The 72,089-nt window shown below is 45.3% G+C and overlaps 1 protein-coding gene across 2 annotated transcripts; it reads right to left on the bottom strand.

The window, feature by feature from the left end:
• Positions 1-15,505: 15,505 nt before the first annotated feature.
• Positions 15,506-47,027, bottom strand: TLE5 (TLE family member 5, transcriptional modulator). 2 transcript variants are annotated; one of them, XM_070744720.1, is made up of 7 exons: positions 46,557-47,027; positions 35,961-36,058; positions 33,972-34,035; positions 27,090-27,134; positions 20,235-20,297; positions 20,029-20,103; positions 15,506-15,746 (listed from the first exon to the last, which is right to left on the bottom strand). In XM_070744720.1, the coding sequence occupies exons 1-7, from the start codon at positions 46,581-46,583 to the stop codon at positions 15,525-15,527; spliced, it is 594 nt and encodes a 197-aa protein (XP_070600821.1). In that variant the 5' UTR covers positions 46,584-47,027; the 3' UTR covers positions 15,506-15,524. The 2 variants fall into 2 exon arrangements, with proteins under 2 accessions (XP_070600821.1, XP_070600829.1); XM_070744728.1 differs by having other exon boundaries at positions 15,506-15,743.
• Positions 47,028-72,089: the final 25,062 nt, after the last annotated feature.

The raw sequence follows: 72,089 nt of genomic DNA, 5'->3' as shown, positions 1-72,089 counted from the left end.
TTGCGTGCTCTTGTGTTGTTGCTGTTGAAGCTGAAGTAGTCGTTGACCGGGAGGACGTTGCAGCATATGATCTTGTGGGCAATACTTAAATCGTGTTTTAGGCGTCGCAGTTCTAAGCTTTCAAGATCCAGGATAGTTAGTCTATTTTCGTAAGGTACTCTGTTTCGAGTGGAGGAGTGAAGGGCTCTTCTGGTGAAATACCTTTGGACGTTTTCGAGAGTGTTGATGTCTGAGATGTGGTGTGGGTTCCAGACAGATGAGCTGTATTCGAGAATGGGTCTGGCATAGGTTTTGTAGGCTCTAGTCAGTAGTGAGAGATTGCCAGAGCAGAAGCTACGTAGAATCAGGTTAACAACTCTGGAAGCCTTTTTGGCGATATTGTTGCAGTGGGCTTTAGCACTTAGGTCATTTGATATTAGTATTCCAAGGTCTTTTACTGAGCGTGGGTTGGCTGCGAGAATTTGTTTATTCAGTTCATAAGTGTGGCTTGGATTCTTTTTGCCGATGTGGAGGGTAGAGCATTTGTTGGTTGATATTTGAAGTTGCCAGGTGTTAGACCAATCTGAGACAAAGTTGAGGTCTTTTTGGAGAGTGGGTGTGTTGTCTGTGGTGTTGGACAAATGAATAAATAAATAAAATAAATTTCCAGCAACTGAGCTTTTAGTTCCTGAGCTGTCAGCACTCAAGATTCCTAGACTTACCATCATAGGAAGGGAATTTTTCCATTCTAATACAGGTATTCAAGTTACAACTGTAATGGAACCTGCAATGATTGTAAACCAGGTCACTACATAACCAACCTGGTTTTATTACATTTTTTTGTGGTGGTTGTTTACCGAATCACCATGGTCATTAGAGCTGGGGTGGTGCAGTGGTTAGAGTGCAGCCCTGCAGGCTACTTCAGCTCACTGCAGCCTGGTGTTTTAGCCTCATGGCAGTTTATCTGATTCATTGTTTCGTCAAGGTCGTGGTTTTTGTGCTGTTCAAGATTGTGTGTGGACTCTCTGGACTTTAGAATTGGACTCAATTTCCCAGTTATTGGGTGAGCAATTGGATTGCATTTAACCTGTGCCTTGTGTGTACCAGAAAACCCCTTTGACATTTAAAAAGGGAGCTGTTTCTGTTTTTCTGTTGATAAAAACTTTTGGGTTTTCCTTTTATCGTGTGGTGTGTGTCTTCCTGGACTAATTACCCTGTAATTACGGGCGGTTGAAACACGCTGGCAGAACACTCAGGCTGGGTAGCTAGGCGAACGGGTGCCGGTCAACTGTTGAGAAAAGAGGGGGGAGGAAATGGGCCCCCTGCAACTCCTGCCAGTGCTGGTCTCACTGCCACTTTCCGAGCAGGAGGAGGAAGAAGAGGAGGATGGGCGGGGGAATAGTCAACTGGAGCTGGGCACGTGGCTTCATTTCCACCGGTGGAACTGCATTCCACCCCGTCCTGCCTGATGCCCATCCCTGCCTTAGAATATCCACTGTTGATCTCTCCCGATTCTTAAAAGGTCAGTAAGGGGCATGCATAAGTGCCTTTCATCCCCTGTCCTAATGTTTCTCTCTTACTAGTATCATGTATATGTTCTGTCGGGCTCTCTGGTAGACTCCTCCCAAAAATTCACAGGTACAAATTTCGGACACACACACGTTTGAAAATTCAAAACAATGTTCTTTATAATGAAGATTCACTTAAACCAAGCCCTCTTTTGGTATAGCAAAGAGCACTCGTCTCCAAACAAACTGGTAATTGGTACAAGTCCATTATCAGTTCTGTGATACTTAGCTTGCAGCTGTGAGGCAATTCACAGTCCTTCTTCTTTCACAAAGTGAAACACACTTGGCTCTGGTTTAGTTTCAAAGCGGGGAAAAATCAGCACACAAAAGGTCCAAGTCAGTAAAGCAGTCGCGAAACACAAGGATCAGATAATCCTCCACAATGGCCAAACCCACAGGCTGCTATTTATAGCAGCCCCACTAATGACCACAGCCCCACCCAACCACAGGTGGCCTCATTTTCTTTGATAATAATCTCTCAGTTGTTGTTGCCTATGCATCGCTCTCCGCATGCGTGGCTGTATCATGAACTCTTGTTCTGAATCCAAGGAGGAGCTAGATAATTGATCTCCTTCTGAGCTGTCTGCCACACTCTCCTCCTCCCTGTCACTCATGTCTTCTTGGTCAGAGGAGCCTTCATCAGCAGATTCCACTGGGGGCAAAACAGGCCTGCAGCATGTGGATGTCTCCCCCACATCCACAGTCCTTGGGGCAGGAGCTGGGCCAGAGCTAACCACAACAGTATATAAATATTATATCTTTGTATCCCACCAATACGTACGTAACAAAATAAATAACAAACAAACAAACAAACAAACAAACAAACAAACAAACCCTTCCAAGTGGGCTGGAAGACACAACCCTGATCTGATGGGAAAGCCTGCCAGCAATCTTGGCAGAGGCTTGGCCTTTAAGAGATGCCGTGGGCCTGCCTCCTTGTTGCCGAGGAGAGATTTGCGAAAATTTGTTCGCACGCTCTTGCTGTGTAGAGGCTGGCTCCTCGCCCGTCAGGAGCTCTGCTCCCGAGTTGGCAAAGGCAATTGGCAATTTATCTTGCCTGGCTCCCCTCCTCGGCCGCCGCTGCGAAGGCCTCTCGAGTGGGGTTTCAATTATTGATGATCCCTGCCTCGTTGCCTCCCCCCAGCCTCCGTCTTTTTCCCAGCCAGCATTTACATTAGCAACGTTAGGAGAGAGGAAGGAAGGGAAGCCGCCTCCGCCTGCGTTTATTGCAAGCCAAACGTTTCCCCTCCTCCCCCCATCGTCTCGGGCTTCCAAAAATGCCCCACCATCACGGCCACTACCCAGGCCATTAAAGGCAGGGCAAAAATCCAGCAAGGAAGAAACAAAGATATATTTTTTTTTTGCAAGCTGTTGGATAGTTTTTCAGATGTGCATCCTTGATAACAGCAACAACAACAACAACAGAGTTGGAAGGGACCTTGGAGGTCTTCTAGTCCGACCCCCTGCTTAGGCAGGAAGCCCTACACTACTTCAGACAGATGGTTATCCAACATCTGCTTAAAAACTTCCACTGTTGGGGCATTCACGATTTCTGGAGGCAAGCTGTTCCACTGATCAACTGTTCTGATTGTCAGGAAATTTCTCTTTAGTTTTAAGTTGCTTATCTCCTTGTTTACTTTCCACCCTTTCTTTCTTTGTTTCTTTCTTTCTTTCTTTCTCTTTCTTTCTTTCATTTATTTGTTTCGTCCAATTTATTTATTTATTTACAGTGTTCCCTCGATTTTCACGGGGGATGCGTTCCGAGACTGCCCGCGAAAGTCGAATTTCCGCGAAGTAGAGATGCAGAAGTAAATACACTATTTTTGGCTATGAACAGTATCACAAGCCTTCCCTTGACACTTTAAACCCCTAAACTGCAATTTCTCATTCCCTTAGCAACCATTTAGATTATTACTCACCATGTTTATTTATTAAAGTTTATTTAAAAAAAATATTTATTAAAGGCGGACGAAAGTTTGGCAATGACGTATGATGTCATCGGGCGGGAAAAACCGTGGTATAAAGGAAAAAACAGCAAAGTATTTTTTAATTAATATTTTTGAAAAAACGTGGTATAGACGTTTCACAAAGTTCGAACCCGCGGAAATCGAAGGACCACTGTATTTATTTATTTATTAGATTTGTATGCCACCCCTCTCAGTAGACTCGGAGCGGCTAACAACAGTAAAAAGACAATATGAACAAATCTAATATTAAAAGTAATGTAAAAACCCCCAATTTAAGAAACCAATCATACATACTGACATACCATGCATAAATTTTATAAGCCTAGGGGGAAGAGAATATCTCAGTTCCCCCATGCCTGACAACAGAGGTGGGTTTTAAGGAGCTGACGAAAGGCAAGGAGGGTGGGGGCAACTCTGATATCTGGGGGGAGTTGGTTCCAGAGGGTCGGGGCCGCCACAGAGAAGGCTCTTCCCCTGGGTCCCGCCAAACGACATTGTTTAGTCGACGGGACCCAAGGCCGACTCTGTGGGACCTAACTGGTTGCTGGGATTCGTGCGGCAGAAGGCGGTCCTGGAGATATTCTGGTCCGATGCCATGAAGGGCTTTATAGGTCACAATCAACACTTTGAATTGTGACCGGAAATACACAATTGTAATACACAATGTGGGTTATAGAGGATATAATCAGGTAGAATGTATTAAAGGGGGAATGGAGGAGAAAATAAAGGAGTGAAATATAACTATGAGAGAATAGCGGGAAAAGATATAGGGATAGAAGAGAAGATATAGGAGATATAGGAGAGACAATAGCACAGGGGACGGTAGGCACTCTGGTGCACTTATGTCCACCCCTTACTGACCTCTTAGGAACTTGGTGAGGTCAACCGTGGAGAGTCTAAGGGTAAAGTGTTGGGGGTTAGGGGATGATACTAAAGAGTCCGGTAATGAATTCCACGCTTTGACAACTCAATTACTAAAGTTGTATTTTTTACAGTCAAGTTTGGAGCAGTTAATATTAAGCTTGTATCTGATGTGGGCTCTTGTATTGTTGTGGTTGAAGCTGAAGTAGTCTTTGACAGACAGGACGTTGCAGTGTTCTTGTTCTACCCTCAGGTGCTTTGGAGAATAGCCTGACTCCCTCTTCTTTGTGACAACCCCTGAGATATTGGAAGGCTGCTATCCTGTCTCCCCTGGTCCTTCTTTTCATGAAACTAGCCGTGCCCAGTTCCTGCAACTGCTCTTCATATGTTTTAGCCTCCAGTCCCCTAATCATCTCTGTCGCTCTTCTCTGCACTTTTTCTAGAGTCTCAACATCCTTTTTGCATCGTGGTGACCAAAACTGAACTCAGTATTCCAAGTGTGGCCTTAACCAAGACTTTATAAAGTGGTATTAACACTTTGCGTGATCTTGATTCTCTCCCTCTGTTAATGCCGCCTAGAACTGTGTTGGCTTTTTTGGCAACTGCTACACACGGCTGGCTCTTATTTAAATGGTTGTCCACTAGGACTCCAAGATCCCTCTCACAGTTACTACTGCTGAGCAATGTACCACATATACTGTACCTGTGAGTTTTGTTTTTCTTGCTTAAACGGTGAGCCTTACTTTTTTCACCATTGAATTTCATTTTGTTTGATAGCGCCCACTGTTCAAGTCTGTCAAGATCCTTCTGTCTTTTGTGCATCTCTTCTGGAGTGTTGGCTATTCCTGCCAGTTTGGTGTCATCTGCAAATTTGATAAGTTCCCCATCTATCTCCTCGTCCAAGCCATTGATGAAGATGTGGAAGAGTACTGGGCCTAAAACAGCCTTGGGGAACTCCACTGCATACATTCCCTCCATGCAGATGTAGTTTCATTGAGCACTAAGTGTTGAGTGCGGTTAGTTAGCCAGTTTTGAATCCATCTGGAGGTGTTGCTATCCATCCCACATTTTTCTAGTTTATCCAAGAGGGATAGTTGAGCCTCTGGCTGAACTGCCTTCTTAGGGCCAGAGGCCTATGCTTTGGGTGCGGTTTTTTATTTATGTATTTATTTATGTACAGTGTTCCCTCGATTTCCGCGGGGGATACGTTCCGAGACCGCCCGCGAAAGTCGAATTTCCGCGAAGTAGAGATGCGGAAGTAAATACACCATTTTTGGCTATGGATAGTATCACAAGCCATCCTTTAACACTTTAAACCCCTAAATTACCATTTCCCATTCCCTTAACAACCATTTACTCACCATTATTACTGGTACTCACCATTGAATAAGACACTTAGTGATCCTGATATTTATAAACATAATTATTTATTAACAATTATTATTATTTTTGTTATTTATTTGCAAAAATTATTAGTTTGGTGATGACATATGACGTCATTGGGTGGGGAACACCATGGTATAGGAAAAAAACTGTGAAGTATTTTTTAATTAATATTTTTTGAAAAACCGTGGTATAGGCCAGTGTTTTTCAACCAGTGTGCCGTGGCACACTAGTGTGCCGCGAGATATGGTCAGGTGTGCCGCGAAGCTCAGAGAAAGAAAACAAGAGAGAGAGAGAAAGAGAGAGAGAGAAAGAGAAAGCAAGCAAGAGAGAAAGAAAACAAGAGAGAGAGAAAGAGAGAGAGAGAGAGAAAGAGAAAGCAAGCAAGAGAGAAAGAAAACAAGAAAGCAAGCAAGAGAGAGAAAGAAAGAAAGAAAGAAAGCGAGAGAGAGGGAAGGTGGGAGAGAAAAAGACATAGAGGGAGGGGGAAAAAGAGCAGAAAAGAGGAAAGAAGTAAGAGAGAAAGAAAGAGGGATGGAGAGAGAGAAAAAAGAGGGAGAGAAAGAGGGAGAAATAGAGCGAAAGGAAGAGAGATAATTTTTTTGTCCAAACTTTTTTTAGCTGCCCCCCCTCCACTCAATGTGCCCCATGGTTTTGTAAATGTAAAAAATGTGCCGTGGCTCAAAAAAGGTTGAAAATCACTGGTATAGGCTATTCGCGAAGTTCGAACCCGCGAAAATCGAGGGAACACTGTATTTATTTATTTATTCATTCGTTCATTTTTAATTTAATTTAATTTAATTTTTAATCAAATTTGTATGCCACCCCTCTCCGTAGACTCGGGGCGGCTAACAACAGTAATAAAACAATATAAACAAATCTAATATTTATTAAATTAATTTAAAAAGAAACCCCAATTTGAGAAACCAATCATACATACAGACATACCATGTATAAATTTTTTATAAGCCTAGGGGGAAGGGAATATCTCAATTCCCCCATGCCTGACGACAGAGGTGGGTTTTAAGGAGCTTACGAAAGGCAAGGAGGGTGGGGGCAACTCTGATAGCAGGGGGGATTTGGTTCCAGAGGGCCAGGGCCGCCACAGACGGGACCTGGAGAAGGCCAACTCTGTGGGACCTAATAATTAATAATAAAGAGTCACCCAACTGATTTTAATGCCTAGAGTGAGACTAGAACTCCCTGGTACTTGGTTCAAAGTCATCCTGTCATCTTTCTAGCGATTGACCCAACGTCATTAACTGGTTTTTCATGCCTAAAGTGGGACTAGAACTCCCAGTCTCCAAGTGATTGGCCCAAAGTCACCCAACTGGTTTTCATGCCTACAGTGGGACTAGAACTCCCCTTCTCCTCGTCCAATGACACCCTGTCATCTTTCATACTTGAGATAGGACTGGAACTCCCAATCTCCTAGCATTCGACCCAATGTCATTGACTGTTTTTTCATGCCCAAAGTGGTGCTAGAACTCCCAGTCTCCTAGTGATGACCCAGTTACCCAACTAGTTTTAATGCCTAGAGTGAGACTAGAACTTCCTGGTGATTGGCCCAAAGACATCTGGCCAGCTTTCATACCTGAGGTAAGACTAGAACTCCCAGTCTCCTAGTGATGACCCAAAGTCACCCAACTGGTTTTCATGCCTACAATGGGACTAGAACTCCCCTTCTCCTGGCGATTGGCCTAAAATAATTAACTGGTTTTCATGCCTAAAGTGGGACTAGAACTCCCCGTTTCCTAGTCCAATGACACTCTGTCATCTTTCATACTTGGGGTAGGACTGGAACTCCCAACCTCCTAGCAATTGACCCAATGTCATTGACTGGTTTTCATGCCTAAAATGGGACTAGAACTCCCAGTCTCCTGGCGATTGGGCCAAAATCATCCGGAGTTTTCATGCCCGAAGCCAAATTCATCACCTGGTTTCTAGATTAGCCGCTTAACCAGGACAACGGATTCATTCCTTGATTTCTTTGCTGCTTTGTTGGTTTACTCCAGCACACATTTGAATATTGCTGACAAAAATTGGACTGCGGGGGAGCAGAAAACGTTAAAAATAACTGTTATCGCTGGGAATGTGCAACTAATGAATAATGAGACTTCGCCTTTAGTCTTCGTCTTATGGGGCTGGCAACTAACAGCTCTTGAATTGATTATTACTCCCCGAGTCCCTCTTGACCGTCTCCTAAGCAGGATTGGTGGAAACAGACTCTCTTTGAGTTGGCAGCAAAAGGAAACTGTAGCGTGATCTTTAAAACAGGGATAGTGGTACCTCTACTTACGAACTTAATTTGTTCCGTGACCAAATTCATAAGTAGAAAAGTTTGTAAGAAGAAGCAATTTTCCCCATAGGAATCAATGTAAAAGCAAATAATGTGTGTGATTGGGGAAACCACAGGGAGAGTGGAGGCCCTGTTTCCTCACAAATTTAAGAAGAGGCCCCATGGAGGCTTCTCCCCACCCTTTCAGGCCCTGTTTCCTCCCAGGAGATTCCTAGAGAGGCCCCACGGAGGCTTCTCCCCGCCTTTTCAGGCCCTGTTTCTTCCGAGGAGATTCCTAGAGGCCCTACGGAAGCTTCTCCCCGCCTTTTCCATACCTGTTTCCTCCCAGGAGATTCCTAGAGAGGCCCCACGGAAGCTACTCCCCACCTTTTCAGGCCCCGTTTCCTCCCAGGAGATTCCTAGAGAAGCCCCATGGAGGCTTCTCCCCGCATTTTCCGGCCCCGTTTCCTCCCAGGAGATTCCTAGAGAGGCCCCACGGAGGCTTCTCCCCACCTTTTCAGGCCCCGTTTCCTCCCAGGAGATTCCTAGAGAAGCCCCACAGTGGCTTCTCCCCACCTTTTCAGGCCCTGTTTCCTCCCAGGAGATTCCTAGAGAGGCCCCACGGAGGCTTCTCCCCACCTTTTCAGGCCCTGTTTCCTCCCAGGAGATTCCTAGAGAGGCCCCACGGAGGCTTCTCCCCACCTTTTCAGGCCCTGTTTCCTCCCAGGAGATTCCTAGAGAGGCCCCACGGAGGCTTCTCCCCACCTTTTCAGGCCCTGTTTCCTCACAGGAGATTCCTAGAGAGGCCCCACGGAAGCTGTGGGGGGTGGGGGGGGGGGAGGAAAAGGAAAGAAAGAAAGAAAAGAAAAAACATTGTCATTTATTAGCAAGCCCTGCAAAGGATTTCAACAACTGCAAAGGCATGATTGAGCCGAAAAACCAACGGTGCAGCTAGGTCTGCCAAAAAAGATATCACTTGGCTGCCTCCGTATTTGTCTGTGTGTGTGTGTGTGTGTGTGTATGTGTGTGTGAGAGAGAGAGAGAGAGAGAGAGAGAGAGAGAGGAGAGAGCGAGCGAGCGAGAGCTGGAATACTTGCAGATACAAGGACGGACGGATTAGTGTTATATCTGTTGCCCCCTTTGGCTCTCCTTAGGGAGTGGATCCATTACTCATTTAAAGCATTAGTGCCATCCTTCTCTCTCCCTCTCCCCCAAAGCAACCCATAGCCTGGAGAAAGAAAGATCGTGACTTTCTAAAAACCCCATGGGACACGGGTCAAATTATTAAAAAGCAGGACTGTCCTGCAAAGTGTGACCTCTGGTCACCTTAGGCTAGTACCACCTATCACGTACCTATGCTTTTATTTATTAGTTGGACTTGTATGCCGCCCCTCTCCGAAGACTCGGGGCGGCATACAACTTATTCTTCCTTAAGTGCAAAGCCTGACTTTTCTAACCACCGGATTTTGTTTTGCTGGGTAAGAGTCCAGCGTTCAAGTCTGCTGAGATCCCTCTGGATCATGAGCAGATCTTTTTCTCTCCCCTCATCTAAATCGTTAATGAAGACGTTGAAGAGTACTGGGCCTAAAAAAAATGAAAAATCGGGTGGAGGAAATAACGGAGCAAAAAATTGAGATGAGTCCAGAATTGTTTCCATTGGGAATAGTAAAAGAAAATATTAGAAAAAGAAATGTATTATATCATACAATACATAATAATGGCAGTGAGAACTACGTTTGCCCAAAACTGGAGGAAAGAACCCCTCGAATGCAATGCTAATTAAAAAAAGGTGCTAGAATGCACAGAGATGAATAAACTAACGATGGAATTGAGAGAGAAGAAACAGCGTATTAAAAAACACGGGACAGATGGCATGATTGGCTCGAAAAGCAAAGCAAAATTAATGTGTAAATTCATATAAAAATAAGTGCTAAAATGTAAAAAAAAGTGATAAATGTCTGTAGAATCTAAATGGCTGTAAAATAATTATTTAATAATGTATAATTAATTAATAATGTATAAAATGAATATATATAAAAATGTTTAAGTATAAAACAATAGCCATAATTATGAAGAATGTAGAATTGAGAAAGAAAATTCTGATATTGTAAAGCTGCATTAGTAGAATTATATATTTTTTGTTTTGTTTTTTAACTTGAAAAACTTCAATAAAACTTATTTTATTTTAAAAAAACCAGTACTGGGCCTCAGACAGAATCTTGGGGTATGCCCACCGCATGCTTTTTTCCATGTAGATGTAATGCCACTGAGGACAAGTTATACCAAGCAAAAAGTTTGACATGGGGAACAAACCTGGTTAGACCTGGGTCTATAAGCTAAGATCAATCCCCATTGTTCTTTTTGTCACCCGACCACTGATCTGACTGCAGTACCACCCCCGGCCAACAGAGGCACTCACACAGAACACTTGATAAACCCACAGTGCCCTCTAATGGTGTTAATAGCCATAGAGGATTCCAAACACTATCTTTATGCCAAGGTTTTTGCTGCAGACTTTTAACTGATATAGTTCAACAATCGTTTTTATTTTCAGCCGCAGAGGGTTTGCGAGACGGCCAAAATAAACAAAACTGAAGGAAATTAAAGAATCCACAAAAGGCAGTAATGAAACAAAGGCAGTTTAACCAACAATCTGATTTCTTTTATTTGAAAAGGCACAGCTATTACATTTTCAATACAGAATTTGTCTTCAGTTCCTCTTAATATAGGGTCAAAGTGATTAATAAACACACGGAGCCAACAAGATTTCTCTCTCTCTCTCTTCTCTGTCTCTAAAGGAATATATACAAACACGAAAAAATTCTCTTTGTCATAAAATTCGGGGAATTGGGAAAAAAAGCCGAGAACTAGCATTACGGAAAGATAAAAGAGCTGCAGGATTCTTGGGGGTGTTTTTGCTTTAAGAAATGGGAAAGGGGCGCCCAGAATCCTCCTTTTCCTCTTCATGTCCTTTTCCATCCCTTCAACGCCCCCTGAAATTTCAAACCGTCCGGCTGAATATTTCAGCGGAGAAAAGGAAGTCGAGGAGCCATTGTCCGGGAGAAGTTTCCAAATCCCGGCTTTGTTTAAAAAAAAAAAACCCGGAAAAAAAAAAGGGGGGAGGGAGACAGGGAAAGAAAAACAGCAAGGCAGGTTAAAAAAAACAACACGCCATTGAGAGGTTCACCCAGAGGCAGAGACGCCCAACTAATATATTTATATATTTATATATATTTATATATATATGTATATATATATAAAATTTTTGCTTCTGTGCTACCTTAAAAACGAGACATGCATAATGACAAAGGTGCTTGCTTAGCTAAAACAGTGCTGGTGGGAGCAGAGGAGGGCCAGCGAGAGAGGAGTCGAGCGGGGTAGGGGGGCTTCGCAAAGCCCAGATACCGCTTGTGAGGGTTGAAAAAGGGGAGGGGGGAGTCGGTGGCGGTATGGATCAAATTTAAAACAAAAGAGTTCTGCAGAAGAAGAAGAAGCTCCCATCGGCAGATGTGAGCTAAGTGCTGCCAAAGAGGGGAAAAAGCAAAAAAAAGCAAATTAGAACTACCGACGTGGAGTCCGGTGGGAGCTGGCGGTTTGCAAATTATCCAACGCGGAGGTAGTCTGAACAGGGTCGGACCCAGACAGAACCCTTGCAATCCCCCCCTAGGAGTCCATCTGGCTTGCTTTTCAAGGGAATCAACGGCGGAAATGTGTCCGTTCAAATCTAAGCTGCTTAGGTGGCCGCCCAAAACCAAACAGACAACCCTGCAGTGCGGGACAGAGGTTTATCCCATTTCTTTTGAGTGCAGGGAGTCCTCGACTTATGGCCACAGCAAGACAAGTGCTTAAGGGAGTCACACGCCCAGTGTTATTTACCCGTTTGCTGGGGTTGTTAAGCAAATCACCGCGGGGTCGTTAAGCGAATCCGGCTTTTCCTATTGGCTTTGCTTCTCGAATGGGGGAATCACATGATCCTGCGGACGCTACACACTCCATACAAACGCAACAGCTGTCACAGCATCCGAAGTCTGATGGCGTGACCAGTTACGGCTGCGGTGGCCATTGTGAGTGGGAGGGCTGGTTTCTAAGTCACATCTTTCAGTGGCGTTGCCACTCTGAATGGTCACTAAATGAATGGCTGACAAATTGCCATATTTTTCAGAGTATAAGACGCGCCTTTGTTTTGGGGTAGGAAAATTTGCCTACCAGGTATTTATTTACCTGGCTAGCGTCTTTAGTCTGGTCAGCTTCAGCACAATATTTTATCCCCCAGTTAGAGCTTTAAAAAACTTTCGGAGGGAGTGGCAATGAAAAAAACCCTGCAAATAATTAGGGCTGGAAAAAGACTTCTTTGGAGGAGCAATGAAAAAAAATCCTGCAAGCTGGGAAGAAGATAGTTACAACCCTATTAGGGCTGGAGAAAACCTTATCTGGAGAGTGTTGTGGTTAGCTCTTGCCCTGCTCCTGCCCCAAGGACTGTGGATGTGGGGGAGACATCCACATGCTGCAGGCCTGCTTTGCCCCCGGTGGAATCTGCTGATGAAGGCGCCTCTGACCAAGAAGACATGAGTGACAGGGAGGAGGAGAGTGTGGCAGACAGCTCAGAAGGAGATCAATTATCTAGCTCCTCCTTGGACTCAGAACAAGAGTTAATGATACAGCCACGCATACAGAGAGCGATGCATAGGCAGCAACAACTGAGAGATGATTATCAAAGAAAATGAGGCCACCTGTGGTTGGGTGGGGCTGTGGTGATTAGTGAGGCTGCTATAAAGAGCCGCCTGTGGGTTTGGCCATTGTGGAGGATTATCCGATCGTTGTGTTTCGTGACTGCTTTACTGACTTTGACCTTTTGTGTGCTGATTTTTCCCTGCTTTGAAACTAAACCAGAGCAAAGTGTGTTTCACTTTGTGAAAGAAGGACTGTGAATTGCCTCACAGCTGCAAGCTAAGTATCTCAGAACTGATAAGAGACTTGTACAAATTACCAGTTTATTTGGAGACAGTGCCCTTTGCTATACCAAAAGAGGGCTTAGGTTAAGTGAATTTTCATTATAAAGAACATTGTTTTGAATTTTCAAACGTGTGTGTGTCTGAAATTTCTACCTGTGAATTTTTGGGAGGAGTCTACCAGAGAGCCCGACAGAACAGAGAGAGTAGCAATGAACGCAAGCTTGCAAAGACTTAGGACTGGGGAAAAACCTTTTTAGAGGGAGTACTAATGAAAAAGCCTGCAAACCAGTAAAGCCAGGAAGATCATTAGCGCCTTGTTAGGGCTGGGGAAAAAAAGAGACTTCGAAAAAGCAATATTTGGAGTATAAGACACACCCAAATTTTCAGCCTCTTTTAGTGGGGAAAAAGGTACATCTTATACTCTGAAAAATACGGTAATTTGTTGAGGACTTGCAAGTAGGGGCAAGTTTACTAGATTTTTTGGGGAAGTGGAGGGGGGGGGGTTCCCTAATCCACACAGGAAAATTGTGCTGTTGGGACAGCAAGCTGGGACCTCTATGGGACCTAGGTAGTCCTCGACTTACAACTGAAATTGAGTCCAACATTTCTGTTGTTAAGCAAGACATTTGTTACACGAGGCTGACCTCTTTTTATGACCTTTCTAGATGCAGATATTAAGCCAATTGCAATTGCTAAAAGTTATCGATATGGTTGTTAAGTGAATCTGGCTTCCCCACTGGTTCTGCTCGCCAGAAGGTCGCAAAAGCTGACTGCGACCGTCATAAGTATGAACCAATTGCCAAGCGCCTGGATTTCGGATCCCATGACCGTGAGGAATGCTGCAAAGGTAGCTAAGTGTGGGAAAACGGTCACAAGTCACTTTTTTCCGGTGCTGCTGTAACTCCACAAACGGTCACTAAACGAACTGTTGTAATTCGAGGACTACCTAAAAATTGGGGAACATATTGTGAGGGGGGCACTGGAGGGGTAACATGCCAGCATCCCCACGGATGGAGACTTTTGTTCTTCGCCTTTCAGCCATTTCTCTCCATTTGGGGGTATTTTTAAGAGGTTGGGGGGGTGGGGGTTCCCAACGGCGGCCATTTTAAGATGGGTGGACTTTGACTCCCAGCATTCCCCCCTCCAGTGGTGATTGGCTTAGCACCTGCGGGGAAAAACAAAGCTCACCCAATCAGGGCGCGAGTCACTTCACACCACCTTGCTTAGCAAAAGGGAAATTGGGTCATCGGTCAAGGACAACCTGTACAAAAACCATCTTTAACAACCTCCACACTATCCCCCTTAGATCACTTCAAGACTTGCGGACTTCAACTCCCAGAGTTCCTCAGCTGGCAGAGCCGGCTAGAGAATTCTGGGAATTGAAGTCCACAAGTCTTAAAGTTGCCGACTTTGAAGACCTCTGACCTAGGACGTGATTAGTAAAGTGAGGCTGAGGGATTCTGGGAGTTGAAGTCCACCCACCTCAAAACGGGCAAGGTTGAGGCCTACAGGCTGGGAGGGTGCCAGTGACTGGTTCTCCCCTGACCTGTGGCTGAAAACCTTCCAGCTGCGCAATGGGGGGAGGGGAGGGGTGGAAAATTTCCAGGACCTCTAGTTTTCCCACAAATCTCGGGTCGGGCAAACTCACATCCTTTCCTCTCCCTTGGATAACTAACCTGGTTTGTTAGTTTCTTATCCGACGGGCCAAGTAATCGCATGAAAAAAGCCTGGGAAAGGATGGACGGATGGATGTGGGGAGGGAGTAACCCAGTTTAAGGACGCATCGTGGTTATTCTGATGCTGGCTTAACCCTTTGCAATTAATTTAAAGGGAGGAGAAGGAGCTAGAAAGGGGGGGAGGTCAAACCAGTGACGGGCCGCTGGTGCTACACTCGTGTGTGCAGCTGCGCGCCCGATGTGCGCATGCACACCCCTGCACGGGATTTGGCTTCTGCGCATGCGCACCAAGTGAAATCTCACGTCAACTCGCTCGCGTGAACGAGATTTCGGTGATATTCGCCGATTTTTTGCTTCTGCGCATGCGCGGAATCAAACATATTGGCAAGAATTGCGGAAATGTCGCTCACTCGAGTGTTCCCACGTGAGATTTCGCTAGCTGCGCATGCGTAGGAGCCAAATCCCACACCGACAGGCGTGCATGCAATCGCCAGGCAGAAACGCCTGTGACAACCTTGGAGGGTGCACTGGTAGCGCCAAAGACGGCAGTCCTCTGCTGGGCCAAACCCCTTTCCCACCTGAATCCCCCCCCCCAACATGCACGCAAAGGCCCCAAATCGCTTGGGGAAGCGTTCCCGCCTGCTGTGAGGCTGGAATGGAGGAAAGGGCGGAAAAAGGAGGGAGGGGTAAAAATGTTATTGCTGCCATTTTGTCTCCCTCGTGGCCCACTGGAGCACCGTGGTGTGCCCGCCGACTCCCGGAATTGGATAAAACGCTCCGCCTTCTACCCCCCCTCCCCACGCCAGGATCGTTTCACGTCGCCCCCTTCCCTTCCCCCCGCCCGACCGGATGAGATCCACCTAGTCGGATTTTTCCCCGTCGTCTTCTTGGTGGGCGTCTCCGTCGTGGCCGTTCTTGTCTTCCTTGCAGAGGTGGGCCTGGGACCCCAGCGCCGAGAGGGAGAGCAGGCCGGTGCTGGCGCTCACGGCGGGCAGGGAGGGGGCCTGCAGGCCCACGGAGAGTGGGGTGAGGGGCAAGGCCAGCGCCTGCAGCTGAGAAAGCTGGTGGGCTTGGAGTTGCTGCTGTAGGGGAGATCCAAGAGAGAGAGAGAAAAACAAGAGAGGAGAAATAAAAATGAGCGTTTCACTGTTCTTCCGACCGTAGCTACAGCAAAGTCCTTGACTTACGACTGTTTTGTTTAGTGCCAATTCAGAATTACAACGGCAGTGAAAATAGCCATAGCATTTAGACCAGTGGTTCTCAACCTTTCTAATGCCGCGACCCCTTAATAGCATAGAAACGTAGAAGTCTGACGGCAGAAAAAGACCTCATGGTCCATCTAGTCTGCCCTTATACTATTTTCTGTATTTCATCTTACATTGGATATATGTTTATCCCAGGCATGTTTAAATTCAGTTACTGTGGATTGACCAACCACGTCTGCTGGAAGTTTGTTCCACGCATCTACTACTCTTTCAGTAAAATAATATTTTCTCATGTTGCTTTTGATCTTTCCCCCAACTAACTTCAGATTGTGCCCCCTTGTTCTTGTGTTCACTTTCCTATGAAAAACACTTCCCTCCTGGACCTTATTTAACCCTTTAGCATATTTAAATGTTTCGATCCTGTCCCCCCTTTTCCTTCTGTCCTCCAGACTATACAGATTGAGTCCATGAAGTCTTTCCTGATACGTTTTATGCTTAAGACCTTCCACCATTCTTGTAGCCCGTCTTTGGACCCATTCAATTTTGTCAATATCTTTTTGTAGGTGAGGTCTCCAGAACTGAACACAGTATTCCAAATGGGGTCTCACCAGCACTCTATATAGCAGGATCATAATCTCCCTCTTCCTGCTTGTTATACGTCTAGCTATGCATTTAGACTTATACACCGCTTCATATTGCTTGCACAGCCCTCTCTAAGCAGTTTACAGAACCAGCCTCTCGCCCTCAACAATCTGGGTCCCCATTTGACCCACCTTGGAAGGAGGGAAGGCTGCACTCTAACCACTGCGTCACCATAGCATCCCAAATCCTGGGAATTAATACAGTTCCTCATGTTGTAGTGACCATGTAGTAGTGACCCCCAACCATAAGTCTGGTGCCAATTCTCCCAACAGAGCTTTAAGCTGATTGGCAGGAAGGTCAGAGGGACAACCCCACGGTCAACGCCTGATCGGTCAGATTGTAAAAGTATGTTCGAAGGCGCCAGAATAGAAGCCTCAGTTCCTAACACAATGGGAAATTTGTATTTTCTGGGTCTTAGGTGACCCCTGTGAAACGGTCCTTTGACCCCCAAGGGAAGTCCCGGCCCCCAGGTTGAAAACTACTGATTTAGACTTATATACCACTTCACAGGCATAATTTCTAAGAGTCTCAACATCCTCCTTGCATTGTAAAAAAAGTCAAGGCTTTCCTAAAAGGAACTTCAAAACTGATTGGGCCTTTCGCAGCCATTTTTCTTCGTTTTTTAGCTTGCCACATTTTTTTGGAGGGAGAGAAGAGAAAGGAGCTTTGGAATGTCACACCAGACATCAACAACTTATTATCTCGTGGGAACCAAGGTCATCTCACCAGGTGCTGGCTAGAGATCGGGAGAGGTTGCCAAGGAGACGCCAAGAAAAACCTAATTGGGCAACTTGTGACCTGTGACAAAGAGGGACCGAGCTGTCTCATCTTTAATTATACTGAAAAAGTGTGGGAAATAAGCCAGAGCTGTTGCATTTCAAACGTGCCAAAAGAACGTCCTCGATAAAGCAGTTATTTGAGAAATCCAAAAGTTCTCAAGAGTTGTTAGATGGGTTGGAAGACTTTGACAAGTGCCTTTTTTCTCAAAAGGCAACTGGAATTTGTCTTTTCCTGAAGATGTTTCGTTTCTCACTCAAGAAGCTTCTTCAGTTCTGACTTGAGTGGTGGAAGTTTGGAAGGACTAAACTTTCTTGTAGTCACCTGGTCATTCTTGGAGTTCTCGGAGAGGGGCGGCATACAAATCTAATAAATTATTATTATTATTATTATTATTATTATTATTATTATTATTATTATTATGTCGATACAACTCAGAAAATGAGATCACTATGCTGGATTTCGTATTTCATCACCAGTCAGGTGTTTCCCAAGCACCTGGGACTACGTGATGTAGCGGCGAATTATGTTTGCTGATCCCAGTAAAGCGGCCTTTTGCAATTGACAGATGGAGATTTTGTCAATTCCGATGGTTTTCAAATGTCCACTGAGATCCTTTGGCACTGCGCCCAGTGTGCCAAGTACCACTGGGACCACTTTCACTGACTTATGCCAGAGTCGTTGCAGCTCGATTTTTAGATCTTCTTCTTCTTCTTCTTCTTCTTCTTATTATTATTATTATTATATTATTATTATTATTTTTACATGGTGTCCAGAGAGGAAGCATTTTGAAATTCCCTGACATTTCCCTGTAACTTGCAATCTAAACGGCTAAGCCGTGGAGAAATATCGGTAGCTGAGGAAGCAAGTTGTTGCCACAGTTATGCTCATTTTTGCTTGACTCTGCCAGGCACTGCGATCGGTTTTTTTTTTAATGATTAAAAAAAAAATATTTTTTTAAAAAAATGATTTTTACCTGACTTTTAAATATTTTAAGTTTGGTTTTCCCCCCTCTGATTTATTCTGGTTTTTTCACGAATTCCCTGATAATTCCCTTATATTTCCCAAACTGCCGATTTCCGTTTTATTTGTTTATTCAATTTTTATGCCCTTCTCCTTAGACTCAGGGCGGCTTACAGCATGTTAGCAATATCGTCTGGTGGGACCCAGGGGAAGAGCCTTCTCTGTGGCAGCCCCGACCCTGTGGAACCAGCTCCCCCTGCAGATTAGAATTGCTCCCACCCTCCTTGCCTTTCGTAAACTTCTTAAAACCCACCTCTGCCGCCAGGCATGGGGGAACTGAGACATTTCCCCTGGGCCTATACAGTTTATGCATGGTATGTTTGTGTGTATGTTTCTTTTTTAAATAAGGTGTTTTTTAGTGACTTTTAATTATTAGATTTGTTATATATTTTGCTATTAGTTTGCGGAGAGGGGCGGCATATAAATCCAATAAATCTATTACTGCTGTGAGCCGCCCCGAGTCTACGGAGAGGGGCGGCATACAAATCTAATAAATAATATTAATACTACTACTACTACTAATAATAATAATAATATCACTTTTTTAACAGAGCCAGCCTATTGCCCCCACAATCTGGGTCCTCATCTTACCCACTTCAGAAGGATGGAAGGCTGAGTCAACCTTCCAGGTTTGCTGGACACCCTGATTTTAGCACACTTCCTGAGGGTCGTTGAGGCCGCTCAGAGGTTTACCTGTGCTCTCAAGGTCACCTGAGTAATGCAAGTAGGTGTGGAGCCTTCTTGGAACTGCTGAAAGGACCGTGTCATAAACAGGAGATTGGCGAGGTCGTATCCCCGCCCCTATGTTGAGAAAGGGCTAATGACCTCTTTGTGGTCATCTCTGTCCAGAATATGGACTTTGTCCGGTTTGAAAGAAGGGTCAAGAGGCCAATCTATGTCAAAATTGAACTCGTCAGAGGAGGAGGGACACACTACCGATGTCAGGGTTCCAAGCAACACCCCCAACCAAGTACGACTCCAAGGCAAACAATTCCGCGAAGGTCCGTTTAATTATTTCCCGTTTGCAACACCATTCCCCATCGACTTTGTCAGGTGGCCACAAAACAGGAGATTGCTGTCAGAAACAAGTTCATTTCTGAAGGTAGTATCACAATGCATGTAAATGGTTTGTAACCATGGGAGAGGCTGAGCCATAATCAGCATGTAATCATTGGTTTGCTAATTGTGTTGCAACCTGATTGGCTGTATCCTATATAACAGTGTTTCCCAACCTTGGCCACTTGAAGATATCTGGACTTCAACTCCCAGAATTCCCCAGCCACATGGAGGCTTCTCCCCACCTTTTCCAGCTGTTTCCTCGGAGCAGATTCCTAGAGAGGCCACACAGAGGCTTCCCCCCACCTTTTCCAGCTGTTCCCTCGGAGGAGATTCCTAGAGAGGCCCCACAGAGGCTTCTTCCTGCCTTTTCCACCCTGTTTCCTTCCAGGAGATTCCTAGAAAGGCCCCACGGAGGCTTCTCCCTGCCTTTTCCGGTTACAGTTTCAGAGGCCCGGTTTTGTAAGCGGAAAATGGTTCTTGAGAAGAGGCAAAAAAATCTTGAGCACCTGGTTCTTATCTCGAAAAGTTCGTAAGTAGAGGTGTTTCTAGGTAGAGGTACCACCGTATATGAAAATAGGGAGTGCTCCTAATGGTTATATCCCCAAGACCCTGGTCCTCCCATCAATTCTAACAACAAAAAAAAAGAGTTGTCACAGACCCGGATGATGGAATTCAGTTCAGGGGCTGTCACTTGTTTGGCACGCTCGATGGCTCCCAGGACCTGCTGTTGGTGCTGTGAGGGAGGGGTGGAAAGGAGGAGAAAGAGAAGACAATTTGAAGATGATACGAACCAATCAGCAGGAGGCTCAACGCCGGAGATGGGGGGGAAGGGCAGTGTGGTTTTATGAGGAAGGGTTGTTTTACCTCTTGCGACAGATATGGCAAAACCTGGGCGCAAATGCCATTCAACCGCTTGACAATTTCAGCCTGAAATGCAAAGATTACACACAAGGTTAACTCGGAGAAGAAGAGTACTCCAATCAACTGCTTGGCACAAGGCGACAAAAACACAATGTGCTTGGTGCATTTATGTGGCGGCGGCAACCCAAACTCCAAAGCCAATTACATCACTGCAGCATTTTGCAAGGGGACAGTGTTTGTCGGACAGGCTGCAAATGACAAAAGGCGCAGCGGCTGCGTCTTTTGCGTGGTGCGAAGGTGACACACTAGGCTTCCTGTTTTAGTGGATCTTTCTGACGTTTCCGCCTTAGCACACTGTTCAAAGACACTTCCCAGGAAATTCATCAAGCTTCCTTGCTTCACGCAATGCTTTGAATTATATCAACCGATTTGTGGAGGCTGGATTGTGTGAACGCACAGAAGGTTCGTGTGCGGATCATGCCAGGGTTTTTTTTTTTTACAGTATGATAACAATTGGAGGTAAAAATGAACAAAACGATGCCCAGAGTAAAGATGAGGATTAGGTAGCCATTCTCAAAATGGTGGTTTTAAGATGGAAGGGCCTGTTTCTTTCCACAGAATTAGAGTCAGCCATTTTGGCCAGGGTTAGGGAATTCTGGGAGTTGAAGTCCACCAGTAAAGGGCCGCTCATCATCGGCGCTACTGGTGCGCTTTCCGAGGCTGTTGCGAGTGTCTATGTAATTTTTGTGTGTGTATGATATGACTGTATGTATGTTTTTTTATATATTGGGGCTTCTTGTTTTTTATTTATTTATTTATTTATTTATTTATTTTTATTTATTAGATTTGTATGCCGCCCCTTTCCAAAGACCCGGGGGGCCGCCAACAACAATAAAGAAAACAATGTAACAAATCTAATATTAAAAAATAATCTAAAAAAACCCAATTTAAGAGACCAATCATACAAACAAGCACACCATGAATAAATTCTATAAGCCTTGGGGGAAGGAAAAAAATTGGTGGGTTTTAAAGAGCTTGCGAAAGGCAAGGAGGGTGGGGGCAACTCTGATATCTGGGGGGGAGCTGGTTCCAGAGGGTCGGGGCCGCCACAGAGAAGGCTCTGCCCCTGGGTCCTGCCAAATGACATTGTTTATTCCAGCGTTTCCCAACCGGTGTGCCGCGAGACACGGCCAGGTGTGCCGCGGGGCGCTGCCGGTGCCGGGATTCCCGAAACGGACGGAGAAAGCCCTCTCTCGCAGCCCCCTGGCTGGGATCCCTTTCGCTGCGAGAGAGGGCTTTCTCCGTCCGTTTTGGGAATCCCCGCCCCTCCCCTCTCACGCGCGCGCCGCTCCCCTTTGCTCTCAGCCCTCCCTGGCTTCGCTTCTCAATCCCTCCCTCCAGAGCCGCCAATAGACGGGTACTACTGGGAGCCCCGTACCGCGGCATCGAGCAGAAGCCGGGGGACAGCTGCGAGCGGGAGCCCCGGCAGCGCCCCGCCCAGCTGAAACTTTCCTGGCGTCGGCGGCAAGTGTCCTTTGTGGCCCGGTGGGAGGCGGTAGGTGGGGGGGGCCCTGCAGCGGCCGCAGGCAGTTGCGGGGAGATGGCGGCGGCGAGAGGGAGCGCTCTCTCTCTCTCAGCTGACTGCAAGCGGGAGCCCTGACGTGCGGTTGGACGTGCTGCTGGACGTCGTACATGCTGGCGCTGCGGGCCTGGCATATACGGTGTCCAGCAGCACGTCCAGCTGCCACCGTCAGGGCTCCCGCTTGCAGTCAGCTGAGAGAGAGAGAGAAAGAAAGAGAGACATATAAGAGAAGCAGAGAGAGAGAGAAAGAGAGACATAGCAAGAGAGGCAGAGAAAGAGAGACAGAGCAAGAAAGAGAGACAGCAAGAGAGGCAGAGAAAGAGAGAGAGAGAAAGAGAGAGAGAAAGAGAGACATAGCAAGAGAGGCAGAGAGAGAGAGACACAGCAAGAAAGAAAGACAGCAAGAGAGGCAGAGAAAGAGAGATAGAGAAAGAGAGAGAGAAAGAGAGACATAGCAAGAGAGGCAGAGAGAGAGGAAAAGAAAGAGAGACATAGCAAGAGAAAAAGAGAGATTTAGCAAGAGAGGCAGAGAGAGAGAGACAGAGCAAGAAAGACAGCAAGAGAGGCAGAGAAAGAGAGAGAGAGAAAGAGAGAGAGAGACATAGCAAGAGAGGCAGAGAGAGAGAAAAAGAGAGACAGCAAGAGAAAAAGAGAGACTTAGCAAGAGAAGCAGAGAGAGACAGAGCAAGAAAGAAAGACAGCAAGAGAGGCAGAGAAAGAGAGATAGAGAAAGAGAGAGAGAAAGAGAGACATAGCAAGAGAGGCAGAGAGAGAGAAAAAGAGAGACAAAACAAGAGAAAAAGAGAGACTTAGCAAGAGAGGCAGAGAGAGAGAGAAAGAAAGAGAGACAGAGAGAGAGAAAGAAAGAGAGATAGCAAGAGAGGCAAAGAGAAAGAAAGAGACATATAGCAAGACAGTGAAAGAGAGAGAGAAAAAAGCAAGAGATAGCAAGGGAGACAGAGAGAGAGAGAACAAGGGAGAGAGAAAGACAGAGGAAGGGAAGGAGGGAGAGAGAGAGCAAAAAAGAGAGGAAGAAAGAAAGAAAGAGGGATGGAGAGAGAGAAAGAAGGGAAGGAAGGAAAAGAGAGAAAGAGGGAGAAATAGAGCAAAAGGGAGGAAGAGAGAGGGGTTTTTGTCCAAACTTTTCTTTAGCCAGCCCCCCCCCCCTTCAATGTTCCCCAGGATTTTGAAAATATGAATAATGTGCCGCAGCTCAAAAAAGGTTGGGAAACACTGGTTTAGTCGACGGGACCCGGAGAAGGCCAACTCTGTGGGACCTAACCGGTCGCTGGGATTCGTGCGGCAGAAGGCGATATTCTGGTCCGATGCCATGAAGAGCTTTATAGGTAATAACTAACACTTTAAATTGTGACCGGAAATTTTTAGACTTTTTAAAATGTATTATTGTTATTTTAGATTCTAACTATTAGATTTGTCATTGTATATTGTTTTTATCATTGCTGTGAGCTGCCCCGAGCCTACGGAGAGGGGCGGCATACAAATCTAATAAATAATAATAGTAATAATAGTAATAGTAATAATAATAATAATTGGCATGAGATTTGGTTTCTGCGCATGCTCAGTGAGCAAAATCTTGTGGGTGAGCGAGATACAGTACTGGCAATTTTTGCTGATATTTTTGCTTCTAGGCATGCACAGAAGCAAAAAACCCCGGCAAAAACTATTGAAATCCTGCTCACATGAGCATTTGACAGCGAGATTTAGGTTGCTACGTATGCACAGAAGCCAAATTTTGTGCGGGGCGCGCATACGCGTCCCGGAATTTCCTACCGGGACAGAGCACCTGACCGCATGGGCTACCGCCCATCACTGTCGTCCATCCATCTTAAAGCCACCATTTTGAAAAACACTGATGCAGTGAGTGACTGAATGAAATTTTCAAACGTCTCCATTGAAAAAGGGAAACGAGTCTTTGGAGGATTCTGATTCTCCTAAGAAAGGGATATGGGAATTGTAATTTCACACAATTCAACCTCACGGCAATTTCTTTAAAAAGTAACAAATAAAAATGCAGCCAGCTTCATGGTTTAACAACAGACGTAAGAGCTGGCAGAAGTTTATTGGGCTACACCAATTGTGCGTAACTATGGCCCTTTTTACAATTGATGAACATCAGCTGTATGAATGGTATGGATGTATGGGATTATGATTGCTTTATAGTTAATGGGATTCTTTTAATATGGGGTTTTATAGTTTTAGATTATGTTCAACTTCTTTTTATTGTTCTGTATCTATTTGTATTCCTATTTATATTATTATTGTAAGCCGCCGTGAGTCCTTTGGGATTGGGTGGCATAGAAGTAAACATGGTTAATAAACCCCCAGAATTCCTGAACCAGGAATTCTGGGAGTTGAAGTCCACAGGTCTTAAAAGGAGCCACAGTTATTCATTCCTGAGCTGCACAGTAGCCTAACACTGCATTTCAATTTAAAAAAATGAAGACAAGGATATATAAAGAAACGAGCTGGGTGCAGCTAACAAGCCCCGCTTTTAATTAATTTTGTTTTCCTTAGCACGGCATCTTCAAAAGACCAGGTGCGGCCTGCAAGATCCGTGCAAAAGGAAGCCGGAACAGGTAGATGATGACACGCGGGAGGAACAAATCGGATTAGCTGCAATTTAATTTAAATGTCATTTAAATGAAATTTCAATTATCTCCAGCTAGTGTCTGGTGGACACACCCGGTTGTTTTCGAGGGCTGTTGCTTGTTTGAAGGGGTGGGGTGGCGGCCCTGAATATAATCTAAAACGACACGTAGCCAGTGACCTGAAATGCTCCTCCACTCCTTCTTCAGCTTCATGTACAAGCCGTCCTTGACTTACAACGGTTGGTTTAGTGACCGTTCAGAGTTACGACGGCTCTGAGAAAAGCGACTTAGGATCATTTTTCCTACTTAGTGACCACACCTCCATGGTCATGTGATCAAAATTCAAATAATCTAGCAATTGACTTATATTTATGACAACTGCAGTAATCACGTGAGCAATGAGGGGCAGGGGAGTTTTATTTTATTTTTTATTTATTTATTTTTGTCCAATACACAATGAGGGTTTTAGTGGGTGTATATCTATATACACATAGTAAAATACATGATGAAGGTTATAGAGGAGATACTCATATTAAAATATATCTAAGAAATAATAGAAAAGAAGGTATAGTAATAGAACATATCAATGAAAGAATAGAAGAGATATAGGAATAGAAGAAAGGAGATATAGGAGAGCAATAGGACAGGGGACGGAAGGCACTCTAGTGCACTTGTACTCGCCCCTTACTGACCTCTTAGGAATCTGGAGAAGTGAACCGTAGATAATCTAACGGTAAAGTGTTGGGGGTTTGGGGATGACACTATGGAGTCCGGTAATGAGTTCCATGCTTCGACAACTCGGTTACTGAAGTCATATTTTTTACAGTCAAGTTTGGAGCGGTTAATATTAAGTTTAAATATGTTGTGTGCTCTTGTGTTGTTGTGGTTGAAGGTGAAGTAGTCGCCGACAGGCAGGACGTTGCAGCATATGATCTTGTGGGCAATACAGTGGAACCCCGACATAAGAGCTGCTCTACTTAAGAGCAACTCGAGATAAGAGCTGGGAGGGGAGAGATATTTTTGTTCTACTTACAAGCCCAAATTCGAGATACAAGCGCCAAGGAGCTGTCTCCTGAAGCCAAACGCTAACTTCCGCGTTCGGCTTCAGGAGACAGCTGCGAAGCGGCGCGCGTGTTTTAAAAGGTTGCAGCCGGCCTGGGGGGCTCGGGGGGGTGCTTGCAGCTTTCTTTCCTGCTCTTTTTCTTTCTCTCTTTTACCTTCCCTTCCTCTATTTCTTCTTTTCTTTCTCCTTCCCACCTTCTTCCCTCCCTCCCTCCCTTCACTCATTCCTCTCTTACTCTCCCCTTTCATAAGTTTCCTTGCTTCCTTCCTCTGTTCCTGTCCCTTCCCTCTTTCCTTCCTTCCTTCCCACCCTCCGTCCATTCATTCACCCATTCCTCTCTTGATCGCTTAAAGCCGGGCCCTGGTGCAAAAAGGGTTGGGGACCTCTGTCCTACAGGATTGGGTGGCAGAGAAGTTGAACATATGTAAATTTAAAAGTTTAAGAAAGTTTACAAGTTAAGTGAAAGAAACTTATTATTCATTTATATGTACATGTACATTTCTTCATTAAAAACATGTCTTTCTGCATAATTTAGACTAACTTTGTGAGTTTTTTGAGGGCTGGAACCAATTAAAATTATTTACATTAATTCCTATGGGGAAAAGTCGTTCGAGATAAGAGCTGCTCGACTTAAGAGCCCAGGTCCGGAACGAATTAAACTCGTATCTCGAGGTACCACTGTACTTAGATCTTGTTTAAGGCGTCTTAGTTCTAAACTTTCTAGGCCCAGGATTGAAAGTCTAGTCTCATAGGGTATTCTGTTTCGAGTGGAGGAGTGAAGGGCTCTTCTGGTGAAGTATCTTTGGACATTTTCAAGGGTGTTAATGTCTGAGATGCGATATGGTTAGATTCACTTAGCCACCGTTTGACTAGTTTAACAACTGCAGTGATTCACTTAACAACGATAGCAAGAAAGGTCGTAAAACAGGGGCAAACTCTAAATATACTGTACATCCGATAAGTAAGACAAAGACTTTAAACCTGAGACATTTTTATTAGGAATAATTAGAGGACAATACAAAAAGGTGAACTATTGTTTAATAGTACGTGTATTAAAAGCGGCCCGGTTGATTTTTGCACAGAATTGGAAAAAATAAAGCATACCAACCATGGATTTGGTAATTTAAAAAATATTAGAATGTGCAAAATGGAGCAAAAGAGGGTCGGCATACAAATCCAATTAATAAGCTAAATAATAAAATAAAAATAAAAATCACCTTAGTTACAGAACAAATAGGAAGAAGAATATTATACTGTGTGGGACCAATTTTATAATTGGATTGATGGAAAGTGAGAAATAAGATAAATGTAAATTAAACCAAAAATGGAGATACCGAAGAATCAGTTATGCAACAGTAAGTATGTTTTCATGTTTAATGTTTATGCTGCCTACCTTCTCTTGTTTTTTGTGGTTATTGTGTTTTGTTTTGTTTTTGTCTTTAAAAAGACAATTTTAAAAAATGGGGCAAACTCGCCTAACGAATAATGCTTCATTTGGCAACAAGAGTCCTTGGGCTCAATTGGGGTCGTTAAGTCGAGGGCTCCCTGTGTAAAGCGGCTTTAAAAGTCCCTGGCAGAAAGTAGAATTAACCTTAAAATCTCACCTGCTTATGCATTTCGATGTTGAGGCCATAGGACATCTCGTAATACTGGAAGGAAGAAGGAAAAAAAAGAAGAAAAAAGAATTAGAACATCTGCTTGTTAGGTGAAACCTGGACTTGTTTTCTGTCTCCTAATTTGTGGAAGTGTCCATACAGGATTTGAATTCATGTCCCAATTTTACTAAGAGAGCGGAGAGGGGCGGCATACAAATCTAATAACTAATAATAATAATAATAATAATAATAATAATAATAATAATAATAATAATATTCCATATTATGATCATGGCGGGTCATGACTTCTCTAAGGCAAGCAATGGCCCAGGATGAGATGAGAAACATATACGGTTGTGGATTCTCTATCTATGCAGGATTTTAAGATTCCATGATTGCCAAGAGATAGACTAGATGACCCTTCGGGGTCCCTTCCCAGTTCCCAATTCTGACACTAACTGGCTTTCCAGCTCATGGCAAAGGGCTGGACTAGATGACCCTTGGAAGTCCCTTCACAATTTGGACACCTGTGATTTTCCTGTCCATTGCAAAGGAGTAAAATAGACCACCTTTCCCACTCTATATTTCTGACACTAACTGGGTTTCATGCCCATTGCAAAGGAGTAAAATAGACCACCTTTCCCACTCTATATTTCTGACACTAACTGGGTTTCTTGCCCATTGCAAAGGAGTAAAATAGACCACCTTTCCCACGCTATATTTCTGACACTAACTGGGTTTCATGCCCATTGCAAAGGAGTAAAATAGACCACCTTTCCCACGCTATATTTCTGACACTAACTGGGTTTCCTGCCCATTGCAAAGGAGTAAAATAGACCACCTTTCCCACTCTATATTTCTGACACTAACTGGGTTTCCTGCCCATTGCAAAGGAGTAAAATAGACCACCTTTCCCACTCTATATTTCTGACACTAACTGGGTTTCCTGCCCATTGCAAAGGAGTAAAATAGACCACCTTTCCCACGCTATATTTCTGACACTAACTGGGTTTCCTGCCCATTGCAAAGGGCTGGACTAGATGACCTTTAGGGATTGCCTTGCCAGTACACAATTCTGATGCTAACTGGTTTTCCTGCCCATTGTAAAGGGCTGGACTAGATGACCCTTGGAAGTCCTTTCCCACTCCACATTTCTATTACACTGCCCATTGCAAAAGGATGGATCAGATGACCCTTGGAGATCCCTTCCTACTCAACGATTCTATGATTCTCAGCAACAGGAAACAACAACAAGAAAAAATAAAACATATTTTGAATTTTAGAAGAGTCACATGCATAATGCATTTCTCTTCCCTTTTCACGCACCTACAAATTATGCCACACCCACAATTAAAATTCCTTCCTGGCACAGGATTTAAATCAAAGCTTCCACTTGCGGCCAGCAAATAATAATAATAATAATAATAATAATAATAATAATAATAATAATAAAAACAACAACAACAACAGCAACAGACATGATTGTGGAGGGGAAAAAAGTATGGATTATCGACATCACAATCCCAAGAGACAGCAGAATTGAGGAGAAGCAGCTAGAGAAATTAGCAAAATACGAAGATCTGAAAATCGAGCTGCAATGACTCTGGCATAAGCCAGTGGAAGTGGTCCCAGTGGTCCTTGACATGCTGGGCGCAGTGCCAAAGGATCCCAGCGGACATTTGAAAACCACCAGAATTGACAAAATCTCCATCTGTCAATTGCAAAAGGCTGCTTTACTGGGATCGGCAAATATAATTCGTCGCTACATCACGCAGCCCTAGGTGCTTGGGAAGCGCCCGACTGGTGATGAAATACGAAATCCAGCATAGTGATCTCGTTTGCTGTGTTGTATTGTTAATAACAGAAGTGAAAAAAGGACAAGGTGGTGGAGCTGGGGCAACCGAATGGCGTTGCGTGTTTACTGGACGGATGCCCTTCTTGACGCCAACGCCGAGTTTGCAGCAGATATTTTACTCATTGGGCCGAGAGAGAGAGGAATATCTGCCTCTACCTAGGATCGAACTCACGGGTGAGAGCTGCATCTCTAGGCCACTGTACCACTCTAAAGATTATCTGTATATAATGTATGTGCATTTTGATTTCGGTTGCACCTTCCCCTGGTTGTAGCTCCACCCACTTTGTCTTTGGCCCCACCCACAAGCCAACTTTTGCTTAAGACAGAGAGGTCTTCAAACTAGATGGGTGGAGAATTCTGGGCGTTGGAAGTTCACAAGTCTTTTACAGTTGCCAAGTTTGGGGACCCCTGGCTTAAAGAGAAGGCAAGTCCTTTCTCCCAAGTTGCATTTGCGAAACGGAATTAAGATGTAACTCTGCAAATCATGCCGGAAGACTTCTAACCGGGTTAAGGCCAAACCATGATTTTAGACACAGACAAGATGAATTCAGTTTCATTGTGAGCTGACTCTGCCTTCCAAAGCAAACCAAAATGGAATTGGAGGCATTAAAAAACATTTTCCCCCACCCAAAACCTCTGTTGTGTTCACTTATTTACTAGGAATAATATTAGAAACATAGAAGATTGATGGCAGGAAAAGACTTCCTAGTCCATCTAGCCTGCCCTTGTACTATTTCCTGTATTTTATCTTAGGATGGATCTATGTTTATCCCAGGCATGTTTAAATTCAGTTACTGTGGATTTACCAACCACATCTGCTGGAAGTTTGTTCTAACCATCTACTACTTTCAGTGAAATAATATTTTCTCATGTTGCTTCTGATCTTTCCCCCAACTAACCTCAGATTGTGTCCCCTTGTTCTTGTGTTCACTTTCCTATTAAAAACACTTCCCTCTTGGACCTTATTTAACCCTTTAGCATATTTAAATGTTTCGATCATGTCCCCCCCTTTCCCTTCTGTCCTCCAGACTATACAGATTGAATTCATGAAGTCCCCCACATAGTCCCTGCTTCCCATGAAATCGTTCCTTAAATAACCTACACATTTAAGCAGGAAAAAAACCCCTACCAGCAACAGATGATCAAAATATATACCAGTAGTCCCTGACTTATGCCCACTTGCTTGGTGACCATTCAGGCACCTGGCAACCAGGCCAAGTTCACAGCCATCTGTGCAGCCTCCTGGGCTTACATAACTACATTTTGTGACATTTCTGCCAAAACACGGCATCTTCTTCCGATTTTAGGCAAAACCAAAATCAGAGTGAATCATTAGTTCATTTCATGTCTGTGACATTCATTTAATGACTGCAGTGCTTCGCTTAATAAAATCACAGAAAAGCTTGTGAAATTTTAAAACAACACAATTTGTTTTACTGCCACAAGGACCAGATTATCTCAGGGACCGCCTTCTGCTGCATGAATCCCAGCAACCAGTTAGGTCCCACAGAGTGGGTCTCCTCCAGGTCCCGTCAACTAAACAATGCCGCTTGGCGGGACCTAGGGAAAGAGCCTTCTCTGTGGTGGCCCCGGCCCTCTGGAACCAACTCCCCCAAGAGATTAGAATTGCCCCCACCCTCCTTGCCTTTCGTAAGCTACTTAAAACCCACCTCTGCCGCCAGGCATGGGGAACTGAGATACTCTTTCCCCCTAGGCCTTTACAATTTTATGCATGGTATGTCTGTATGTCTGTTTGGTTTTTATTATAATGGGTTTTTAATTGTTTTTAGTATTGGATTATTATTATATGCTGTCTTATTATTGTTGTTAGCCGCCCCGAGTCTTCGGAGAGGGGCGGCATACAAATCCAATAAACAAACAAATAAACAAACAAACAAATAAATAAGTAAGTTATGATGGCAATGGGCAGGCTTCATTAGTCCTAACTAAAGGATTACATTCACGGTTGTAGATCATACGGAGAAATATTGTTCATTCCAAAATTTTATGCCCCCAAAATGCACGTTTGGAAGTCAGAAAGCCTGAATGTATCCCCTCAACTTACAGCTATCTACTTAGTGACTCTTCAAAATTAGGACATCCCTTGAAAAAAGTATAATTTATGAGATTTTTCACACTTTCTGCTTTCCCCTAAATGCCATTTCTAAACTCAGTAGAATGGTGTTCCTTATATCTCCCAAAACTCGCTTAGGGGAGCCACAAAATCAGAAAGTTTTGCTGGACCTCGAAAATATTGCAAAAAATATAAAATGTCATCTGCCCTTTCATCTTAAAAGGGCTTTTTCCACAAGAAATATTATATTGATGCTAAAATCAAACGAATTTCATATGGTCGTTTTTCAGCTGATCCAATAAATATGTTTTCTATGAATGGGTCCATTTTAATTTTCAATAATGTAAATATAACCTTTTGCCAACAAAAGCTCCGTTTGAGGTCCTTCGTGACTTTTAAAATTGGGAAGGGGGCCCAAGAGCAGAAACGCTGGCCTGGATTAAAATTAAAGCAGCCAATTCCTGCACATTTTAATCCTCTTAACGTCAGAGGGAGCCAAAATGTTGCCCCCCCCCCCTCCCTGCAACCACACACATTTATTTAAGTTGCCACCGGGCCATTTCGGGGCCTCTGGAGTTATTTTGAGGAAGGGATGGAGCAAAAATACACAACCCACCCTCTCAAATTCAATCCTTCCAGCTAAACTGCTCTTGTAGGCCTCGAAAGAATCCAAATCAGGGGCAAAATGCCCGTACCTGTCAGTCATTGGAGAACCAGTCGCGAAGGGAGCGCGAGGCTCCGCCCACCCGCCCTGGAGCTGCCATTTTATTTATTCATTCATTCATTCATTCATTCATTCATTCATTCATTCATTGGATTTGTATGCCGCCCCTCTCCGCAGACTCGGGGCGGCTAACAACAATGATAAAAAACAACATGTAACAATCCAATTTAATAAAACAACTAAAAACCCTTATTATAAAAAACCAAACATACACACAAACATAACATACATAACTTGTAATGGCCTAGGGGAAGGAATATCCTAACTCCCCCATGCCTGGCGACAAAGGTGGGTCTTGAGTAATTTGCGAAAGACAAGGAGGGTGGGGGCCGTTCTAATCTCGGGGGGGGGGGGGGAGTTGATTCCAGAAGGCCGGGGCCGCCACAGAGAAGGCTCTTCCCCTGGGGCCCGCCAAACGACATTGTTTGGTCGACGGGACCCGGAGAAGGCCAACTCTGTGGGACCTTATCGGCCGCTGGGATTCGTGCGGCAGAAGGCGGTTCCGGATGTATTCTGTCCCAATGCCATGTAGGGCTTTAAAAGTCATTACCAACACTTTGAATTGTGACCGGAAACCGATCGGCAGCCAGTGCAGGCCGCGGAGTGTTGGTTCTTCTATCCTCTGTGCATGCGCAAAGGACATTTATGGCGGTGTCCGGGTGGAGTCTCGCACTCCCTTTACCACCAGCTCTCTGACAGACTGACAGGTACAAGCCAACCAGGAACATTTCACCCAGATCCAAAGTCTCCTCGTTAAGGACTAGAAACTTGGCAAAGCGTAGGGGTTTGCCCCACGCGGTTTCTGCCTCCTCAATGAAGAAGCGGGCACAGGAGATGGTTTGTGGCTTTTCTTGACTCTCGTGAAAGGTTAGTATGTGCTTACAATCAACTTTTTTTCCCTTTTTAATTGAATTTCCTAGGAAATGCAAAGCATTTTTAAGCCTTATCTCTGTGCTCCAGAGGAGGTGCGGCCGGCCTTTCTGGAGGGCCTGGGAACTGGCTTCACTCAAGGCTAACGACATCCATCACCTTGAATCTTGGCAGCCGCAACAGGCACAGCTGGCCACCTCCAACCAGCACGTCAAGGAGAGCCAGCTAACTGTGTCCCGATAAGAGCTAAATAAATATAAAAAAATAAGCCAGGCTCTAATGCAGCTGCCTGGGTGACTTATGCAAAACAGTCAAGCCTCATTTTTGCAAAAACCCCCACAAAAACCTCAAAACAAAACAAAAAACTCCCCACTAACACAGGATAAAGAGGCTGAATAGAAAAAACCCCAATAGGAATTCCTTCCAGAAGGCAGCAGAATCCTTGTTCTCGTTCTTTGGATCTTGCCGGGACGTCCTTAAGTTTCTAGTCCTCAAGAGAAAGGAAGAGGGGTGGGAAGGAAAAAAGAAAGAATGGGAGAGAAAGGAAGAAAAAAAGAAAAAGAAGAATGGAAAGTAAGAATGAAAGAATAAAGAAAGAGAAAGAAAGAAAAAGTGAGGGAGAGAGGAGGAAGGATGGAAAGGAAGGAAGGGAGAAAGAAAGGAAGAAAGAAAGAATAAAGAAAGAAAAACAAAGAAAAAGTGAGGGAGAGAGGAGGAAGGATAGAAAGGAAGCAAGCAAGGAAGGGAGAAAGAAAGGAAGGGAGAAAGAAGAAAGACAGAAAGAAAAAAGAAAGAAAAAGAAAGAAAAAAGAGAGAGAGGAGGAAGGATGGGAAGGATGGGAAGGAAGGAAAAGAGAAAGGAAGGAAGGAAGGAAGAAAGGAAGGATGGGAAGGAAGGAAAGGAAGGAAAAGAGAAAGGAAGGAAGGAAGAAAGGAAGGAAGGAAGGAAGAAAGGAAGTAAGTAAGTTCTGGGAGTTGAAGTCCGCAAGGCTTAAAGTTGCCAGGGTTGGAGACTCATTACAGAGGCCTTGAACTTCCTATCACCTGCATTTGCATTGGTTTACAAAGGAGGGGGCTGTTCCCCCCTGCTTATGTATTGGGGGGGCGCGCAGGGGGAGAAGGAACCATTTTGCCTCCCAGGACTTGCAGCTCTTCTTTTTTTAAATGTACATTTATTTTATTTATACATTAAAAACGTTCATACATTTAAAAATTCAGTAAAAAATGAATTTTCTAATATACCAAACCTATGTTCGAAGGCTACCGGTTCCACCTTGCCGGAAGAGGAAAAACGAAGGGGCATATGTCAGTTTTGCCCAGCCTCTGTGAAACAATCTGAACCCGCCCATCGCGAGTGCGAAAACCTACCATCACGTAATGGCGCTGCATCTCCGACTTTTCGCTGGCCAGCTTGTCGCATTCCAACTTCAGGCTGTTAAAAGAAAAGAGGGAAATTGGGGAAGTGGGCACGGGAAGGGGGGATGAAGTAGGGGGAGGCCTCTTCTGCCGTTGGAAACATCGCCCAATGTGACCATTCAAATTTAAAACAGCACAGAAAAAAATGTGCCTGCCCACGGGTCCTCACACTTACAACCGGTGCAGCAACTCCCCAGTAAGGGGATCAAAACTCGGGGCACTTTTTTCTGAGCTTAGGTTCTCACACCATCCCCTAGTTTTTTTTAAAAAAAAGTTACTTTTTTTTAAAAAAATGCAACTTATAAAATGTGCCTCCTGCATCCAGATTTTTAAAATTTTTAAGGATCAGAGAATGAATGTTTCAGATTGTTGCCAAAAATAACGGTGGGTTCTGCAGTACAGTGGTACTTCTACCCAAGAACGCCTCTACTTACAAAATTTTCTAGATAAGAACCGGGTGTTCAACAAGATTTTTTTGCCTCTTCTCAAGAACCATTTTCCACTAACAAACCTGAGCCTCCGAAACAGTAACCAGAAAAGGCAGGGAGAAGCCTCTGTGGGGCCTCTCTAGGAATCTCCTGGGAGGAAACAGGGATGGAAATGGCGGGGAGAAGCCTCCGTGGGGCCTCTCTAGGAATCTTTTAGGAGGAAACAGGGCCGGAAAAGGCGGGGAGAAGCCTCCGTGGGGTCTCTCTAGGAATCTTTTGGGAGGAAACAGGGCCACAAAAGGCAGGGAGATGCCTCCCTGGGGCCTCTCTAGGAATCTTTTGGGAGGAAACAGGGCCGGAAAAGGCGGGGAGAAGCCTCCGTAGGGCCTCTCTAGGAATCTTTTAGGAGGAAACAGGGCCGGAAAAGGCGGGGAGAAGCCTCCGTGGGGCCTCTCTAGGAATCTTTTGGGAGGAAACAGGGCCGGAAAAGGCGGGGAGAAACCTCCATGGGGCCTCTCTAGGAATCTCCTGGGAGGAAACAGATGGAAAAGGCGGGGAGAAGCCTCCGTGGGGCCTCTCTAGGAATCTCCTGGGAGGAAACAGGGCCTCCATCCTCCCTGTGGTTTTCCCAATCGCACACATTATTTGCTTTTACATTGATTCCTATGGAAAAAATTGCTCCTTCTTACAAACTTTTCTACTTAAGAACTTGGTCACAGAACAAATGAAGTTCGTAAGTAGAGGCACCACTGTACTTTGCAAAACACCGGGGGCCATGAATTAACAACCATCATGGCTAAATTGTATGAATGGCACGCATGCTGAAGAGTTTAACTACGAGTTTTAATTAGGGTTTTATAGTTTTAGATTGTATTTGACTTCTTTTTGTTTTTGTATTTTATATTGTTGTAAGCAGCGAGTCCTTTGGGATTGGGCGGCATAGAAGTAGAATTAATAAATAAATAAATAAAATTCAGAGAAAAGTGATCTCAAAAGGAGAGGAGAGGCAGATCCAGAGATCAAGACTGGAATCTCTTGAGGAAAATCTCTGAATGATCTGCAACAGGCCAACAAGCATGTTTTGACTTCAAATGGGGGCTGCCATGCTTGTGGACTTCAATTCCCAGAATTCCCACTCCTGATTTAAGGTGTCAAACCATAAGCATGCTGACTGAGGAATTCTGGGAATGGAAGTCCAGCCATCTTAAGACATGTAATGACTGTGGAATTCTGGGAACTGAAGTCTTGAAGTTGCTGAAGGCGAGAAACACTATTCTATATAGGATCTCCCGGTGACGTTTTAACACCGCTGCACCAAGACTGCACAACCGCTGTGATCCTGCTAAACAAAAATTGTGCAAATGCATGCCTCAGCGATCAATCATGCCGAGCGTTAGGATCCCTTGGGACTCAGCCTTCTTTTCAATTTTACCATCTCCCCCATCCTGGCCTAGAAAACCATCGTTTGCACAACCGCGGGCTGAAAGCCGGAGAAAGCTGGCCCAAAATTTACCTGTGATACTGTGCCTGCAGCAACTGGAACTCATCTTTAATCCGGTCGCAGGAATCGGACGTGGTGAACTTCAACTGCTGAGGCAGATGAGAAGAGGCCTGAAACAGAATTTTGGGGAGTTGAGGAGGGGTGGGTGAGAGAAATATCCTTTTAGCCAATTAAAAACAACCCTGGGAAGTTGCTTTAATTGTGTCTGATTTGCTTGTGTTGTTAACTGCCTGCTCAGGATGCTAGTCCTCAAGACTCACCGAAGAAACTGTCCACTGCACTGTAAATTTATTTATTTATTATTTGGACTTATATGCCGCCCCTCTCCAAAGACTCGTGGCGGTTTACAACATATAAAAGAACAATAGAAAACAACCTAAGTCCAAATTTAAAATTAATCTAACTAATCTACTTTCTACTAAATCTGCACTTCTATTCTACTAGTTTTTCTCATCATTCCTTTCACCCATTTCCTCCCATGTTGACTGTATGACTGTAACTTGTTGCTTGTATCCTAAGATTTTTATTAATATTGCTTCTTCATTGCTTATTTGACCCCTATGACAATCATTAAGTGTTGTACCACATGATTCTTGACAAATGTACATTTTATTTTATGTATGCTGAGAGCATATGCACCAAGACAAATTCCTTGTGTGTCCAATCACACTTGGCCAATAAAAATTATATCCTATTCTATTCTAAAACCCAAATCACCAATCACTCTCATTTCAGAGTCACACTTTCCATTCATCAGCCATTCAATGGCCCCAGGCCTGTCAATAAATGGGGGTTTAAGGGGGGGGGGGTACTGTAACCATGTTTACAATGCACTTTTAAGTTATAATGCGTTTCACCTGGTTTCAGTTTAAGAACTCAAGCTATGATTCGACTTAATTCAAGACATAAACAATCCTCAATGCATTTTACACAGCAACATTCTGAGAACTGGTTTGGACTAGTTAGTAGGGAAGATTTTGAACTAGAAAACCAAGAGATTAGGAGCTGGTGGACTTTAGGCCTATCCCATTCTCAGTCCACCCCACCCCACAGGGTTGTTGTTATGTGGAAAAAAGGAGATGGGAGCTTCCTTAGAAACATAGAAGATTGAATGGTCCATCTAGTCTGCCCTTATACTATTTCCTGTATTTTGTCTTAGGGTGGATATGTTTATCCCAGGCATGTTTAAACTCAGTTACTGTGGATTTAGCAACCACGTCTGCTGGAAGTTTGTTCCAAGCATCTACTACTCTTTCAGTAAAATATTTTCTCACGTTGCTTCTGATCTTTCCCCCAACTAACCTCAGATTGTGCCCTTGTTCTTGTGTTCTATTGTCCTATTAAAAACACTTCCCCCCTGAACTTTATTTAACCCTTTAACATATTTAAATGTTTCGATCATGTCCCCCCTTTCCCTTCTGTCCTCCAAATTTATACGTAGGGTAAGCACTAAAATGGGATCATTCAACTGACTCCCCTGTTGTGTAAAGTGGGTGCATTTACATTATTGTGTAATCCACCCGGAACTGCAATAATTTCTGTAATCACCAGAAGGCAGCAGAGAGAGCTGGAAAGATCTTACTTGCTGCCCTCCGGTGGGTTGGATTATTTTTACATGTACTGTATTGTTTCTTCCCAACTGAAATGGACTCTGGATGACAGTACAGTGACTTTCCCAAAAAGGCTATACCATGGCTTTTCAAAAAATATTAATAAAAAAATACTTCGTGTTTTTTTAACATTTGAACGTTTTCCCGTGGCCGCCCGATGTACAATACTGTGCGTTTTAACTCTCCCCCCCAAGCCGTCCTGCTTCTATAAATAAAAGCTCTGCTTCCGCCCCAGTCTCCTGATCCCTCCCCTTTAATTCTGGGAGCGTTGGTACACGCCACTGCTGCCCGCCGCCGCCGCTTCTTCCCCCACCCACCTAAGACGCCTCCCTGAGTGGTAGCGTCCGACCTCCCAGCTGACCAGCCTGGAATCCCGGCTTCGAGTCCTGGCCTGGATTCCTCTTGCCTTGAGCTTCCTCTTCCCCTGCCCTGACCCTGACCACCGGTGCTGCCGCCGCCGTCATGAGACGCCGGCAGCGAGCGCAGCAAAGCCCCCAGCTTGCCGCCTCGCTGCCCCTGCGGGTTGTGGGGGTAAGTAAAACTAGGAATGGAGGAAGGAAGGGGAGGAAGGGAGTGTCTCTACTTCGTGGAAATTTGACTTTCACAGGTGATCTTGGAACGTATCCCTGGGGAAAGGCAAGGGACCACTGTGTAAACCAGACCTGGGCAAAGGGTGGCCCGCCCGCTATCTGTGACTGGTCCGCAGAGGTCAGTGTCCACTCCAGTACGAGGATGAAAGAGCTCGCCATGTCTGCCGGGACTCCTCTGGTTCCTGATCTCCTGATGTATCTTGAAAAAAGCAGGAACCGGAGGAGTCCCGGCAGACGCGGTGAGCTCCTTCATCCTCGCACTGGAGCGGACCCTGACCTCCTACCGAGAGCAGCCGAGCATAGAAACCATGCAAACACTCCAGTGCAGTGACTATGGTGCACCGTGTTGCCGTAAAGCAAACAACTAGGGGTCTGTAGAGTGGGTCTGGATGTTTAGGTCAGGCCAGGGTCTGGGTCTTCAGAGTGGTCAGCACCGAAAAAATCCCCTGTGAGCAGTACAGGAGTGGTACACAGATACCACGTGCTTCCTCCCCTGTCCCCTGCAGCAGCTACAAGTGCTCTGTTCTTCTGACACTCGGGCAGAGAATCGGGATCCCCATCGGAAGAATTAGCCAAGGTTAGCTGTTAGTATATACAGTATTGGGTAGAACTGAGTTAATTATATTAGTTCGGCTCTCTAAAACCATCCCAATTTCTCAAGCGGCCCCATGGCAAAATTAATTGCCCACCCCTGGTATAAACAGTTCACACAGCTTGTGACCATCCATTTATGTTTATGTTTATTAGATTTGTATGCCGCCCCTTTCCGTAGACTCGGGGCGGCTCACAACACAATAAAAACAGTTCATGACAAATCTAATAATTTACAATTTAAGATATTAAAAAAACCCCATTATTAAGCAGACATACATACAAGCATACCATACATAAATTGTATAGGCCCAGGGGAGATATTTCAGTTCCCCCATGCCTGACGACAAAGGTGGGTTTTAAGGAGTTTACGAAAGGCAAGGAGAGTAGGGGAAGTTCTAATCTCTGGGGGGAGCTGGTTCCAGAGAGTCAGGGCCGCCACAGAGAAGGCTCTTCCCCTGGGGCCCGCCAACCGACATTGTTTAGTTGACGGGACCCGGAGAAGGCCCACTCTGTGGGACCTAATCGGTCGCTGGGATTCGTGCGGCAGGAGTTACAACAATGACTTATCACCAGGTGGGGGTTTCCGCCCCCGCCACTCCCGGTGTGCGGCGCATGCAGCTCCGCGTTTCCAGCGTGCGCGTCCGAGTTGAGATTCTGCTTCTCAAAAATCCCTTTTGTGATATCTGAGGCCTTGAGCATCTTGAAAACTATGTTTCTCAACTTCTAGACAGGTGGACCGCAACTCCCATACTTCTCCAATCCTTGGCCACGTTGGGCAGGGAATTAGTGCAACGGAAGCCTCACCCCGGCTCAGGACAACCATCCGTTTAGTGACTGTTTCAATGTTACAATGGCACTTTTTCACACTTCTGGCCATTCTGGGGGCTTGGAAACTGATTCGTGTTTATGGCCATGGCCGTTTTGTGTGTGTGTGTCCCCCATTGTGTGTAACAGGATCACCATTGGTGACTTTCCCAGCCGGCTTCTGACAAGCAAAGTCAAAGGGAGAAAGATTCACTTAAGGACATGATTCACTTAACAACGGTGGCAAAAAAAGTGGTCGAAAAATGGGGCGAAGCTCACTTAGCAATGGCCACGCTTACCAACAGGCATTTTGGGTTCAACGGTGGTCTTACATTGAGGACTACACTGTAATTTGATTTTTTTTAATACAATCCAGGCCCAGCTGGATACATCCGTTTTATATCTGGACAGCTGCAAACTCTCCATCTATAAAAATGACGCTTTATATCTGGAGTTTTACAGGAAGCATCAGATTTCAGCAATCGAGCTATTCTATCTGCCTTCAGCAACTGCAATTAGTGGTTTTTATTTATTTATTTTGTCCAATACACAATGAGGGTTTTAGTGGGTATATATCTATATACACATAGTAAAATACATGATGAAGGTTATAGAGGAGATACTCATAGTAAAATATATCTAAGAAAGAATAGAAAAGAAGGTATAGTAATAGAACATATCAATGAAAGAATAGAAGAAGAGATATAGGGATAGAAGAAAGGTATAGGAGATATAGGAGAGCAATAGGACAGGGGACGGAAGGCACTCTAGTGCACTTGTACTCACCCCTTACTGACCCCTTAGGAATCTGGATAGGTCAACCGTAGATAATCTAAGGGTAAAGTGTTGGGGGTTTGGGGTGACACTATGGAGTCCGGTAATGAGTTCCACACTTCGACACCTCGGTTACTGAAGTCATATTTTTTACAGTCAAGTTTGGAGCGGTTAATATTACATTTAAATCTGTTGTGTGCTCTTGTGTTGTTGTGGTTGAAGCTGAAGTAGTCGCCGACAGGCAGGACGTTGCAGCATATGATCTTGTGGGCAATACTTAGATCTTGTTCAAGGCGTCTTAGTTCTAAGCTTTCTAGGCCCAGGGTTGTAAGTCTAGTTTCGTAGGGTATTCTGTTTCGAGTGGAGGAGTGAGGGGCTCTTCTGGTGAAGTATCTTTGGACATTTACAAGGGTGTTAATGTCCGAGATGCGATATGGGTTCCAATCAGATGAGCTGTATTCAAGGATGGGTCTGGCAAAAGTTTTGGGGAGGGGCATCAGTGTGTCTCTTGCTTTGGATGGTGAACACCATTACAGGTAGTCCTCAATTTACGACCACAATTGAGCTTGATGTTTATGTTGCTAAGTGAGAAATCCATCAAGTGGATTTGATGGATAAATCAAATTTAAATTTGAAAAATTTGAAAAAGATAAATAAAAGTGAGCTTTGTCCCATTTTGCGACTTTTCTTATTATATGAATCACAGCAGTCAAGTTAGCAACAGCGTTGTTAAGTGAATTGGGCACCTCCCCATCGACTTTGCTTGTCAGCGAGTCACAAAACGGAATTGCGAGACGCTGCAACCACCATAAATAACGAAACATTTGTCGGGAATCCAAAGGTAAATTATGTGACTGTGGGGTTGCCGCAATAGGTCGTTAAGTGTGAAAAATGGTCATAAAGTTCCTTTTTTCCCCAAGAGCTCATGTAACTTTGAATGGTCACTAAATGAACCATTGTAAACCGAGGACTACTTGTATTTTTTCCCACTACCCACCCCCTCCATTCACAGTTGCAAGGCCTCCTGATAATCCCTGGCTTGTTTTAACACAAATTTGTCACCCTTAGAGAGTCCAAATATCACCTACCGCAAGTTGTAACACCAAAGAGTGCAAATCTTTAAGGGTTTTAAAACCTCACCTACAAAAAGATATCAACAAAATTGAACCGGACCAAAGACGGGCTACAAGAATGGTGGAAGGTCTTAAGCATAAAACGTATCAGGAAAGACTTCACGAACTCAATCTGTATAGTCTGGAGGACAGAAGGAAAAGGTGGGGACATGATTGAAACATTTAAATATGCTAAAGGGTGAAATAAGTTTCAGGAGGGAAGTGTTTTTAACCTAAGAACAAGGGGGCACAATCTGAGGTTAGTTGGGGGAAAGATCAGCAGCATGAGAAAATATTATTTGACTGAAAGAATAGTAGATGCTTGGAACAAACTTCCAGCAGACGTGGTTGGTAAATCCACAGTAACTGAATTTAAACATGCCTGGGATAAACATAGATCCACCCTAAGATAAAACACAGGAAATAGTATAAGGGCAGACTAGATGGAACAGGAGATCTTTTTCTGCCGTCAGTCTTCTATGTTCCTAAGGGTTGTGGTTCAGGTTACTGGAAAGGAAAAGGCCATTATGGCTTAACTGGATGTGTGTGCACCGCCAATCCAAACACAGATTACAGATTAACAAGAATTAGAAGGGACCTTGAGAGTCATCTAGCCCAAACCCCCCCCCCCCCCCAGGGCCCAAGCAGGAAACCTATACCACTTCGGACATAAGGCTTTCCATTCTCCTCTTGAAAGCCTCCAGCGATGAAGCTCCTACAACTTCCGAAGGCAACTTCTGCTCCACGGGTTGATTGTACTCACTTGTCAGGAAATTTCTCCTTATGTCTAGGTTGAATCACTCCTTCATCAGTTTGCACCCATTATTTATTTGTTTGTTCAAATTTTTTAATGCCGCCCTTCTCCTTAGACTCAGGGCGGCTTACAACAAGTTAGCAATAGCACTTAACACAGCTAGCCTATTGCCCCCACAATTGATGGATGATCTCTGGTGGGCCCGGGACAGGGGTTTATCCTCTGTCCTGGTGCTTATCGACCTCTCAGTGGCTTTCGATACCATCGACCATGGTATCCTTCTGCACCGGCTGGAGGGGTTGGGAGTGGGAGGCACTGTCCTTCAGTGGTTCTCCTCTTACCTCTCCGGTCAGTTGCAGTCGGTGTTAGTGGGGGGTCAGAGGTTGACCTCTAGGCTTATCCCTTGTGCAGTGCCTCAGGAGTCGGTCCTCTCCCCCTGCTATTTAATATCTACATGAAACCGCTGAGCGAGATCATCCAAGGGCATGGGGTGAAGTATCATCAGTATGCGGATGATACCCAGTTGTACATCTCCAATGAAGCAGTGGATGTGATGTGCCGGTGCCTGGAGGCTGTTGGGGTCTGGATGGGTGTCAACAGACTCAAGCTCAACCGTGACAAGATGGAGTGGCTGTGGGTTTTGCCTCCCAAGGACAATTCCATTTGTCCGTCCATTATCCTGGGGGGGGGGGGAATTACTGACCCCCTCAGAGAGGGTCCGCAACTTGGGCGTCCTCCTCGATCCACAGCTCACATTAGAGAAACATCTTTCAGCTGTGGCGAGGGGGACGTTTGCCTAGGTTCGCCTGGTGCACCAGTTGCGGCCCTATTTGGACCGGGAGTCACTGCTCACAGTCACTCATGCCCTCATCACCTCGAAGTTCGACTATTGTAATGCTCTCTACATGGGGCTACCTTTGAAGAGTGTTCGGAAACTTCAGATCGTGCAGAATGCAGCTGCAAGAGCAATCATGGGCTTCCCTAAGTATGCCCATGTCTCACCAACACTCCGCAGTCTGCATTGGTTGCCGATCAGTTTCCAGTCACAATTCAAAGTATTGGTTATCACCTATAAAGCCCTTCATGGCATCAGACCAGGACCGCCTTCTACCGCACGAATCCCAGCGACCAGTTACGTCCCACAGAGTTGGCCTTCTCCGGGTCTCGTCGACTAAACAATATTGTTTGGCGGGACCCAGAGGAAGACCCTCTGGAACCAGTTCCCCCCTGGAGATCAGAATTGCCCCCACCCTCCTTGCCTTTCGTAAACTCCTTAAAACCCACCTCTGTCGTCAAGCATGAGGGAACTGAGATATCCCCTTCCCCCTAGGTCTATACAATGAATGCATGGTATGTTTGTGTGTATCCTTTGCTCTTTTAATAAGGAGTTTTTAGTTACTTAAATATTAGATTTCTCATTCATTTTTTTGTTATTGCTGTGAGCCGCCCCGTGTCTACGGAGAGGGGTGGCATACAAATCTAATAAATAAATAAATAAATCCGGGTCCTCATTTGACCCACTTCAGAAGGATGGAAGGCTGAGTCAACCTTGAGCAAGTGGTAAGATTTGAACCGCTGACCTGCAGATCTAGCAGTCAATTTAGTGGCCTGCAGTACAGCACTTTACGTGCTGTGCCACCTCGGCTCTTTTATTATTATTATTATTATTATTATTATTATTATTATTATTATTATTATTATTATATTTTGTTATTATTATAACAAAACAACAAATAATCATAATAGTAATAATTACTATTACTATTATTTATTGTTTTGTTGTTGTTATTGTTGTTTTGTTGTTGTTGTTGTTATTATTATTATTATTATTATTATTATTATTATTATTATTATTGTTATTGTTATTATTTCCTTGTCCGGCCACCTACACATTTAAGAATGCTACGCATGCATTTAATTTATTTTATGTGTTAATTTTCCTTTGGTGCCAGGAAAAAAAACTTCTATTTTGGGGGGCCTTCTTCAAGAACGTCTACAAAATCCAGTCCCTTTGGAAACCTCTTCAGCATCCGAGCCAGATCTTCCTTCCTCCTTCCTGACTTTTTTTCCCTACACAAAATCAGTCCGGATATGAACAGCTTTTATCACACAACAGCACCACCTGGGCGGGCGCGCAATCTTTTTTCCAAGTGTGTTGACCTGGGGCTCTGGAAAGGAAATCTTTGAGCGGGTGGGACAAAAGGAGAGTTCCCGTTTGTTTTCCAGTCTGGGGCCTTCTCCTTTTGAAAAGCAAAATTAAACCCGCTTTCCTGTCATCGGAAATCCGGCCACCTTCCTTCTCTCTCTCTCCCCCCCCAAATTTGATTCTATTCTTTTACATCCTATAAAAAAAAAAATCAGCTCCCCCCCCCCCCTCTGCAGAGGTTCATTTCCCACCAAGCAGAGGTTTATAGCAATTTCACCTGAAGGGGAGATCCTGTTTCCTTTCATCTGTTTTCAAACCACAAATAAGGGGGGGGATTGAGTTTATTTATTTATAGCCTTTCTCCAATTCCCCATATTTTTGCAAATTCCACCTTCTTTTCCGATCCCAAGGCCACTGTTCCTATTCACAAACCCATCTGACTTAATTGGACTTAATTTCCGGGGTGGGTGTGGGCATCTCATCCCCCCCCAACAGGAAAGGGGCTAACTCCCCTCCTCAATGAGGACTAGTTTCGTAACCCACACTCATCTTCTCCACTCATCGGGGTGCCCTGCACTTTTCTTGGCCCCCTTCCATTCAGGTGATGCCGGGCCAGGCCTGTGCTCCTTATCTCTTGGGGTGGGGGGCATCATCGGGGTCCCACACACTCCCATGGTCCAAAGGGTCTCTCTCTCTCTCTCCCAAGCCCCTTCCTTCTGCGCACCAATTCTGTGTTTCTCCCTTTAATATTTATTTAATTATATTCCTATAGAAATTATATTTCTATATCTATAGAAATTATATTTCTATAGAAACATTTCTAAATTTATAGTCACTCTGACCCTGTTTTGGAATGAGCGGCATATAAATACAATAAATACATAAATCTATAGAAATTATATTTCTATTTCTATAGATATGTTTCTATAGATACACTTCTATATCTATAGTGGCTCTGAGTCTGTTTCTGAATGAGAAGCATATAAATACAATAAATACATAAATAAATCTATAGAAATTATATTTATATTTCTATAGATATTATGGTTCTATAGATACACTTCTATATCTATAGTGGCTCTGACTGTTTCGGAATGAGCAGCATATAAATACAATAAATACATAAATAAATCTATAGAAATATTTATATTTCTATAGATATTATGTTTCTATAGATACACTTCTATATCTATAGTGGCTCTGACTCTGTTTCGGAATGAGCAGCATATAAATACAATAAATACATAAATAAATCTATAGAAATATTTATATTTCTATAGATATTATGTTTCTATAGATACACTTCTATATCTATAGTGGCTCTGACTCTGTTTCGGAATGAGCAGCATATAAATACAATAAATACATAAATAAATCTATAGAAATTATATTTCTATAGGAATTATGTTTCTCAAGATACACTTGTTTCTATACTGGCTCTGAGTCTGTTTTGGAATGAGCGGAGTATAAAAACAATAGATAGATAGATAGATAGATAGATAGATAGATAGATAGATAGATAGATCTATGCAAATTATATTTCTAGGCCACCCAACTCACCGGAAAAATAAACACAGATTAATATAAAAACTAATTAAAAAATAATTGCACCCATCCATACATTCATGGGCTGACCTTGCTAGTAGCCTCCCCCCAGGTCATTTATTTATTTATTCAGTGCTGCTTTGGAAAGAAGGGGGGCAGAGATCTCCCCCAAGAGTAAGCCCCCCTCCCCACACACAAAAAAATCACCTCCCTTTCTGGCCGCACCTCTCGCACCTGGTTCCCCCAAATTTCCTTTCCACCCTGTGCTCCCCCCACCCATATTCTTGCATTTCCCCTTCATGTCCTTTGCAAAACTAAGGTTGGGTGGGAGGGGGGAATCACCCCTTGCAATCTGCAGTTTAATATATGGGGGGGACAATCTCTGGGCACCCCGATGCCCATGCTTCCCTGCCCCCCGCCTGTTTTTCTTTTCTCCCCCCCCACTCGTGTTTTTCTTCTCCTTCCTGCGCCCCTCAAATCTCCCCCCTCCCCATAGGTCCCCGATCCTCAACGCACCCCTCCTTTTTCCCCCTGCACCCGACGCCCCCTCCCCAAATATCCTGCATTCCCACGACGCTCCTTGGCAAGCAAGCAGTCCCCCCCCCATGCAACCCCCCCCCATCTTCCTCTTCCTCCGATGAAGCAAGCAGCCCCCCCCCCATCTTCCTCCTCCTCTTACCGAGTGCCGGCTTTGCGGAAACATCATGCCAATCGGGGGCAGCCGAGCCGGAGGGAGGCAGCCCCAGCCGGGCCGCTACACCCGCCGCAAGCCGCCACCGACCGGCCGAAGGCGGCCGAGGAAGCGCACCAGGCGGGCCTTTGTGAGGGGGGGGGGCTAAGCGGGGCCCCAGAAGAAGCCCGACGGCAGACGCCGCGAAGCCCCCGGCCGGCCGGGAAGAAGCAGCGGCGCCGCTCTCTAGCGCGGAGGCCCCGGAGGCGGTTGGGACCGCGGTGGCGGTGGGGGCCTCTTTTCGGGGAAGACCGAAGGGAAGGCGCGAGAGCGGCGCAGTCCGGCCGGGGCCTCGCCCGCGTTTCTCCTCAGCTGCGGCTGCGGCTCCTATTGTCTAATGGCGGCTGCGGAGCACCCCCACCCCCCCCGCGCGCTCGCTCCTCCTGCGGCTGCTGAGCGGCAGCACCACCTGCTGCTCCGCCGCTGCATTTCCCAGCCGCCGCCGCCGCCCCCCCCGCCCCGCCTCCTCTCCCCCCCCGCACACGCGCGCCTCCCCCCGCCCCCTCCTGCTCAGGCCCCGCCTCCTCCTCCCTCTCTCACTCCTCCTCCCTCCCCAGAGACAGAGAAGAGGAGGAGGGAGGGGGAGAAGCCGCGTGGCCTGGCCTGCCTCCCTCCCCCCGCCCCCCACGGCACTCTTTGCAAGGGAGGACGGGGCCGATCTCGCGTATCACCCCGTCTCCCATCTTAGAAAGCGACGGCTGGAAGGGATCGGTCCCAGAGAGTTTCCCTTCGCTCCCTTGCAAACCCCCCCCCCCCGCCGGCCTTTGCACCGCTGCGTGGACTGGGTCGTTCCCCGGTGGCCCCCTCCCCCACACCGTCCACCAATGGGTCATCCCCTCCCCCACTATCCACCGAGGGGGTCGATCCCAGATGCCCCCTCCCCCACTCCTTCCACCAATAAGTCATCCCCTCCCCCACGAGGGGGTCTATCCCGGGTGCCCCCTCCCCCACTCCTTCCACTAATAGGTCATCCCCTCCCCCACTATCCACCTAGGGGGTCTATCCCGGAGGACCCCACCCCCACTCCTTCCACCAATGGGTCATCCCCTCCCCCACTATCCACCCAGGGGGTCTATCCTGGATTACCCCTCCCCCACTCTTTCCACCAATAAGTCATCCCCTCCCCCATGAGGGGGTCTATCCCGGGTGCCCCCTCCCCCACTCCTTCCACTAATAGGTCATCCCCTCCCCCACTCCTTCCACCAATGGGTCATCCCCTCCCCCACTATCCACCTAGGGGGTCTATCCCGGAGGACCCCACCCCCACTCCTTCCACCAATGGGTCATCCCCTCCCCCACTATCCACCCAGGGGGTCTATCCCGGAGGACCCCACCCCCACTCCTTCCACCAATGGGTCATCCCCTCCCCCACTATCCACCCAGGGGGTCTATCCTGGATTACCCCTCCCCCACTCCTTCCACCAATAAGTCATCCCCTCCCCCACGAGGAGATCTATCCCGGGTGCCCCTTCCCCCACTCCTTCCACCAATGGGTCATCCCCTCCCTCACTATCCACCAAGGGGGTCTAACCCGGATTCCCCCTCCCCCACTACTTCAACCAATGGGTCATCCCCTCCCCCACTATCCACCAAGGGGGTCTATCCCGGATTCCCCCTCCCCCACTCCTTCCGCCAATGGGTCATCCCCTCCCCCACTATCCACCCAGGGGGTCTATCCTGGATTACCCCTCCCCCACTCCTTCCACCAATAAGTCATCCCCTCCCCCACGAGGGGATCTATCCCGGATTCCCCCTCCCCCACTACTTCAACCAATGGGTCATCCCCTCCCCCACTATCCACCGAGGGGTCTATCCCGGATTCCCCCTCCCCCACTACTTCAATCAATGGGTCATCCCCTCCTCCACTATCCACCGAGGGGGTCGATCCCGGGTGCCCCCTCCCCCACTCCTTCCACCAATAAATCATCCCCTCCCCCATGAGGGGGTCTATCCCGGGTGCCCCTTCCCCCACTCCTTCCACCAATGGGTCATCCCCTCCCCCACTATCCACCGAGGGGGTTGATCCTGGATGCCCCCTCCCCCCCCCTCTGCCCACCGACGGAGATATCCCCTCCCCCCTAGCCCTGCATGGACGCACCGATGCATAGACCGGGTTGATCTTGGCTACCTTCCCCCACTCTTTGCAATGGGGACATGGACGGGATTGATCCTGTTGATCCCAAATATCTCCCCCGTTTGCACCGATGCGTACAAGGGGTCGATCCCAGATAATTCTCCCACCTCCCTCCCCAACCTTCCCCCCCCGGAAAGTCAGTGCAGCATTTGGCTTGCAAGAGGCGGGCGATCAGGCTGCACGATTTGGGCTTTTTGTTGAATGGCAGCGGAGATGGGTGAAACGAAAGGAGAGCAGCAGCGATCGGGTCTCCGAGCCTGTGGTGATGTCAGCCTGGCCTTACATCACTGGTTGGGGATGGGAGTGACGTCATGGAGTGACGTCATGGATTCCCCCCTCCCTCCCCAAGCAAGCAGGCAGGGAAAATGTAAGAAATAAATAAGCGTGCAGCTCAATTGTATGCACTAGATTAGATTAGATTAGATTTATTGGATTTATATGCCGCCCCTCTCCGCAAACTCGGGGCGGCTCACAACAATAATAAAAAACAGTACCTAACAAATCCAATGCCCACCAAACTAATTACAATTTAAAATTAATAAATTTATAAAACAATCCCAATGTATATAAAACAGACACACAGTCAATCAATCAAATGGCAAAACAACATGGGCAAGGGGGAGATGTTTAGTTCCCCCATGCCTGACGGCAGAGGTGGGTCTTAAGGAGTTTACGAAAGGCAGGGAGAGTAGGGGCAATCCTAATCTCAGGGGGGAGCTGGTTCCAGAGGGTCGGGGCCCCCACAGAGAAGGCTCTTCCCCTGGGTCCCGCCAGACGGCATTGTTTGGTCGACGGGATCCGAAGAAGGCCGACTCTGTGGGACCTAACCGGTCGCTGGGATTCGTGCGGCAGGAGGCGGTCCCGAAGATATTCTGGTCCGGTGCCATGAAGCCTGGATAACCTGTAAAGAAGGACATGTATAATAGGATAGGATACAGGATAGGATAGGGTAGGGACAGGGATAAGGGATACGATAGAATAAAGCAGTGTTTCCCAACCTTGGCAACTTGAAGATACAGTAATACCTCATCTTACGAACTTAATTGGTTCCCGGAGGAGGTTCGTAAGGCGAAAAGTTCATAACACGAAACATTGTTTCCCATAGGAAACAATGTAAGATGAATTAATGCGTGCAAGAAAAAAAAAACGCAAAAAAAACGCCACCGCCCGGCTGTTGCCTTTTGAAACAGCCAGGGGGCTTCTTGGCGCTCTCTCGAATGCCGAACCTGGAAGTTCGGCAAAAGTTCGGGGTCAGCGTTCAGGTTTAGGAGGACGCTGAGAAGCCCCGCCGCCCGGCTGTCAGCGAGCTGTCGGACCGTTCGGGAGGCTCAAATGGAGGTGGGGAATCCCAATAAGGAATTCCATGGGCGGTGCTTTGACGTCACGAAGGTGTCCTTCCTGGAGTTCACGTTTCGGCCGACCAGGAAGGACGTCTTCGTGAATGCTGGCTGGGGAATTCTGGGAGTTGAAGTCCAGATATCTTCAAATTGCCAAGGTTGGGAAACACTGGAATAAAGGATAAGGGATACAGTGTTCCCTTGATTTTCGCGGGTTCGAACTTCGCGGATAGCCTATACCACGGTTTTTCAAAAAATATTAATTAAAAAATACTTCGCGGTTTTTTTCCTATACCACGGTTTTTTCCATGCGATGATGTCATATGTCATCGCCAAACTAATAATTTTTGCAAATAAATAACAAAAAAAATTATTATTGTTAATAAGTAATTATGTTTATAAATATCAGGATCACTATTCAATAGTGAGTACCGGTAATAATGGTGAGTAAATGGTTGTTAAGGGACTGGGAAATTGCAATTCAGGGCTTTAAAGTGTTAAGGGAAGGCTTGGGATACTGTCCATAGCCAAAAATAGTGTATTTACTTCCGCATCTCTACTTTGCGGAAATTCGACTTTCGCGGGCGGTCTCGGAACGCATCCCCCACGGAAATCGAGGGAACACTGTACACTGGGATAAGGAATAAAGGATAGGATAAGGGATAAGGTGTACCAGATAACAGATAAGGAATAAAATAGAATGTAGAGTAGATTATTGGAATGAAGGATAGGATAGGAAAGAATTCTTTATTGACTAAGTGGTACACTCATAAACTCTCAGCGTACATACAAGCAACAAGTGATAAATCATGGTCATAATTATAAAAATACATTCATCATAAATCCTAAAATGCAACACTGATAGTCGTGGGATACTAAATAAACAATCAAAAGGATAACAAATACAGTGATACCTCATCTTACAAACCCCTCGTCATGCAAACTTTTCGAGATACAAACCCGGGGTTTAAGATTTTTTTGCCTCTTCTTCCAAACTATTTTCACCTTACAACCCCAAACCGCTGCCACTGGGATTCCCCGCCTCCAGACTTCTGTTGCCAGTGAAGCGCCCATTTTTGCGCTGCTGGGATTTCCCTGAGGCTCCCCTCCATGGGAAACGCCAACTCCAGACTTCCATGTTTTTGTGATGCTGGGATTGTCCTGAGGCTCTATGGGAAACACCACCTCCGGACTTCCGTGTTTTTGCGATGCTGCAGGGGAACAGAAGTCCGGAGGTGGAGTTTCCCAGGGAGGGGAGCCTCAGAGAAATCCCAGCATCACAAAAACACGGAAGTCCAGAGGTGGGGTTTCGAGGACTTCCATGTTTTTGTGATGCTGAAGTTTTGCTGAGGCTCCCCTCGCTGGGAAACCCCACCTCCGAACTTCCGTTGCCAGCGAAGCACCTCTTTTTGCGCGGCTGGGATTCCCCTGTTGGGATTCCCCTGCAGCATCGCAAAAACGGAAGTCCAGAGGTGGGGGTTCCCATGGGGGGGAGCCTCAGGGGAATCCCAGCAGCGCAAAAACGGGTGCTTTGGCTGACAAAAGGGGTGAGTTTTGGGCTTGCACGCATTAATCGCTTTTCCATTGATTCCTATGGGAAACATTGTTTCGTCTTACAAACTTTTCCCCTTACAAACCTCGTCCCGGAACCAATTAAGTTTGTAAGACGAGATAGCACTGTACTAGGATACCAAATAAAAATATATAAATCGTTAAGATACAAGTAACAATGCTATAGTTCACAGGAAGATAAGGAGATGGAGACTAGGAAAGAGGAGAAGGATAACAGCATTGTGTGGGTTAGCAGAGGGAGGGCATAGTTAAAAGACGTACAATAATAGCAATAGAAACAAGGTCTCAATTTTGGTCTGGGATCCCCTGAGGCTCCCCTCCATGGGAAACACCAACTCCGGACTTCCGTGTTTTTGTGATGCTGCAGGGGAATCCCAGCAGCGCCTATACAGTATTTCTATTTCTGACAGTCTCAAAATGGGTGAACAGTGCAGTCAGGTGGTAGGGAAAACGAATAGAATGCTTGGCTGCATAGCTAGAGGTATAACAAGCAGGAAAAGGGAGATTGTGATCCCGCTGTATAGAGCGCTGGTGAGACCTAGTCTCACTTGTCTCGTAGGGCATTTTGTTTCGAGTGGAGGAGTGAAGGGCTCTTCTTGTGAAGTAACTTTGGACATTTTCAAGGGTTTAGAAACATAGAAACATAGAAGTCTGATGGCAGAAAAAGACCTCATGGTCCATCTAGTCTGCCCTTATACTATTTTCTGTATTTTATCTTAGGATGGATATATGTTTATCCCAGGCATGTTTAAATTCAGTTACTGTGGATTTATCTACCACGTCTGCTGGAAGTTTGTTGCAAGGATCTACTACTCTTTCAGTCAAATAATATTTTCTCATGTTGCTTTTGATCTTTCCCCCAACTAACTTCAGATTGTGTCCCCTTGTTCTTGTGTTCACTTTCCTATTAAAAACACTTCCCTCCTGGACCTTATTTAACCCTTTAACATATTTAAATGTTTCGATCATGTCCCCCCTTTTCCTTCTGTCCTCCAGACTATACAGATTGAGTTCATTAAGTCTTTCCTGATACGTTTTATGCTTAAGACCTTCCACCATTCTTGTAGTCCGTCTTTGGACCCCTTTCAATTTTTTCAATATCTTTTTGTAGGTGAGGTCTCCAGAACTGAACACAGTATTATTCCAAATGTGGTCTCACCAGCGCTCTATATAAGGGGATCACAATCTTCCTCTTCCTGCTTGTTATACCTCTAGCTATGCAGCCAAGCATCCTACTTGCTTTTCCTACCGCCCGACCACACTGCTCACCCATTTTGAGACTGTCAGAAATCACTACCCGTAAATCCTTCTCTTCTGAAGTTTTTGCTAACACAGAACTGCCAATGCAATACTCAGATTGAGGATTCCTTTTCCCCAAGTGCATTATTTTACATTTGGAAACATTAAACTGCAGTTTCCATTGCTTTGACCATTTATCTAGTAAAGCTAAATCATTTACCATATTACAGACCCCTCCAGGAATATCAACCCTATTGCACATTTTAGAGTCATCGGCAAATAGGCAAACCTTCCCTACCAAACCTTCCCCTATGTCACTCACAAACATATTAAAAAGAATAGGACCCAGAACAGACCCTTGTGGCACACCGCTTGTAACCCGTCTCTGCTCAGAATAGCTAGAGGTATAACAAGCAGGAAAGGGGAGATTGTGATCCCGCTGGGTAGAGCGCAGGTGAAACCTAGTCTCACTTGTCTCGTAGGGTATTTTGTTTCGAGTGGAGGAGTGAAGGGCTCTTCTGGTGAAGTAAGTTTGGACATTTTCAAGAGTCTACGATGCGATATGGGTTCCAAACGGATGAGCTATATTCGAGGATAGGTCTGGCGAAAGTTTTGTAAGCTCTGGTAAGTAGTGTTCACTTCCCCCACTTACTTCCTCTACCTGCCTTCCAACCCTCTCTCCTACTTATTTCCCCTTCTATCTTCCTCACTTCTTCCTTCCCTCCTTTCATCTCTTCTTTTCTCTATTCCCTTATCCTTTTATTCCACCCTGCACCATTTTGGTAGCCCGTCTTTGGACCCGTTCAATCCCAGCAGCTTCCTGTCCCACTTTCCCCTAGGGAAGATGGCTGGGGGGGGCATCCTTCTGTGGGGCAGGAAAGGGAGGATTCGTAGCCTAGCAGAGAAGCGTAAGGACATTTTTTGCTCCCGGGGAGTGGGATGGTGGGAAGTCACCTCACAACAGGAAGCGCTGAGAATAGAGGACCAAAACTGCTTTGCAGGAAATCAGCCAACCCACCGGAACCGCCTGGAAGAGATTTTATTATTATTTTTCCCTTGTAGCAAAGCCAAGCAAGATCAAAATCTAGATTTCCATAGAAATCTAGTTTAACTATTGCGCACTGACGCCACATTTTTGCTCAGCTATTACACACACACACACACACACACACATGATTGTTGGCTATCAATAAAATTAACTGCCTTGGAAATGGCCTTGGGTTGGGCCGAGAGGCAAATAAGGAGCTGTGATGTTCCTTCAATACACCAGGGTAATTCGATACAAAAATATGTAACCCTTCCCTGGTGCAGAGCTGAAGGGATTGGATACTGTAGCCTAGAGGATAATTCTCTGCCTTACAAGGCAAAGGTTGCAGGTTCAAGTCCCAGTGGGTATGGCTAGCTGATGAGGCCAAAATAAGGCTGAAATAGATCTATCCTAGTCTCCCTTAATTTTCAAATTCAGCAAAAAAACATGTGACATATATATATATATATATATATATATATATATATATATATATATATATATATATTGTTCTGAGTTCGGGTTTTGCCCTGTGTAATATTTTGCATGTTTATGCGACGTTTCGGGTAGGCAGGACGTGTCATCTCTTTTATTGCAAGAAATGACAGTTGCAAACATTCCATTTTACAACAGCACGAAGCTTGGAAACTTCAGCCTGATGATGGTGAATGTGATTTCACCGAAACGTTGCATAAACATGCAAAATATTACACAGGGCAAAACCCGAACTCAGAACAATCTACATACATATACCTGTGAAAATTTACGAAAACAAATATATATATATATATATATATATATATGACGGTCTTGGTATATTCGGGTTTCTTCCCGTGTAGGATTTGGAAATTTCTGGTGACGTTTCGATGAGGTCTCACTCATCATCTTCAGGCTGGTGTTTCTGTCCTTTTTCTCAGGCGAAGACTGAGAAGAAAAGACAGGCGAAGAAAAAGGACAGAAACACCAGCCTGAAGATGATGAGTGAGACCTCATCGAAACGTCGCCAGAAATTTCCAAATCCTACACGGGAAGAAACCCGAATATACCAAGACCGTCATACCTGTACCCGTGAAAATCTACGAAAACAAATATATATATATATATATATATATATATATATATATATATATATATATATATATATATATATATTTGTTTTCGTAGATTTTCACGGGTATATGTATGTAGATTGTTCTGAGTTTGGGTTTTGCCCTGTGTAATATTTTGAATGTCTATGCGACGTTTCGGTGAAATCACATTCACCATCATCAGGCTGAAGCTTTTTGTTTTTAAAAAAATATTTTTATTGGTTTTGCACATTTGAAAATAACATAAAACAGTGCACAGTGCATGTGCCCATCACCCAACTGACAATACCCACCACCACCAATTGCGGGGGGTTCAAATATTTACTAGTTTATATTCTTTTATTTCCTTAGCTCTAATTTGCATTTGTTTACTATTCAAAGAGTGATTGGAGTTTATTTTCCACCTTTCCGTCACAAATTCTCCTTAGCATATAACCTTTCACCTTATTCCATCGTGCCATCAGCTTCTCCAATTTATTTTCATCAAAATTGTTTAATCTTATTTCCATGATTTCAAAATGAATGTGATCCACCATGTACCAGCACCAGTTCTGTAATGTCCATTTTATAGACTCTTTCCAACCCACATCAGGCTGAAGTTGTAAGCTTCGTGCTGCTGTAAATATAGTTTGAATATGGTCAAAATGGTAAGGTTCTACATTTAGGCAAGAAAAATAAAATGCACAGCTATAGTATATGTGATACCTTGCTCAACAGTAGTAGTCCTAGTGGACAACCATTTAAATAGGAGCCAGACGTGCGCAGCAACTGCCCAAAAAGCCAACACAGTTCTAGGCTGCATTAACAGAGGGACAGAATCAAGATCACGTGAAGTGTTAATACCACTTGATAAGGCCTTGGTTAAGGCCACACTTGGCAAACGGCATTCATTTTGATCGCCACGATGCAAAAAGGATGTTGAGACTCTAGAAAAAGTGCAGAGAAGAGCAACAAAGATGATTAGGGGACGGGAGGATAAAACATGAAGAACGGTTTCAGGAACTGGGCATGGCTAGTTGAATGAAAAGAAGGAGCAGGGGAGACATGATAGTAGTACAGTATTCCAATATCTCAGAGGTTGCCACAAAGAAGGAGTCAACCTATTTTCCAAAGCACCTGAGGGTAGAACAAGAAGCAACGGGTAGAAACTAAACAAAGAGAGAAGCAACTTAGAACTAAGGGGAAATTTCCTGACAATTAGAACAATTAATCAGTGGAACAGCTTGCTACCAGTAGTTGTGAATGCCGCAACACTGGAAGTTTTTAAGCAGATGTTGGATAACCATCTGTCTGAAGTAGTGTAGGGTTTCCTGCCTAAGCAGAGGGTTGGACTAGAAGACCTCCAAGGTCCCTTTCAACTCTGTTGTTGTTGTTGTTGTTATTATTATTTATTATTATTATTATTATTATTATTATTATTATTATTATTATTATTACTATTATTATTATGTCAGTACAACACAGCAAACGAGATCACTAGGCTGGATTTCGTATTTCATCACCAGTCGGGCGCTTCCCAAGCACCTAGGACTGCGTGATGTAGCTGCGAATTATGTTTGCCGATCCCAGTAAAGCGGCCTTTTGCAATTGACAGATGGAGATTTTGTCAATTCCGATGGTTTTCAAATGTCCGCTGAGATCCTTTGGCACTGTGCCCAGCGTGCCAAGGACCACTGGGACCACTTTCACTGGCTTATGCCAGAGTCGTTGCAGCTCGATTTTTAGATCTTCGTATTTCACTAATTTCTCTAGCTGCTTCTCCTCAATTCTGCTGTCTCCTGGGATTGCGATGTGGATGATCCATACTTTCCTTTGCTCCACAATCAGGATGTCTGGTGTGTTATGCTTCAGAATTCGGTCAGTCTGAAGTCGGAAATCCCACAGTAGTTTTGCTTGCTCATTTTCGACCACTTTTTCGGGCATTATAGATTAGATTAGATTTATTGAATTTATATGCTGCCCCTCTCCGCAAACTCGGGGCAGCTCACAACAATAATAAAAAACAGTACATAATAAAAATCCAATGCCCACCAATCTAATTACAATTTAAAATTAGTAATTTCCTAAAACAATCCCAATATATATAAAAAACAGGCACACAGTCAATCAATCAACAACACAACATGGGCAAGGGGGAGGTGTTTTAGTTCTCCCATGCCTGATTATTATTATTATTATTATTATTTTATTATTATTATTTCTTTTTTGCTCTTCAGCCAAGAAGCACTCTGAGCCATCCCGCAGCTTGGAGATTGAGGACGGAGCTAAACTTTTAGGAATGAGGTAGCTAGGCGAAAACAAGAGATATCATGTCTGGCCTCAACTGGTTAAACCAGTTTGGGCCTCTTGACGAGAGTTCCGATCTTTCATCAGTTTGGCTTCCTTTTCAGATGTTAACAGAGGAAGCTGAATTCCTTTTTCTGTTGGGTCTCTGGTATACTGCTCCGGGACATGGAGGTTTCCTTTGGCATGCTGTTCATTTTGGCTAATTCGCTCCAGGATGGTCTCTCTCTCTCTCTCTCTCTCTCTCTCTCTCTCTCTCTCTCTCTCCCCCTCTCTCCCTCTCTCCCTCCCTCCCTCCCCTCCCTCCCTCTCCCTCTCCCTCTCCCTCTCCCTCTCCCTCTCCCTCTCCCTCTCCCTCTCTCTCTCTCTCATATCCAGTGTTTTACAACAACCTTGGCAACTCTTTTTTAAGATGACCGCATCTATTTTATCCAGCATACAATGCCGGCGCCGCTGTTATTGCGGCACTAATTAACATTAGTCACTACCGGTAATTAATATGAATAACAGCTGTGGTGGCGCAGTTGGCTAGAATGGCATGATGCGGGCTGAATCGCTGCTCACCGTTAGGAGTTCGATCCTGACCTGTTCAAGGTTGACTCGTCCTTTCGTGCTTACAATGCAGAGGTGGGTTACTACCGGTTCTAAACAGTTCTATAGAATAGAATAGAATAGAATAGAATAGAATGTGTGCAATACTCTGTAGTAATGTTTTGAGGGTAGGAGTTGAAACAGTTTGTGTCCAGGATGCGAGGGGCCCTCACTGCCCTCTTTTTGACTCAGTGGTACCTTTACCTGCAAACATAGAAACATAGAAGACTGACGGCAGAAAAAGACCTCATGGTCCATCCAGTCTGCCCTTATACTATTTCCTGTATTTTATCTTACAATTGATATATGTTTATCCCAGGCATGTTTAAATTCAGTGACTGTGGATTTACCAACCACGTCTGCTGGAAGTTTGTTCCAAGGATCTACTACTCTTTCAGTGAAATAATATTTTCTCATGTTGCTTTTGATCTTTTCCCCAACTAACTTCAGATTGTGTCCTATTAAAAACGCCTCTACTTAGGAACATTTCTAGATAAGAACCGGGTATTCAAGATTTTTTTGTCTCTTCTCAAGAACCATTTTCTACTTACATTTTCTACTTACTTATCTAGCGTTACTAGATAAATGGTCAAAGCAATGGAAACTGCAGTTTAATGTTTCCAAATGTAAAATAATGCACTTGGGGAAAAGGAATCCTAAATCTGAGTATTTCATTGGCAGTTCTGTGTTAGCAAAAACTTCAGAAGAGAAGGATTTAGGGGTAGTGATTTCTGACAGTCTCAAAATGGGTGAACAGTGTGGTCGGGCGGTAGGAAAGGCAAGTAGGATGCTTGGCTGCATAGCTAGGGGTATAACAAGCAGGAAGAGGGAGATTGTGATCTCCTTATATAGAGCGCTGGTGAGACCACATTTGGAGTACTGTGTTCAGTTCTGGAGACCTCACCTACAAAAAGATATTGACAAAATTGAACGGGTCCAAAGACGGGCTACAAGAATGGTGGAAGGTCTTAAGTATAAAACGTATCAGGAAAGACTGAATGAACTCAATCTGTATAGTCTGGAAGACAGAAGGAAAAGGGGGGACATGATCGAAACATTTAAATATGTTAAAGGGTTAAATAGAGTTCAGGAGGGAAGTGTTTTTAACAGGAAAGTGAACATAAGAACAAGGGGACACAATCTGAAGTTAGTTGGGGGAAAGATCAAAGGCAACATGAGAAAATATTATTTTACTGAAAGAGTAGTAGATCCTTGGAACAAACTTCCAGCAGACGTGGTTGGGAAATCCACAGTAACTGAATTTAAACATGCCTGGGATAAACATATATCCATCCTAAGATAAAATACAGGAAATAGTAAAAGGGCAGACTAGATGGACCAAGAGGTCTTTTTCTGCCGTCAGTCTTCTATGTTTCTATGTTTCTACAAACCCGACCCTCCGAAACTGTAACCAGAATAGGCAGGGGAAAGCCTCTGTGGGGCCTCTCTAGGAATCTCCTGGGAGGAAACAGGGCCAGGAAAGGCAGGTAGAAGCCTCCGTGGGGCCTCTCTAGGAATCTCCTGGGAGGAAACAGGGCCAGGAAAGGCAGGTAGAAGCCTCCGTGGGGCCTCTCTAGGAATCTCCTGGGAGGAAACAGGGCCAGGGAAGGTGGGTAGAAGCCTCCGTGGGGCCTCTCTAGGAATCTCCTGGGAGGAAACAGGGCCGGAAAAGGCGGGGAGAAGCCTCCGTGGGGCCTCTCTAGGAATCTCCTGGGAGGAAACAGGGCCGGAAAAGGCAGGGAGAAGCCTCCGTCGGGCCTCTCTACAAATCTCCTGGGGGAAACAGGGATGGAAAAGGCGGGGAGAAGCTTCCGTGGGGCCTCTCTAGGAATCTCCTGGGAGGAAACAGGGCCTCCACCCTCCCTGTGGTTTCCCCAATCGCACACATTATTTGCTTTTACATTGATTCCTATGGGAAAAACTGCTTCTTCTTACAAACCTTTCTACTTAAGAACCTGGTCACGGAACGAATTAAGTTCGTAAGTAGAGGTGCCGCTGTACTCAATGGAAGGCAGGTTGGCAGCCATTGCTTTTTCTGCAGTTCTTGAGCCCACCGAGATTCGATCTGCCAAACCGCTGGTTGCCGACAATCAGCCGACGTAGCTAGCAGTACTGTGCTCTAACCCAGTGTTTCCCAACCTTGGCAACTTGAAGATATCTGGACTTCAACTCCCAGAATTCCCCAGCCAGCGAATGCTGGCTGGGGGATTCTGGGAGTTGAAGTCCAGATATCTTCAAGTTGCCAAGGTTGGGAAACACTGCTCTAACCACTGCACCACCGAGGCTCTTTCTCCATCCCCTCCCCTCTCTCTCCGCCCCACCCCAGCTATTTTCTCCATCACCCAGAAGGACTTCTCCGGGGTAACGGGGACAAAGCAGGGGTGGTGAGTGTGTGTGTGTGAATTCGAACTCGGAATCCCCCTTTTCCCCTCTCAAATTTCACACGCCTGAAGCCCAGCTTGGAAAAGGAAGGTTTGATGCTTGGGGGACCTCTAATGAAACCCCTTCAGAGCTTCTGACTTCTTCCTTGCTAAAGAAAGAAAAAGGAAAAAAAAAAAGGAATAAAACCCTAGAGGAAGCTGCCAAAAATATAGCCGATTTAATGAAGGGCCTTGGTAAATTATTCAGCGTTCTCGCTCTCTCTTTCCTTTAATACCGACTGCTAGTTGCGGAGGCAGGTTGAGGAGGGGGAGAGCTTTATGCTTTGCATAAAAGTGGGAAATCACTCAGTTCTTGCCCACAGGGGAAGATAATAAAGCTTGTTGGGGGGTCTCCTGGCTTCTCTTCCCCTCCCTCCCTCCGGTAGAGATTTCTGGGAAGAAAAATGGCCTACAAATTGAATGGCTCAGCAGGGGGAAACTTACACCCGCTGGCAAATTCCAGAGAACCGTCCAGACGGGGAATTAAAAAAGGGGGAGGATATAGGATTGCAACAAGCCGCATCCTCACGATCGAGGATCGAGAGATGCTTTACTAGAAGGGCCCTCCACTCCTTCTCTACTTGCAGCAGAATACTCTACTACGCAACTAGACTTACAATCCTAGGTTTGGAAAGCTTAGAACTACGTCGCCTTAAACACGGCCCATAAAGCCATCTGCTACAACGTCCTTCCCGTCAACGACTACTTCAGCTACAACCGCAACAACACACGGGCAAACAACAGGTACAAACTTAATGTAAACCGCTCCAAACTCGACTGCAGGAAATACAGTTTTAGTAATTTTAGACTCTCCCAAATACTAAATCTAGAAAATTTACAACTTATTTTATTTTATTTATTTATTATTTTATTTATTGGATTTGTATGCCGCCCCTCTCTATAGACTCGGGGCGGCTAACAACAGTGGTAAAAACAACATGTGACAATCCAATACTAAGACAGCTAAAACCCCTTATTTTAAAACCAATCATACATACAAACATACCATGCATAAATTGTAGAAGCCTAGGGGGAAAGAATATCTCAGTTCCCCCATGCCTGACGACAGAGGTGGGTTTTAAGAAGCTTACGAAAGGCAAGGAGGGTGGGGGCTACTCTGATCTCTGGGGGGAGTTGGTTCCACGTCGTCTGTGAACTGATTTAACTGTTGTTCATAAAATCATACATCATAATGTACTCCCTGTCAGTGACTACTTCACCTTTAACAACATCAACACAAGAGCATGCAATAGATACATATTGAATGTAAATCGCTCCAAACTAGCCTGCAGAAAATACGATTTCAGCAATAGAGTGGTCACCGCCTGGAACTCATTACCTGACTCTGTTGTTGCTTCCCCCAACCCCAAAATCTTCAACCTTACATTATCTACAATTGACCTCTCCCCTTTTCTAAGAGGTCTGTAAGGGGCGTGTATAAGTAAGTGCACTTATGTGCCTAATGTCCATGTCCTATTGTCTTATTATCCTTTCTATTACTATGTTCTACTTATGTTAATATGTACTATAATACTATACTTGTTTGACAAATAAATAAATAGATAAATAAATAGATAAATAAATAAATAAATAACCAAGTAGTTGATGCATGGAACTCACTACCTGACTCTGTAGTATCTTCATCTAACCCCCAAAACTTTACCCTTAGACTATCCACTGTTGACCTCACCCGATTCCTAAGAGGTCAGTAAGGGGCGTGCATAAGTGCACCAACATGCCTTCTGTCCCCTGTCTAAATGTTTCTTTTTATTCTCTTTTACTAGTATCATGTATATGAATATTATTATATCTAATGTTTCTTTTTATTTATTTATTTTTACTAGTATGTACAGTGGTATCTCTACTTAAGAATGCCTCTGCTTAATATCTTTTCTAGATAAGAACCGGGTGTTCAAGATTTTTTTGCCTCTTCTCAAGAACCATTTTCTACTTAAGAACCCGAGCCCGAAAAAATTTGCCAGGAAATTTGAGAGCGGCACGAAGGCCCGGCCAGTTTCCTGCCATTCCCCCTTTAATCCCTGCCATCTGGGCTGCCAGAGGAGCCTTTTGGCGGTGCTTAAGGAGGCTTTGGCAGTCCAGAGCAAACAAAGCATTTTCCTTTCTCTGAGCACTTGGACAGGGAATAAACCTCTGCCAGTGCCCAGAGAAAAGAAACGCTCCTTTCGCTCTGGGCAGCCGAGGAGTCATCACAGCGAAGGAAAGGCGCCAGCTACAAAGCGAGCGAGTGAGAAGAGAGGGGAGCCCTTCAGCATGGGAAGGAAGAGGAAGCAGGCAGCAGTCAATTTATGGGAGTTATTATTATCATTATTATGTATTAGATTTGTATGCCGTCCCTCTCCGCAGACTCGGGGCGGCCTCTCAACGGGTGTATGGGAGGCGCGTGCTCCTCCTCACTGCCTCAGAGTCCCTCTTTTTTTAAGCCATAAAGTTTTGGATTTTTTTGATTCCCCTCCCCTCCCCTTCTTCCTTCGGCAGCGACTCCCCTCCTCCTCCTCCTCTTCCTCCTCCTCCTTCCTTCCAAATTCCCAGCTTTTCTTTCTTTCCTAATGGGTTTGCACACATTATTTGCTTTTTCACTGATTCCTATGGGAAAAATTGCTTCTACTTAAGAACGTTTCTACTTAAGAACCTGGTCACGGAACGAATTAAGTTCTTAAGTAGATGCATATGAATATTATTATATCTTTACATACCTCCAAGATGTAAATATGATAAAATAAACGAACAAACAAATAAAAACGGAGACCTGAGATGGGAGGAATAAAGTGGTAAACGTGCTTTTCATATTGAAACTATGTCCTTGTATGACGACGTCCAGTATTGGGTTCTACCCGCTATGCACCACACTGAGCACCCCATGAGGCTCTCTGGAAGCCAAAAATGCTGTCCAAGAATGTCTGTGCAAGCCAAAAATCAGCTGGCCAGCCCACACATGGACGTTGGAGCGACCAATTAGGTCCCACAGAGTTGGCCTTCTCCGGGTCCCGTCGACTAAACAATGTCGTCTAGCGGGACCCAGGGGAAGAGCCTTCTCTGTGGCGGCCCCGACCCTCTGGAACCAGCTCCCCCCAGAGATTAGAACTGCCCCTACCCTCCTTGCCTTTCGTAAACTCCTTAAAACCCACCTTTGTCGTCAGGCATGGGGGAACTGAGATATCTCCCCCGGGCCTATATAATTTATGTATGGTATGCTTGTAGGTATGTCTGCTTAAAAATGGGTTTAACTATTTTAAATTTTAAATTGTAAATTATTAGATTTGTCAAGAACTGTTTTTACTGTGTTGTGAGCCGCCCCAAGTCTACGGAAAGGGGTGGCATACAAATCAAATCAAATCAAATCAAAAAATAAATAAACAAACAAACAAACAAACAAACAACGAAAATGGAGATGCGCGCAGAGGTCCAAGGTTGTCGACATGCGTGGGGGTGTGAGATTTTACTTCTGCACATGCACAGGAAGCAAAATCTCATGAGAGGGACGTGAGTGCAATTTTTTGCTTCTCTTTTAAAAAAAATTATTATGATTCATTTTTTATTGAAAGCACCAAACATAAACTAACAGAAATAAAACCATAACCACCATAAAAATCAACCCACTTAATATGAATTTCACATTTACATTTCTGTCTCTACCCTGTTTCCCCGAAAATAAGACAGCGTCTTATATTAATTTTTAGCAACATAGAAGACTGACGGCAGAAAAAGACCTCATGGTCCACCTAGTCTGCCCTTATACTATTTCCTGTGTTTTATCTTAGGATGGATATATGTTTATCCCAGGCATGTTTCGATTCAGTTACTGTGGATTTACCAACCACGTCTGCTGGAAGTTTGTTCCAAGCATCTACTACTCTTTCAGTAAAATAATATTTTCTCACATTGCTTTTGATCTTTCCCCCAACTAACTTCAGATTGTGTCCCCTTGCTCTTGTGTTCACTTTCCTATTAAAAACACTTCCCTCCTGAACCTTATTTAACCCTTTAACATATTTAAATTTTTGCTCCCAAAGGTGTGCTGCGTCTTATTTTCAGGGGATGTCTTATTTTTTTTCAATGAAGAAGAATTCACATTTATTGCTGAACAAAAAAAAAAGAGCATTTATTATATACTATAGAGTAGTGGTCATCACAAACCATCATAACCAGCATATGAGTGCTTTTAATCAATTTTTTTTGGCTTCTGCGCATATGCAGAAGATGAGTTTTTGGCACTTTCAAACTGCCATCTCTTTTTTAATTATTATTTTTTGCTATTTGTTGCTGAGCCTTGGTGGCGCAACGGTTAGAGTGCAGTACTGCAAGCTGCTTCTGCTGACTGCTGGCTGTAGTTCAGCAGTTCAAATCTCACCATCGGCTCAAGGCTGACTCAGCCTTCTGTCCTTCTAAGGTGGGTAAAATGAGGACCCGGATTGTTGGGGGCAAGAGGCTGATTCTGTAAACCGCTTAGAGAGGGCTGTAAAGGCATTGGGAAGCGGTATATAAGTCTAAATGCTATTGCTATTGCTGTTTTTTGCTTCTGCGCCTGTTGCAGAAGCTGAGTTTTCGGCACTGCGCATGTGTACAATGTGCATATGGCTACATGGCACCGGATGAAGCAAATCGGCAGCGAGGTTAGTGTTAGTGTTGGTTATGACCTATAAAGCCCTTCATGGCACCGGACCAGATTATCTCCGGGACCGCCTTCTGCTGCACGAATCCCAGCGACCAGTTAGGTCCCACAGAGTGGGTCTTCTCCGGGTCACGTCAACTAAACAATGCCGCTTGGCGGGACCCAGGGGAAGAGCCTTCTCTGTGGCGGCCCCGGCCTTCTGGAACCAACTCCCCCCAGAGATTAGAATTGCCCCCACCCTCCTTGCCTTTCGTAAGCTCCTTAAAACCCACCTCTGCCGTCAGGCATGGGGGAACTGAGATATTCTTTTCCCCTAGGCCTTTACAATTTTATGCATGGTATGTCTGTATGGTTGGTTTTATAATAAGGGTTTTTAACTGTTTTAATATTGGATTGCTACATGCTGTTTTTATTACTGTTGTTAGCCGCCCCAAGTCTATGGAGAGGGGCGGCATACAAATCCAATAAACAAACAAACAAACAAACAAACAAACAAACAAATAAATAAATAAATAAATAAAATTTTCTTTTTAATTTTCTTTATTGAAGAAAGAACAATATACTGTATACTGTGTGTGTATATATATATATATATATTGCGGTCGTAATATTGTTAAGTGAACTGCTGCAGTTGCTAAGTTTGTAACCCAGTTGTTAAGTTAGTAACCCATTTGTTAAGTGAATCTGGACTACTTATTGACTTTGCTTATCGGGATGTCGCAACCGTCACAAGTCTGAATCAATGGCCAAGCGTCTGAATTTTCATCACGTGATCACGGGGAATTCTAGAACAGTTGTGTGAAAAACAGTCATATAAGTCACTTTTGTCCACCTTTATAACTTTGATCGGTCACTAAATGAAGTGGTTGTAAGTTGAGGACTACCTGTATTTATTTCATATGAAGAAGAAATAAACTGGTTTAAAATGTCTGCTGCCCCCTGGTGGATAATGTCAACAAATCGTAGGCCTAGCCCACACGATAAGGACAATCGATAAAGAATAACAGCCAAATAATAACAATACAGCACCAAAGCCCAATATATTCCACAAATTCTGATTTGGGGGAAACAGAATCCAAAATAGATATTCCTTTAGTTTTGAGTAACACCACTTTTCAATAACTGTCATGCTACTAAAAGTTTCCCCACTTAAAGATGAGCAATGGAACAAAGTGATTTTTAATCACTTTCTCTCCATTCTTCATTAATAATTCCTGGAAAAAAACATTCCTTTATTCTAATAAAGATAGTCCTCAGTCTACAGCCATTTATTTAATAATCATAATTTGGAATACTGTGTTCAGTTCTGGAGACCTCACCTACAAAAAGATATTGATAAAATTGAACGGGCAACAAGAATGGTGGAAGGTCTTAAGCATAAAACGTATCAGGAAAGACTTCATGGACTCAATCTGTATAGTCTGGAGGACAGAAGGGAAAGGGGGGAAATGATCGAAACATTTAAATGTGTTAAAGGGTTAAATAAGGTTCAGGAGGGAAGTGTTTTTAATAGGAAAGTGAACACAAGGACAAGGGGGCGCAGTCTGAGGTTAGTTGGGGGAAAGATCAAAAGCAACATGAGAAAATATTATTTGACTGAAAGAGTAGTAAATGCTTGGAACAAACTTCCAGCAGACGTGGTTGGTAAATTCACAGTAACTGAATTTAAACATGCTTGGGATAAATATATATCCATCCTAAGACAAAATACACGAAATAGTATAAGGGCAGAGTAGTCCAGTGTTTCCCAATCTTGGCAACTTGAAGATTTCTGGACTTCAACTCCCAGAATTCCCCAGCTAGCATTCACTGGCTGGGGAATTCTGGGAGTTGAAGTCCAGAAATCTTCAAGTTGCCAAGGTTGGGAAACACTGGACTAGATGGACCATGAGGTCTAACTGGGGGTCCCATAGGCATTGCAGGGACCTCCACCTCTATCAGTTTCCATCTCTCCTTCCCCCTCACTCTCTGAATCCTCCGATAGCCACACAGGTCTCCGATGCTTGGACAGGCTTGGTTCATCCGATTCAAAAGCTGTTATCAGAGAAGCTGGCTGTGATCCAACCACAACACTTTCTAGATCGATTCTGATAGAAATTGATCTGCTTGGCTTTCGAAACCCAAACCTGGCCCAAAACCAAGAGAGAGAGAGAGAAACCACGAAGACCTGGCTTTTCCGACAGGCCTGGAATTAGATTGACTGGCTGTGTGTGTATGGCTCTTTTAAAGTTATCGTTTATCCTGATTTTATTATGTATTTGGGATTGTATTTTAATATTATTGTATTTATTGCATTTGCTAGCTGCTCTGAGTTCACTTTGGAGAGAGCGGCATATAATAATAATTAATAACAATACAGTGTTCCCTCGATTTTCGCGGGGGTTACGTTCCAAGACCTCCCGCGAAAGTCGATTTTCCGCGAAGTAGCGGTGCAGAAGTAAAACCACCATTTTTCGCTCGCCGTTCGCCCGTTCGCCCGCCCGCCGTTCGCCCGCCCGCCGTTCGCCCGCCCGCCGTTCGCCCGCCCGCCGTTCGCCCCGCCCGCCGTTCGCCCGCCCGCTCGCTCACCGCTCGCCCGCCTGGCCGCCGTTCGCCCGGCCGCTTGCTTGCCGCTTGCCCGGCCGCTCGCCCGGCCGCTGTTCGCCCGGCTGCTCGCTCACCGCTCGCCTGCCTACCCGCCGCTCGCTCACCGCTCGCCTGCCCGCCCGCCGCTCGCCTGCCCGCCCGCCGCTCGCCTGCCCGCCCGCCCGCCGCTCACCTGCCCGCCCGCCGCTCACCTGCCCGCCCGCCGCTCGCCTGCCCGCCTGCCCGCCTGCCGCTCGCCTGCCCGGCCGCTGCTCGCCTGCCCGCCCGCCGGCCGTTCGCCCGGCCGCTCACTCGCTGCTCGCCCGTTCGCCTGCCCGCCGCCCGCCCACCTGCTCGCCGCCCACTCCACCTCTCTTTCTCCTCTGCTGCAAGAGAGGCGGGACAGGCATTCTCCGGAGGCTGGTGGGTGCACGGGCCGGCGCGTGAGAGAGAAAGAGGGGGGAGAGCAAGAGATAGCAAGAGAGAGAAAGAGTGAGAGAAAGAAAACAAGAGAGGGAAAGTGAGAAAAAGAGAGAGAGCAAGAGGGGGAGAGACGTATGACGTCATCGGGTGGGAAAAACCGTGGTATAGAAAAAAAACCGTGGAGTATTTTTAAATTATTATTTTTTGAAAAACCGTGGTATAGTGTTTCGCGAAAATCGAGACCGCGAAAATCGAGGGATCACTGTAATAATAATAACAACAACAACAACAATAATAATAATATATCCGAGACCGCCTCCTGCCGCACGAATCCCAGCGGCCGATTAGGTCCCACAGAGTTGGCCTTCTCCGGGTCCTGTCGACCAAACAATGTCGGCTGGTGGGACCCAGGGGAAGTGCCTTCTCTGTGGCGGCCCCGGCCCTCTGGAATCAACTCCCTCCAGAGATTCGAATAGCCCCCACCCTCCTCGCCTTCCATAAAATGCTGAAGACCCACTTTTGTCGCCAAGCGTGGAGATAATTACCATCTTTCCCCCTTTTTATTATGTTTTTGGCCTTACTGTATGATAGATTAGGTTGAATGTGTGTGACTGCATAGTTTTATTATGTTATTAATGTATTTTTAAATGGATTAAATTTTTTATTATTATTAGATTTGTAATGTATTGTATTACTGCTATGCTGTGAACTGCCCCGAGTCTTCGGAGAGGGGTGGCATACAAATCTAATAAACTATAAACTGAACTGTAAGTATAATAATAGTAATAATAGTAATAGTAATAGTAGTAATAGTAGTAGTAGTAGTAGTAGTAATAATAATAATAATAATAATAATAATAATAATAATAATAATAATTTATTAGATTTGTATGCCGCTCCTCTCCGAGGACTTGGAGCAACTCGGAACAGAATATAATATCACAAATCCAATATGTGAAAAAGCACATAAAAACCCCATTATTAAAACCATACAACTCAGTCATAGCATACACAAATCTACCATATAAATACAATAAGTAAGTAAATAAATAAGAATAAAATCAAGATTTCTGGTGAGTCTGAGAGAGAGAAGCGAAGGGAGAGAAGGAGGCAACATCACAAATCACTTCTGCCAACACACACACACACAAACAATCTGCCACCCCTCCTTTCTAAATTTCCGGCTTTATCACTGACTCCAACTAATTAAACCACATCAGTCTTCTGCTGCGGGTGGGAATTGCCTCCCCCCCCCAATACACCCTCTTCCCCTCTTCCATTTTTCTCCATCCCTTTCACCTCCTCCAAAGTATTTGCATTACGGGCTGATTAAGCTGTAATTATCACCGTTTAACGCCTCCGATGGAAGAATCGTCTTTCACTCCTGCCCGCCTGTCAACCCGAGAGCTGAAAGGCCTCTCTCAGCAGCGGCCGCTATTTCCTCTCCTGGGGGGCCAGTGTTGAGCTGACCCGGCTGGGATTCATTTTATTTATTTATTTATTTATTTTATTTATTTATTTGTCAAACATGCACAGGATAGTAGTACAGGGGTACCTCTACTTAGGAACTTAATTCATTCCGTGACCAGGTTCTTAAGTAGAAACGTTTGTAGAAAGAAGCAATTTTTCCCAAAGGAATCAATGTAAAAGCAAATAATGTGTGCGATTGGGGAAACCACAGGGAGGGTGGAGGCCCTGTTTCCTACCAAGAGATTCCTAGAGAGACCCCACGGAGGCTTCTTCCCACCTTTTCCGGCCCTGTCTTCTCCCAGGAGATTCCTAGAGAGGCCCCACGGAGGCTTCTCCCCGCTTTTTCCTGCCCTGTCTTCTCCCAGGAGATTCCTAGAGAGGCCCCACGGAGGCTTCTTCCCGCCTTTTCCTGCCCTGTCTTCTCCCAGGAGATTCCTAGAGAGGCCCCACGGAGGCTTCTCCCCACCTTTTCCGGCCCTGTCTTCTCCCAGGAGATTCCTAGAGAGACCCCACGGAGGCTTCTTCCCACCTTTTCCTGCCCTGTCTTCTCCCAGGAGATTCCTAGAGAGACCCCACGGAGGCTTCTTCCCACCTTTTCCGGCCCTGTCTTCTCCCAGGAGATTCCTAGAGAGGCCCCACGGAGGCTTCTCCCCGCCTTTTCCTGCCCTGTCTTCTCCCAGGAGATTCCTAGAGAGGCCCCACGGAGGCTTCTTCCCACCTTTTCCTGCCCTGTCTTCTCCCAGGAGATTCCTAGAGAGGCCCCACGGAGGCTTCTCCCCACCTTTTCCGTCCGTCTTTTCCCAGGAGATTCCTAGAGAGGCCCTACGGAGGCTTCTCCCTGCCTTTTCCTGCCCTGTCTTCTCCATGGAGATTCCTAGAGAGACCCCACGGAGGCTTCTCCCCGCCTTTTCCAGTCCTGTTTCCTCCCCAAGGATTCCTAGAGAGGCCCCACGGAGGCTTCTTCCCGCCTTTTCCTGCCCTGTCTTCTCCCAGGAGATTTCTAGAGAGACCCCACGGAGGCTTCTCCCCACCTTTTCCGGCCCTGTCTTCTCCCAGGAGATTCCTAGAGAGGCCCCACGGAGGCTTCTCCCCACCTTTTCCGGCCCTGTCTTCTCCCAGGAGATTCCTAGAGAGGCCCCACGGAGGCTTCTCCCCGCCTTTTCCTGCCCTGTCTTCTCCCAGGAGATTCCTAGAGAGGCCCCACGGAGGCTTCTCCCCGCCTTTTCCTGCCCTGTCTTCTCCCAGGAGATTCCTAGAGAGGCCCCACGGAGGCTTCTTCCCGCCTTTTCCGTCCCTGTCTTCTCCCAGGAGATTCCTAGAGAGGCCCCACGTAGGCTTCTCCCTGCCTTTTCCTGCCCTGTCTTCTCCCAGGAGATTCCTAGAGAGACCCCACGGAGGCTTCTCCCCCCCTTTTCCAGCCCTGTTTCCTCCCCAAGGATTCCTAGAGTGGCCCCACGGAGGCTTCTCCCTGCCTTTTCCGGCCCTGTCTTCTCCCAGGAGATTCCTAGAGAGGCCCCACGGAGGCTTCTCCCTGCCTTTTCCGGCCCTGTTCCCTCCCAGTAGATTCCTAGAGAGGCCCCACGGAGCTTCTCCCCACCTTTTCCGGCCCTGTTCCTTCCCAGTAGATTCCTAGAGAGGCCCCACGGAGGCTTCTCCCTGCCTTTTCCGGCCCTGTTTCCTCCCAGGAGATTCCTAGAGAGGGCCCACAGAGGCTTCTCCCCGCCTTTTCCGGCCCTGTTTCCTCCCAGGACTGGATGACCTACAAGGTCCCTTCCCACTCTAGTAATCTATGATTTATGATTTCCTGCTCGGTCTTCCTAACCAGAGGAAATGGCGGAGATGAGCTGTGCATGCGTTTAAAATATTTTTGGGGAGGGTTTATTTTCAGGAGATGTCTTATTTTAGTATTTAGCAATAGCATTTAGACTCACCTACCGCTTCATAGTGCTTTTACAGCCCTCTCTAAATGATTGACAGAGTCAAACTATTTCCCCCTAACAATCTGGGTCCCCATTTTACCCCCCTCGGAAGGATGGAAGGCTGAGTCAACCTTGAGGCAGCGATGAGATTTGAACTGCTGAACTACAGCTAGCAGCTAGCTGAAGTAGCCTGCAGCGCTGCACTCTAACCACTGCGCCACACTCTGGCTCTACCGGGAAACACGGTAGCTTAACACCTGCAGTGATTCACTAAAGAACAGCGGCAAGCAACGGCATGAAAATTCAGCCAATGAGCCTCTGGGAATGGAGAAAAAAAGGTGGTTAATCCTCAATCTGAGTCTTGTATTGGCAGTTCTGTGTTAGCAAATACTTCAGAAGAAAAGGATTTAGGGGTCGTGATTTCTGACTGTCTCAAAAGGGGTGAACAGTGCAGTCAGGCGGTAGGGAAAGCAAGGAGGATGCTTGGCTGCATAGCTAGAGGTATAACAAGCAGGAAGAGGGAGATTGTGATCCCGCTATATAGAGCGCTGGTGAGACCCCATTTGGAATACTGTGTTCAGTTCTGGAGACCTCACCTACAAAAAGATATGGATAAAATTGAACGGCTCCAAAGACTGGCTACAAGAATGGTGGAAGGTCTTAAGCATAAAACGTATCAGGAAAAGACTTCATGAAACATTTAAATATGTTAAAGGGTTCAATAAGGTCCAGGAGGGAAGTGATTTTAATAGGAAAGTGAACCCAAGAACAAGGGGACACAATC

The sequence above is a fragment of the Erythrolamprus reginae genome, chromosome 1 (genome assembly GCF_031021105.1).
Source record: "Erythrolamprus reginae isolate rEryReg1 chromosome 1, rEryReg1.hap1, whole genome shotgun sequence".
Classification (NCBI taxonomy): domain Eukaryota; kingdom Metazoa; phylum Chordata; class Lepidosauria; order Squamata; family Dipsadidae; genus Erythrolamprus; species Erythrolamprus reginae.
This window is presented reverse-complemented; position numbering and strand designations above follow the sequence as displayed.

Bases quoted from the DNA above. Each gene is read 5' to 3' on its own strand.
- TLE5 (XM_070744720.1), bottom strand. From the start codon at position 46,583: ATGATGTTTCCGCAAAGCCGGCACTCG. The intron at 20,298-27,089 runs GTGAGATTTTAA...TTTGCATTTCAG, and splicing joins ACATCGAAATGCATAAGCAG to GCTGAAATTGTCAAGCGGTT. The intron at 20,104-20,234 runs GTAAAACAACCC...CCTCCCTCACAG, and splicing joins TGCCATATCTGTCGCAAGAG to CACCAACAGCAGGTCCTGGG.